General features: G+C 49.2%; 3 protein-coding genes across 3 annotated transcripts; 1 reads left to right on the forward strand and 2 right to left on the reverse strand.

Annotated features, from left to right (window-relative positions):
- Positions 1-21298: 21298 nt before the first annotated feature.
- Positions 21299-22993, reverse strand: LOC103636105 (uncharacterized). The gene has a single exon (XM_008658470.2). The coding sequence runs from the start codon at positions 22911-22913 to the stop codon at positions 21849-21851; it is 1065 nt and encodes a 354-aa protein (XP_008656692.1). The 5' UTR covers positions 22914-22993; the 3' UTR covers positions 21299-21848.
- Positions 22994-27475: 4482 nt separating this feature from the next.
- Positions 27476-28705, forward strand: LOC103636115 (uncharacterized). Its single transcript, XM_008658482.2, has one exon. It carries the CDS (start codon positions 27746-27748, stop codon positions 28337-28339), a length of 594 nt encoding a protein of 197 aa, XP_008656704.1. The 5' UTR covers positions 27476-27745; the 3' UTR covers positions 28340-28705.
- Positions 28706-33783: 5078 nt separating this feature from the next.
- LOC100276585 (Protein TIFY 10B) lies at positions 33784-36169 on the reverse strand. Its single transcript, NM_001150339.2, has 5 exons — positions 35897-36169; positions 35415-35544; positions 34604-34839; positions 34443-34500; positions 33784-34343 (listed from the first exon to the last, which is right to left on the reverse strand). Exons 1-5 carry the CDS (start codon positions 36012-36014, stop codon positions 34199-34201), a joined length of 687 nt encoding a protein of 228 aa, NP_001143811.2. The 5' UTR covers positions 36015-36169; the 3' UTR covers positions 33784-34198.
- Positions 36170-71285: the final 35116 nt, after the last annotated feature.

A 71285-nucleotide genomic window follows, 5' to 3' on the forward strand; every position in this document is an offset into this window, starting at 1 on the left:
AAACCTTTTCCCTAAATGATTTTGGTGATTGAATGTCCAACACAAACAATTGGACTAACTAGTTTGCTCCAGATTATATGTTCTACAGGTGCCAAAGATTCAACATAAAACCAATAAAAAGAATAAGACAAGAGTCAAAATAAAGGAGCAAAGGGGCAACCGAAGGCACCCCTGGTCTGGCGCACCGGACTGTCCGGTGTGCCACCGGACAGTGAACAGTACCTGTCCGGTGCACCAGGGGACTCAGACTCAATCTCGCCACCTTCGGGAAAGTCCAGGGCCGGCGCGCTATAATTCACCGGACTGTCCGGTGTACACCGGACAGTGTCCGGTGCTCCAACGGAACGCGGCCTCAGGAACTCGGCAGCCTCGGGATTTCACGAAGTCTGCTCCGCTAAAATTCACCGGACTGTCCGGTGTGCACCGGACTGTCCGGTGTGCCAGCGGAGCAACGGTCATCTGCGCCCAACGGTCGACTCTGACAGTAAACAGTGCAGAACAGTACACGCGGCAGAAGTCAGAGCAGAGGATCAGAGAGGCACCGGACTGTCCGGTGTGCACCGGACTGTCCGGTGCCACATGAGGACAAAAGCCTCCAACGGTCGACCAGCTCCATCCCCAACGGATAGGGTGACGTGGCAGGGGCACCGGACATGTCCGGTGTGCACCGGACTGTCCGGTGCGCCCATCGACCAGCAGCTTCTCCAACGGCTACAAAATTGGATGGTGGCTATAAATACCAACCCAACCGGCCACTTCAAAGGGTGGGAGTCCAAGCAACATTCCAAGTCATCTAGTTGACATACTCAAGCCCTCCCAACCACCTATATTCATTGATCCATCCTATACACAAGATTTAGTCCACTACAACCAACACAAGTGCCACAAAAAAAAAGAGAGCAAGCAATTAAGAGCTACTCAATTGAGTTTAGCCCTAGCGCCTTGTGAGATTCATTGAGAGATAGTGTGTTCTACATCTTCGTGTTCATTTGCGCGTGGAGTTTTTGACTCCCATTCGAACTTCCTCCAAAGTGTTGGAGGCTTGTAAAAGCTAGCAAGAGACACCAAAGAGTGTGGTGGTCCTTGTGGGATCGAGAGTGATCCTTGAGAAGAAGAAGAGCTCGCCGATCCTTGTGTGATCGGGAGAGAGGGAAAGGGTTGAAAAAGACCCGTCCTTAAGTGGACTCCTCAACGGGGACTAGGCCTTCGAGGGCCGAACCTCGGTAAAACAAATCACCCGTGTCCATTGTGTTTATTGCTTGTGATTTGTTTGCTTTCCCCTACTCTAAGTTCTCTTGCGCTATTCTTTGCTCATATCTTTTGGTGTTGCTTCAAGTTAAAATCTCATTTAAGTGAAGCAACACTCCGCAAGAAAAGAACTTGAGTTAGTGATATTTTTCATCTAAGCTTTCTTGCTTTGTTATCATAGAACTATTAGTTGTATTGATTTATCACTTCCGCATTATTTGAAAGCTATACTCTTTACTAGCAAGAACTTAGTTTTTATACTCCGATAATTGTTCATCTTGTTCTAACCACTAATCAAAGGATCTAGTTGGGGATAAAGTTTTAATTTTCAGGTTTCGCCTATCCACCCCCCCTCTAGGCGACTTTCAATCAGCATAGCTCTTTTGCCTGGATTGTGCAATTCTCAAATTTTCCCTTATCGTTCGAACTTGTTCTTCTGCCTCTTGAATAAGCTCAGGCCCAAAGAACTGTCTTTCTCCAGTTTGATCCCAATACAGTGGAGTCCTGCACTTTCTGCCATACAGAGCCTCAAATGGTGACATCTTCAAACTGGCCTGGTAGCTATTATTATAAGAAAACTCAGCATATGGTAAGCTCTTATCCCAACTTCCACCATGTTTAAGAGCACAAGCTCTTAACATATCCTCCAGCACTTGGTTAGTCCTCTCTGTGTGTCCATCAGTCTGAGGATGGTAGGCTGAACTAAAATTCAACTTTGTATCCAAGCTCTCATGCAACTTCTTCCAAAACCGAGAAGTAAATTGTGATCCTCGATCAGACACGATCTTCTTAGGCACTCCATGTAAACAAACTATCCGAGTCATATACAATTCTGCTAGCTTGGCTCCCGTGTAATTAGTCCTCACTGGTATGAAATGAGCCACTTTTGTCAATCTGTCCACAATTACCCAAATAGAGTCATACCCAGCAGGGGTGCGGGGTAGTCCAACAATGAAATTCATACCAATTTCTTCCCATTTCCACTCGGGAATCTTCAATGGGTGCAATAGTCCAGCTGGTCTCTGATGTTCGGCCTTGACTCTTTGACACACATCACACCTAGCCACATGAGCAGCCACATCTCTCTTCAATTCATACCACCAGTACTTTTGCTTCAAATCTCGATACATCTTAGTGCTACCAGGGTAGATAGAGTAATCAGAATCATGGGCTTCCTTCAATATAGTCTCACGAAGGCTATCAATCTTCGTAACACATATCCGATCTTTGAACCATATAGTACCTTGCTCATCCTCCGTGAATTCCGAAACTCGACCTTCCGTAATAAGATCCTTGATCTCTTGAATTTTAGCATCACCAACCTGACCTTTATGAATCTCTTGCTCCAAGGTAGGTTCCAACTCAATGGTAACTCCTTCAGTGTGAGTAACAATCCCCAGGTTGAGCCTCTCAAAATCTTTTGCTAATTCATCAGGTAGCTGGACAACAAAAGCGGAGTGAACATGCTCCTTCCGACTTAAGGCATCTGCAACCAAATTCACGTTGCCTGGGTGATAGTGAATTTCCAAATCATAGTCCTTAATAAGCTCCAACCAACGGCATTGCCTAAGGTTGAGATCCTTCTGAGTGAATATGTACTTCAAGCTCTTATGATCCGTGTATACTTGGCACTTAGTACCCATAATGTAGTGTCTCCAAATCTTAAGTGCATGCACAACTGCTGCCAGTTCCAAGCCATGAGTGGGGTAATTCAATTCATGTTTCCGCAACTGACGAGATGCATAGGCGATCGCATGTCCTTCTTGCATAAGCACACATCCCAATCCTTGGCCACATGCATCACAATAAATGTCAAATCCCTTCTGCAGATCTAGCATAACCAATACTGGCGGCGACATCAACCTCTCCTTCAATTGATCAAAGCTTTCTTGGCATTTCTCATCCCACTTAAATTCTCTTCCTTTCTCCAGAAGCGAGGTCATAGGCTTGGCAATCTTAGAGAATCCCTCAATAAATCTCCGATAATATCCTACAAGCCCCAAGAAACTCCGAATCTCAGTAACTGTAGTGGGCACGCTCCATTCCATTATTTCCTTGACTTTAGCAGGATCCACTGCTATTCCTCCATTAGAAATAATATGTCCAAGGAATGGCACCTTATCAATCCAAAACTCGCACTTACTGAACTTGGCATAGAGTTGATTATCTCGTAGCTTCTGTAGCACCAACCTTAGATGTTCTTCATGATCACTTTCACTCCTAGAATAGATAAGAATATCGTCGATGAACACCACGACGAATATGTCCAAATACTCCATAAACACCTTGTTCATCAAATTCATAAAATAAGCTGGTGCATTGGTTAATCCAAACGACATAACAGTGAACTCATATAATCCATATCGGGTCGAGAAAGCCGTCTTAGGGATATCTGATGGTCTAATCTTCATCTGATGGTATCCCGATCGGAGATCAATCTTCGAGAATACCCTGGCTCCTCTCATCTGATCAAACAAATCCTCTATACGGGGTAACGGATACTTGTTCTTCACAGTAACATCATTAAGTGATCTATAGTCCACACACATCCTCTGGGATCCATCCTTCTTCTGTACAAATAGAACCGGTGCTCCCCAAGGTGAGGAACTCGGACGAATGTAACCAGCCTCTTGTAACTCCGTCAACTGCTTCTTCAGCTCCTTTAACTCTTCTACCGACATCCTGTATGGTCGCTTAGATATAGGGGCAGTTCCAGGTAGAAGATCAATCACAAACTCAACTTCCCGATCTGGTGGCATTCCTGGTAACTCCTCTGGAAAGACATCCGGAAAATCTCTAACCACCCGGATGTTGTCACTGACAAACTCCTCAGGTATAAAGAACATTGCACGCTTGGATGAGGTGGTTACTGCAATATTAACTTGAAATGTTTCTCCTTTAGGGCTAGTGAGTTCTATAGTACCTCTACCACATGCTATAATGGCCTTTGCCTTCCTTAACCATGACATACCAAGGATCAGATCTATACTGCTGGCCTCTAATATTATAGCAGTAGCTCCAAATTCTCTTCCCATAATGGTTAATATCAATCTACGTGTCATTTGATTTGCCTCAATAGGCCCTTTAGGTGTAATTACTATCATTGGTTTTCTCATATTTAGCAGTGGTATTTCATTTGTGTTGGCATATCGAGCAGACATGAATGAATGTGTAGCACCAGAATCAAATAATATGGTTGCAGGAATTGCATTAACATAAAACATACCAAGTACGATGTCAGCACCATCAGGAGTATCATCAACGCTGACTTGATTCACCCTGGCTATAGAATATCCCTTGCCAGGAGTCTGTTGCTTGTCCTTAGCTGGTGTACCAGAATTTCCCATAGGACAAGCATTAGCATAGTGCCCAATCTGATTGCACTTGAAGCATGTAGGGCCAGTCTTCTGTCCTGCAGACCTCGTCGGGGTGCCAGTGGGAGTAGCCTGACGAGTAGGAGGTGTACGTGGAGACCCCTGTGGAGCATACTGAACTGGGTGTGGTCCTCCTGGTCGAGTCGGTGTACCCTGTGGCGAAACGTAGCGGGGACGAACACTGCTGCTACCCTGTCCCTGCGAGATAGCCTTCCTCTTCAAATCACCCAGTTGAACACGCTTGTGTTCAATAGCAAGAGCCTTATCCAGTAGCCTCTGAAACGACGGAAATGTGTGTGCTACCAGTGCATACTGTAGGGGTCCATTAAGTCCTTCAATGAAGTGCTCCTGCTTCCTCTCATCCTCAGCAACTTCCTCCGGAGCATATCTCGACAGCTGAATAAATTTATCTCTGTACTCGCTAACCGACATGTTGCCTTGCTTCAATGACAGAAACTCCTTCTTCTTGATCTTTATCATACCAGCTGGAATATGGTAGTTCCTGAATTGTGTACTGGACTCCGCCCAAGTAATAGTGTCAGCAGCATCATGGGCAGCAGTATAAGAATCCCACCAGTCAGCAGCAGGACCAGTCAGACGACCAGAGGCATAAAGAACTTTCTCCCTGTCTGAGCATTGGGCAATGTTGAGCATCTTCTCAATTGCTTTCAGCCAATCATCTGCATCAAGTGGGTCTGGCGAGCTGGCGAAGGTCGGTGGCTTATGACTCATAAATTCCTGGTGCTTATCACGAGGTGGAACTGGTGGTGGTGGTGGTGGAGGCAATGGCACTTGTTGCTGTTGCTGCTGTTGTTGAAGTTGTTGTTGCAGCTGTTGTTGTTGCGCCCTTCTCTCCTGGCGCATCTCTTCTCTCTCCTGACGCAACTCTTGGCGTATCTTTTCTCTTTCCTGACGCATCTCCTGGCGTTCTTGCTGCATCTATGCACGCATATCAGCCATAGTGTCCGCCATTTGCTGCATCACCGCCATCTGAGCTGCAACCAGTGGATCAACTCCGCCTGGTGGAGGATTAGGAGGATTCATCTCTGCTGGCTGTGGCTGAGGTTGTCTATATATCCTTCGAGTGTGTCGATTAGGAGGCAAATCAATTCCACCACCCCTCCTGGTATTGACCATCTGAGTTAGATACATATGGTAAGAGAATAGCAGACAAGGTAGTGATTACGAATCAGGTTACTTTGGGGGATTTATTAGCTAAGCAGTTTAACATTTTATCTACCATAGCTGGTTCATTACCTTATAGTGGTACATACTAAGATGCCCATATAATATTTCAATCAATCAAAGAAGCAAATCAAACATTTATCATCAGAACAATCAAACAACATTTTTAAATATAGAAAATAGTTTTGGTTTGGTCTTAGGCCTCCTATCTCTTAAAAATGTCATAGGGGTAGGGATTCCAAGGTATGAAATCCGTCTTGTCTTAGAATAGATAAGGTAAGAATGATCAGAGTAGAACAATAGGAGGTGAGACAGGATCAAGATAAGTATAGAAAGAATCGGAGTAAGGTAAGTATAGAATGAATCAGAATAAGATAAGTAGGTAAGAGTTTTTTCCATTTCTAACTAGGTTTCGTCCTACAGTCAACATTTCCTCTGATACCACTTCTGTAACACCCCGGGCTTTAAGGGACAAAGTCGGGTGCATCTCATACATGCACCAAAGAAGACAACATATATAATAACAAAGTGTATAGAGATAAATGTCACAATAAAATCAGAGTACTTATTACATAGCGGAAGTCTTACAAAAATAAAATATGAATATCGCAGGAACTAAAATTTATCCTTGGCGCCAGAAAGCTGACTGGGAGACGCCACCTAGATCAAGTCGAAAGCCTCAGTGTTAGGCGGCTCCTCTTCGACTACCTGTTCTTCTCCTGTGGGGGGGTGTGAGACAGCAAGAGTGAGCTCACACATGTTCATCGCTCAACAAGTCGTGGGGAATAATGTGGCATGAACTCACCAAAGGTGGGAGTTCATGAAGTGTGAGGTTGATCAATGAAATAAGGGCTGAAGCTGAGCATTGCTTTTATAAGTTGGTCAAAATTATATTAGCAATTACTAAGTGTAAGTAAATACCAAACCATAGTAATAATAAGTAAAAGTAATAATAAACTAATCCCAAATGCAATGATATGATAAATTAAGTTTAAGTTCCATAAATTAATCATGTGAGTGTTCGAGCCGCTCATGACCGTGAGCACGGCTAGTATACCAGTTTTACACTCTGCAGAGGTTGCGCATCTTTACCCACAAGTCGTGTTACCCATTTGCCACGGAGTTAATCAGACCCCATACACCTCTACCAAGGAAGCGAGGCAGGGTACCACTACGAGGCCTTTACAAAGTTCCACTAGCTTCAGACTACCCGCTACAGTTTATAGGAAGCTCCAGTGCAGGAATCCCTCGCCTGACCGCCATCGCAGCAAAATCAACCCAAGGACCTCCCTACACTGACCACTCCCCTACTGCCCTTGCCCCTTTCGGGTAAGGTAGCCCTCCACTAGCTTTCCTAGTTAATCAGCTAAGGGCGTCCCATTAAACCCTTGTGGTTGCACTGTTTTCCCGGGTGGTTCTCCATGTTCCCATTAACATAATGATCTTATCATGAACAGTAAAGAATAAACAGATAATAAAAAGTGTAATCATGAGTAGTAAATATCTCTATACCCAAATCCACATAAAGCAATAGCATGTACTACCCAAAAGTTTAGTAGTAAAACCAGTGGTGAAACAAGGTATAAAGATAGTCAAATCTAGGGTATCCTATTGGGTCCCATCAAAATTAACCTATGCAGATCATTATGAATAATAAGAACATGAATGGGTAAAAGAGGTGATCAAGGGCACAACTTGCCTTCAACGAGCTCCTGCTCAGCAGTCTCTACCAGCTGAACCCCAGAATCCTCTGTAGCTTGCTCGTCTACTCGCATCAACACAATACATACATAGTATAGCAAAAATTAATATTACACCAAGCATGTAAATAAAATACACAGTAATATTCTAGACATTAAAATGAGATCATAGGAACCGAAATCATTAAATTTGGAGTTATAGATTTTAAGTTATGGATTTTCTAATGTTTTATGTGCTTAATACAAGATTATGTGATAGATAAATTTTAAATTGACTTTTATGCCAAAACAGAGGCACTAATGGCTAGACAACATTATTACAAAAATCTAGGAACTGGAATGAACTAATTTGGAGTTCATATGAATTTTCTACAAATTAAACAAGTTTCTGCATTTAAATATATACTAAAAACTATTTTCTAAACTATTTTCCTGGTTTTATTAATTTATCTAGACTGGGCCTCAAATTATGGAAAGTGCAGGGGCTACGGTGCAAATATTCCTAAGACTCAGAAAGTCCCTGGTGTGGACGGCGGGTTGATTTATCAATAACCGAGGGTCTCTTTAAGAAACAATGCGCCGCGAAGGGGTATCCGCGGCCCTCAGCCGCCCGATCAAAACTCGACGCGCCTGATTAAATCCAGGCGACCATGAATACGCGCCCCACACCGACTGTTAGATTCCGATCCAACGGCTGGGGTGTTCACGCAGTGCGATCCACTACTGGCCCTAGTATTAAATTTGAACGGCCCACGCTCTTCTTCTCCCCCAATTCTACACGACGGAGGCGCACTGTCCACCCACGGCGGAGCATCATCGACGGATGCGCAATCCCACGGCTGGACGCTCCAAACTCAAAATTGGTCGGTGCCAAACCTAGAGGGGGTGATGGCGAATACGAAAAGGGGGTTCTTACTGGAGATTCGGGTCACGCAGAGGGTCGGCGACTGTGCTTGGCGGCGCCGCAACGATTCCTTGGCTCCGATGAGCGATTCACCGGCGTCTGGGCACCCAAGTCGTCCGAGGAGGCTCCAAATGCACGCGGTTTACGCTGGCGATGATCTCCAGTCGCAATCGAGGCCTAAACGGTGACTAGAACATGGGTTCGTGGTGGCGGCGGATTCGTTCACACACGGCGCGGCGGCGGTGCGGTGGATGATGTGGGGAGCGGAATACGGGGAAGGAAGGGGGTCTGCGTCCGCACCTTATGGGCTAGAGAGTCCGCGCCGAGAGAGGAAGGCGGGATGGTGGTTAGAACGGCGCCCGAGAAGCGCGCGGAGCTCGGCCATGCGCGTGACACGATCAAGACCCGAGTGTGGCGATTCTTACACGCGGGGTCCACACGCAGTGAGGACGAGCGCGCGAGAGACGGGACCGCGCAGTGGGGCCCTTAAGTCAGCACACACGCGCGCGCGTGAGGGGCTGACGGCGCGGGCCCGCTCGTCGGCGCCCGCGACCGCAGTCTGGGCCGCGCGGGATGGATGGGTAAGTGGGCCGAATAGGTTAGTCGCTGGCCCATATGAGGTTTTATCTTTTTCTTTTATTTATTCATTTTTTTATTTCTTTTCCTCCCCTTTCCAATTTAAATTTAATCCTAGTTTAAATTTAAACTTGTGACAAACTTATCCTCAATTTATATTGTGAGATTAGAAATACTAATTTTAGAAATACAACTACACATATTTTATTTATATTTTGATATCCTTTCTTTTCTTCTCCTTTTTCCCCAAATCCTCTCCATTATTATTTTATTTTTATTCATATTATTATGGTTTTAAATGCACAAACAAAGATCCAATATGATGCAAAGGTTTATTTTAGGTGTTATTAATTATTCAATCCCCCTTTTGATGGTGTTTATTCACATGTGATATTAACTAGAGATGGTACACACATATAGATAAAGGAAATATTCTCTCTTCATATGAGTTACAAATTTAGGTATTACATCATAGCCACCCGTTAGGTTTCTCCAGTTTGATAAACACAGTACCTCTCCCTGTGGGAAAGGTGACTAACAAAAGCAACACAAAAGGACCTCGACACCCAGTCTCAGCAGAGCAAGCACTGTGCCCGGAACCCATTGACGGCACGACGGTGAAGCTCGTGCCTATCATGTCGGGTTTAGGGTCTGTCATGCTCGTGCTTATCATGTGAGGCCTAGATCATGCTCGTGCCAGGTTGGACCATGCCACCCGTTTAGCCATCTATAGTGTCGCCTGCCTAAATTATTTGTAACTGTTAGATTTAATATAGGCCTGATTTATTGAAAGTTGACTAGAGGGATGTGAATAAGTGAAACCAGAAAATTATAACTTAAATACAAATTCAAACCATGCTTAGGCCTTAGAACGAGAATTAAAACAATTAGACTGGGGGAGAGTTGTTGTTCTTGCTAGAGTTGCTCAAATGATTGTAGAATTACTTTAGGAGCAACCCAAATGATATAGAATCAAGCGCAAGAAAGAGAACTAGAGAGAGGGGAAGGTAGGAGCAAATCACAATGGTGCGCTGACGTGGCACCGGTAACCTGCACCAACGGTCAACTGTAAAAGATGAACAATGCGCGGCAGAAGTCAGAGCAGAGAAGTCAGAACGCACCGGACTGTCCGATGCCGCTAGAGGACAGAAGACCTCAACGGTCAACCGCTCCAAACCCCAATGGTGCGCTGACGTGGCACGCACCGGACAGTGAACAATGCTCTGTCCGGTGCACCATCGGACTGTCCGGTGTGCCATCGACGACAACGACTAGAATAGTGGTTGGCACTATAAATACCCCCAACCACCTCCATTAAAGCCATCCAAGTTTTCTGAACTCAACATTCAATACAAGAGCAAAAGACTACACTGTAAGACACAATCAATAGATCAAATCCTCTCCAAGCCTCCAAATCAACTCAATCGCTTATCGCGTGATTGGTTATAGGTCTCGTTTCAATCTGGCTTGCGCCAGCCTGGTTCGGCAGGAACGCACCTGCCTCACGCCTGCGCGCATGCAGATAAATGATCGAAAAATCACCTAAACTGTATTTGCGCGTACAAGCTAAGCTCATGCTATGCAGGTCCAATCATGCTATGCAGGTAACCGATCATGGAATCAAGCACGGTCAACGCATATGCTAGGCCTGGGCACGGCGAGCGGGGTAACCAATCAAGCTGTTAGTGACTTGAGAGAGGGTGTTTGTGTTCTTTTGTTTCTCTTGTTGTTTGGATTGCTTTCTCCTTCCCATTCTTATTCTTCTAAGTGCTTTGTAAAGCTAGCAAGAGACACCTAAGTGTGTGGCGATCCTTGCGGGGTCTTAATGACCCAAGTGATTAAGGAGAAGCCTTGACCGGTCTGTGTGACCGATTGAGAGAGGGAATGGTTGAAATAGACCTGACCTTTGTGGCCTCCTCAATGGGGACTAGGTTCTTTTGGAACCGAACATCGGTAAAACAAATCATCGTGTTCACTTGCATTGATCTTCACTTAATTTGTTTCCCTTCTTTCCTATCTCTAAAAGTTTTCTTGCTAATATTGGTTTGAGTTTGCTCCAAAAGCTATCCGCATCATTTTGAGCCACTCGTAGCAAGAGAAACAATCTTTCGCACTTGGATTTAATTCTAATGCTAACCCCGACCTTAGTGCGAGTTTAAATTTGTAAAATTCAGGTTTCGCCTATTAACCCCCCCTATAGGTGACTTTCACATACCCTTAGACTTTATTCAGTTGTACAGGGACCTGAGAGGATTGAGAGAGATTAAGTCTCTTTCTATTCAATTTTGACCAAAACAGATTTAATCTTTGTCAATTCACTTCAATCCCCACCTAACCGAGCATGCCTTAGCCGGCCATGGTAGGGTTGGGCCTCGGGTGCATTTGGTTTAGCTGTGAGTTGTGAAAAAGCTTTTGTGGGCTGTTTGGTGTGAAAAAACTTGTTGTGAGAAAAAAAAGCTGAAAATTGTTTGGTTGAAACTGATGCAAGTTGTCGAATGTAAACAAACTCTATGTTGTTTATATACACTCGATTTAAATATATCTCTTAATCAATATATCTAATTTAAAAATGATTTCACATTTATGTTCCTAATAATTTTTGTTACAAATAAATAAAAAATTAATTCTATTTGTAATATTTTTATTGAAAATATTTTTATTTCATTTATTATAACACTTAGTTATTTTAATTCTATTTTAGTTTCAATTTATTGTGTGTGTTTATTAATATAACGAACATCGGGTACAAGTTGCTTTCATATTTGTAGTAAAGAAAACCTGTTTTTTCCTAGCAGGTACGAAAAGGTTGAACAGTTTTAGTTTAACTTCAGCTTTTTGTAAAACAGAAGACCCTCCCTTGTCACGCCTTGGACACTTTTGCAATTTTACACTCGCAGTTTATCCCAAGAAGCCGGTTGTGGTGGCTGGTTTCACGTACGAAAGCAAACGGGCCAGGTATAAATCTTTCTTCCATTTTTAAAAATAAATCTTATAGATTAGTATCTTATTCAACAAACATTTGCTGGTTCAGTTGAGAGTTGAGGCCGTACTGCCTTTCTCGGGAAAGAGAAACTGCACCTTTTGACGAATATTAGGCCTTTTTATGAATATTAGGAGAAATAAGGCCTCTGTGTCAGGTTTCCTTTCACCGGCTTTACCGTTTGCTCTTGGAGCCATCTTGGATTCCTTCATTGGTAACGACACCACTGAACTGCACTAATCGCCCCCGCTGTACGCATGTACTGTACCCGTGGTAGCGACGGTACGGGCTGCATCCTGTTTCAAATCCATTCAATACGCTGTCTGAGCCACATCATTCAGCATTGACAGAACCTCTTTAATATCCTTGCCCCCTCAACGTCACGCTCTCCACCCACTGGTTTAATCAGACTACGAGGGGGCTTTGATGAATTGCAGAGACTTTTTTGAGGTTGGGAAAGAAATCAAACGAAAATAATTTTAACCGAAATTCAAACAGCTTTTGCGCCTGCAGCGAGCGCGGAGCTCGACGATCATGGCCGGCCCGGGTGGTGGGGCCCGCCGGCAGCCAGCTCCCAGCAGGGCAGGCTCATCACGGACGGGGACGGCTACTAGTATACAGTGTGCAGCTTCAAGGCCCACCTGCTGAGGGTCCCGCAAGGCGGCGACGGGGCCCTCAACCCTGCGGCGGAAATTGATTTGAGTACGCATGGTGACCACCAACCGCTGTCGCTTTCCTACCCTCTCACCGCCACGCGGGGCCTCTTGAGCTTTAGGCAAATAGACCCGCCGGTGGGGGGCCCAGGCCCATTAGTGGTTGGGTGGCATGCGTCAACGTCAGGGAAGGGTCCCCGGCCCGGCCTGACGTGGTGCGTCCCTGTCGTGTAGCGGGGAGGGGGCCGTGCGCCCCGGCGAATGGCGGGCGCACACGCGCGCGAGGGCCACGTGACCGGACCGGAGGCGGAGGGTGGACGGACTCCCTTCCGGGACTGACGACGACGACGACGACGAGGAGGTCATGGTGACAGGCTGACAGCGAAACAGGAGAATAAAAAATATAATGTTAAATATTAATTACGATCCCCTCTGTACGTGTAGCCCGGGAGTCCACAGATGTGATCTGTCGATTGCGATACATACATATATACTTGTCTATTTTGGTGACGGAGAAACACAAGGGTATATATAATATTAAAATAAAGTACTACCGTGGCATATTTATGATATTTTGACATGGGGGGAAAAAAGAGACGTGCTCTGTCACGGTGTTTGTCTTTATGTTTTGTTGGACCGCCATCAGAAACATCGGTTGCGTCTGAGGTGAGCCCCTTGGTCCATATCCAACGGCCCGCGCACACTCCACGGTGGGCGCAACGGAACCAACCCACGAACCGGAGACGGAGAGAGGGAGGAAGCGGGTCACGTCACGATCGTCACCAGCCGGACCGGACGGACAGAGGGGTTGCCCCACGCGCGGCGCAGGTGGGCCCAACCCGCGGTACTAGTATACTATACTCCTATGGCTCGGCACGCCTTCCCAGGACCAGGAGCCCCGCGTGGCAGCCTAGGTCCGTGTACGCACGGGCGGGGACACGAGCGCCCGGCCCGCCTCCGCGTGTCCTCGCACACGCGTCGCGTTTCCCCCGGCCACACACGAGCAGGCATGGCAGTGACCGGGCTCCGACTTGAAGGCTCGCGAGTGTTACAAAATATTACATATGTGATCAATCCAAGGGGTGCGACAATTTTCCCCAAGGGACACACCTCTTGGGATACACTCCTTCATATGTATATAAACATAACTCCTGCTTCAATAAAGGAACAACTGTCATTTTCTGTCTCGTTATCACTGTACTTCAACACGTTATCAGCACCAGCTCGCGAGACCAGAGAAGAGAACAAATCGCTCGTTGTTTCTTTTGAGATGCAATTGTTGTTCGTGAAAGCGAAGAAGGGAATGGAACGCACAAGAAACCAGAACGGTAATATGTAAATATCGTTTCCTTCAGACTGCAGTGTTCATCTCTTTCATGGCCTTGACACGAGCCCTCGCCGGTGCTGGGGTCGCTGCTCCCGCACCGTGGCCGTAGCCGGAGATAGCAGCCGCGCGCAGTCGTCGGAGGGGCCTCGCCAGCGCGCGCCGGGCCTGTCCGCGCCACGCCACCGGGAGGCCGCGAGCCTGCGCCGGGGCCTCGCCCGCGATCCAGGCTAGCCTCCGCGCCCACATGGCCGGGGCTGTGCCTGCGCGGCCGTGCGCCAAAGGCCGCCGCACCCAAGCGCACTAGGGCCGCTTGCCCGTGCAGCCGCGGGGCCGCGAGTCGGGGCCGCAAACCGTGCCGGCGTGAAGACCCTCGCGCCGGGGGTCACGCGTCCACGCCGCAGTGGCCGGGGGCCCGCGCTGTGAGGGGCCAAGCCCGAGCAGCCGGGGGCGGGGGCTGCCGCGCCCACACTTCATGGAGGGCCGCACACGTGCAATGGGGCTCCGTGCCGAGCGCCGTCAGGCCCTAGCCACACGCACCGATCTGTGTCGTGCGCTGTCGGGTCGTTGCCCGCGCAGGGGACGGCATGGCCGCGGCCGCGAAATGGGCCACGTGCCTGCGCCGCCATTGCCGCCGCGCCTGAACCGCCGAGGCCAGGCGGCCGCTCCCGCGTCGAGCGCCGTGGCCGGGCTCGGCCTGTTCCCGACATGGACAAGGGTGTAGCCGACCTCCGCGCAAGCTTCTCGGACGTGGCGCAAGAACCGGAAAGGATGGCGGCGCGGTGATTTTTTTTTCCAGGCGACGGCGGCGGCTGTGGAGCAGGCGGTTAGGGTTCCAAACCCTAAAACCACCCCACCACTTTTTATGGCCGCGCGCCTCGCCGTATGGGCCGCGCCTGCCGCCTGGGCCGCTTGGCCGCGCCTGGGCTAGCCGGCTGGGCTGACCTGGCCGCATGGGCCGCACCTGGCTTGGCTTGGCTGGGCTGTTCGGCCACATGCCTGGATGGGCTAAATTTACTCATTATTATTTATTTTTGTGCAATTTTTAGTACAAGACTATGTGTTTTGTCCATAATTAATGTTTTATCAGTATTGTATCTAAAATTTTAATATTTAGACTGCTGATGATATATATAATTGCACATACTTGTCTGTTTTTTTTATTATGAAAAATACAGACTTATTAGTGAATTATAATTTATTTATATTTATAATTCACATATTTTCGACTTACTTTTGTTTTTTGCATTCTTTTACGCTTGCATGGAAAAGATAGCACATAATTAAGTCGAAACTTAATGGTCCTCATGCAAGAAAATGTTGCATTTTTTTGGAAATAAGCATAGGGTGATGGAGTCCTAAGCACTGGCTGCGCTAAATTCTTTAGAATTTAGTAGCCCAGAGACCGTGCTTTAGGCCGCATTTGAAATGCCTATCACTATGAGGTCTACATCTTTCGAGATGATTACCTATACGTGCTAATCCAAAAAGATCACGGACCAAGCAGGCGTCACGGGCTATGGAGCCAGGCTGGACGCTGCAGTCATGGTGACTGCTAAAAGAATTCTTTTAATTAAGTTCTACTTAATTAAACGATGAATTCTTGTAAAATATGACACATATCTTGAACTTGGGATTATTCAACACATGATGGAGATCTAGGCTTTGGCTGCAATAAATTCTTGGAATTTATTTGCCCTGAGACCAAGCTTTTAGACAGCAAAATGTTATTTGCCCATCAGTAAGAGGTCTACATCATATGGTTATGATGATTACCTATGTGTTCTCCCAAGTAGATATGTTGGAGATGTGATGTTGGTTATTCACCTTTATGGTGATTTCCATTTTATTTTTTGAAATTTTGGTCAAGCACAGGGTAGTGGAGTCCTAAGCATTGGCTGCGGTATGTTCCTTGAATATATCAGCCCAGAGACCATGCTTTCAGGCAGCAAAAGTTTTGCCCACTACTGAGAGATCTACTCCATTGTTTCATTACATGGAGATTATCTACGTTGTGTACACCAATTTTCAAAAATCTTTTGGTACACTTTATGTGATACCTAGAGTTCTCCAACATATAAAGATATGGTATATTTTGCGGCAAAGTTGCAACAACAAATGAAAATGGTTAAGCCATTTGGAGGATAATTATTTAATAGAGTTTGATGAACTCGCCTAATGGCCTTAATTATCCTTAATGTTCATTGGATATGTTCATTTCATTTTTGCATGACATGGGAATTCACCTCTTCATTTTGGAGGAAATGAGATGCTCTCTTTCTCTTACGGTTCTTATGAAAAGAACTTATGTGCTTTTGCGGCTTGATATGCAAGCGCAAAATGAATAGCAAAGAAAATCATAAGACTTATGGACTTATGAGTATGTGTCTACATTATGTTGTAGACTAACACTTTGTATTCAAATATTTTTGCTTGAAAGCAAATATATAAGCACATTAAAAAGAGAAGGGCAATGAGTATGACAAACTCATTTGTCATTACACTATACGTGATATAGTGTTGTATGCCTAAGCATCTAATCTTGTATATGAAATCCCAATATACACAAACTACTCATGAAAGCTAAGATATGAAGTGTACTTCAATCTTCCATCTGACATGATAACAGTGGTTAGTTGTGTAAATCGTGATTTGGAATAATCATGTAACAACACTTCTCTTCCTAAGAGAAGACCACTTTGTTAGATGATTTGCTTTTGAGTGCTATTTAAATGATGCATGAGATTTGGTATAATCTCATAATTGATAGATTCAACTCATGCGATGTGAGTTGAACACACTCATGTGATTTGAGTGTAAAAAGTCATATGAATTTGAGTTAAACAATCTCATCGATTGGAGTTGATCACTCATGTGATTTGAGTTGAACAAACTCATCGATTAGAGTTGAACCAACTCATCAAGGGAGTTGAAGACTCATTGATTTGAGTTGTGCAAACTTGTACAGGGATTCTTCCAATTGAGGAAGAAAAATGCAATGTGGAGAATTGAGCCACAAACTCTATAAGTGGGGAAACAAAATATTCTCATATTCCTTTGGAAAGAGGAAAGAATATTTTAACAATCGCTTCACGCGATATCATGATATGTTATTATCATATCCCCTTTTGGTATTGGAAGTATCAATGATGTGTTGATATATCCCAATTGTTATCTTACCATATTATAGAGATATCCATATAATTTCTATCGTGTGGAAACACAAGGTGATAGTGATGGATATTGCATATGTTTCTCAGAAACATTTCTTATGGACTGTATTCTACATACATCCTCCCATACAAAGTGTTGCATATGTTATAACTTTTCAAGTGATGATACTTACCATGCTGGGTAAGATTGAATTGGTCATCCCATTGTTGGAATGAAATGAAAAGTTATGAACAATTCTATTGGTCATGTTTTTCCCATAAGATGGATACTTGATGAGTATCATTGGGAATGAGATTTTAAGTCCCTCTTATCTTAAAATCTGATCTGAATTGGTTAAGTTCTTTGAATTGTTTCAAAGGAACGAGTGTGGTCCATTACATAGATGATATGGACATTGAAGGCTTTATATGGTTATTTGGTGCATCTATATGATGACTTGAAGTGTGTCCTTCGGACAACACATGACCATTAAGTAATAATGTCTCAAGCTTGAGCACATTAGCCCCCACACTACTGAATTTACCAAATGTGCTTACAATGATGATTGTTTGTCTTGGTATTCAGAATGATATCCATAAAGGATATGATGAATCTGTGATAGATTCGAAAAATTTCAGATCATTAATGACCATCAATAATGAATTGTCATTTCCAACTGGTTATGGTTGGAGTCAGGAATTTTGCACGCTCCTGACTTGTGATTAACTGCATGTACTGTATGTACAAGTTCCCCTATGGTTTTAGTACGTGGGAATCCAAGAAAGATTTCCCACGCGTACATTGGGTATGTTCCCAATCTCACCACCGCAGCGTACATATATGGGCACACAGAAAACTGGGGATCTATGTGAGAATTCATTCTCCGTCGATCATTAAGTTTTAGAATCTCTTCATGAGAATCTATTTATGGCCCGTACGCTTGCTTGAATCATGAGCTTTTCCAGGCATTAGGGGGAGATTTCAAGTACCAAAAATGAATGCCAGGAAATTATAATGAATGAAGTAAGCATTCAGGCTCAGGATCACGTACTAAAACTGAACCTTTGTGTTCGAATGATTTGCAAGAAGTTGCAAATTAACTGCCATGTGCATTTACTATGAGGTGTCACTCAAATTAATCCTATGTGCAAGTGCCAGAAAGACTGGTTAAATGTAACACCACTAAACTCCCTATTGCAACGTTGTTGTAAATAAGAGGGGGAGAAGTATGGTCACAAATTGGGATTAAGATGCTTGCAAGCAGCTGAAGGCTATGCCTTCTGAGATAGTAAATGCAGACCAACTATTCGTTGGTAACCAACCTAGTGTTGGTAGACACCTAGAGGATATGGATTATCCTGTGAATGGAAGACATTCACAACCTAGCTCAGTGCGCACTGATGAGGCTAGGTTATCGGAAGCCCTTGATTCTCGTTTTGGGATTTCACGAGGAATCATAAGGGTACATAAAAATGACTTTATGTCAACTGGAGAATTGTGTTATTTAAAAGCTACAAGTGTCGACACATACATCTCAGCAATGGTATATGCACTCCAAGTAATCCAAAAGACTATGGCCATAGCAGAGCACGAGTATGCTCAAATTGGATCTTGTTGAGTGATACAATGTTGCAGAGATAGCCTTGCTCACCGGAAAGAAGTGTTAACTTATTTTCACTTCAAGGTATCTTACTGTGGATACAAGTTTGTTTTCATGGACTTGGAAACAATGAGGTGGTGAGAAAGCATGGCTAGTAGCAACTGAGTTTATACGCAAACCCAAGCATTATTTTAATGCTATAAATTCTCCTCTACTGTGAGTAGTTAAATTCCGATACAATAATATGGGCAGTAAATCATCTATCTGTGCAGTTGATAGATGTAGTGACAACATGTGCATATGTGGTCACTGGATTATGGTATTTATGGAATTTTGAAGGATTCCAAATACATAATCACCAATCACAAATTTGCAATGCTTGGAAAGTCTTTGTGACTTAGAGCATCCTGGTCAAATATGGTACATTTGACCTAGTGAATCCTTCCTTCTGAAAGGATACACAAAGTATGGTATGTTCAGTGTAAATATGTGCAACATATTTTAAACATACATTACTTATCGACGGAGATCGAGATAGAGGATATGAATTGAAAGAAGATTTTCAATTCAAACTAAACTATCTTGAGTATCTTGGATACAAAGTTGTCTATATCCAACGTATATTGAAGAAATTCAATATAATGGAATCATAGTCATTTGATTCTTTCAGATCATGAGATGTGCTATTGTATCTTGCAAGAGCATCCGGCCGGATATTGCTTTGCAATGATTTGCTAGCTAACAGCACATGAGATCGAGTTATGATCTCCAGGTGTACTCATGCTCTCCTTATGTTTGGATATATTGATCTTGGATATCTATAGAAGATCCCCAAGTACAAGATCAATGACATACTTCTGGTAAGTTGGACCTACTGTTTGATAAATGTTAATCAACAGAGATTAATGGTCACTTACACTAATCATTCTATAGTACACTTCGTGGGATTGTACAGAATGATATACTACATACAGAGGGTATGTGGTGGTCATGATTTTATACCAGTGACCTTATTTTCTATGAAGATAATATTACTTTGTGTTGTTTAGATGAAAAACAAGTTACCAACTAAGTCTCTAACTTACTCCACATTTTAAATGTGTTTGTGAGTATGTATGGGATGACTTAGTGTTTTGTAAAGATCAGGGGGAGTTTCCCTCTTGATCGAAAGAACTTGTTTATACATCATGTTGTACTCTTTTCTTCGCATGAGTTTTTCCCTGCTTGGGTTTCTCATTCAAAGTTTTTAACGAGACAACATCAACACAAGGTCTATGTCGTATCATCTATTTTTCCCGTAGAGGTTTTCAAGGATGATATATTATGACATAGTTATTGTTGTATTTGAACTAGGATATGAGTTTATATCCCTGGAGTTCAAATGGATCAACAATAGAGTATGACTACTCTCCTTATTTTTCCCGTTGGGTTTTTAAGGAGACTCGGCTGATATGTTGATTTCTCAGATTTTCTGACTAGATTATCTTGGAGAAATATTAGCCTGAGTTATATGTCTCATCATTTATTTTCCCCACTGGGGTTTTTGAGATGATGGCTATAGACATATTATTGTTCTTTGGGCTAGAGGTCCATTGGAGAACAATGTCGTATTGTGGTTCAATTGAACCACTAACCATTATCCATAAGGATAATTGAGCTTGTGTTGTTCAGATGGAAACAGGAAAATGGAAACATTAACATCTTGCAAAGTCTTGTGATAATCTTGTTGATCTATTCACAAAATCTCTACCATACTCAACGTTTTCAGAAATATGTTGAGGTGATTGGTATGAGAAGACTCAAGTGTTTGCAAGATCAGGGGGAGTAATTCTCCGTGATATTCGACCTGTTTTATACCATCATATTACACTCTTTTCTTTGTATGAGTTTTTGCCTTGTTAAGGTTTTCTCATCCAAAGTTTTTAACGAGGTAATATCAACTAAGCTATATGCTTCATCATTGACTTTTCCCCACAGGGGTTTTTACGAATGATGATTACAAGCATATTTTCTTTTGGAGTTCGTGTGAGATTATTCTCATTATCCAAAAGACATTGTGTACTCCTTATTTTTCCCACAGGGTTTTTGAGGAGATAAGATCTTGGAAGAACATCTGACAGATCATCAAATGAAGTTGGATTGATCAAGGGGGAGTGTTACAAAATATTACATATGTGATCAATCCAAGGGGTGCGACAATTTTCCCCAAGGGACACACCTCTTGGGATACACCCCTTCATATGTATATAAACATAACTCCTGCTTCAATAAAGGAACAACTGTCATTTTCTGTCTCGTTATCACTGTACTTCAACAGCGAGTGCCCGATTGGCCGGTGCCGGCGCTCGCGAGTGAGTGCGGTCCACCTGCTCCCTCCGTCAATTTTTTTACTAGGAACGAGTTTGTTTGTTTTTTTTTATTCGTACAAAGAAACGGTCTTTTTTACGCGGGCGTCAGCGTCGTGATAGTATTGTAGTCAGGGCTTAGCTTGTCCGTTGGAATTGTTTAGTCACAGGTACGTACAAAGTGATTGCCTGTTTTCAATTGACGGGCGGAAAGGGACGCACGTTTTTTGTCTATGTAAGAAACTGAACGCTCAATTCATTATGTGTTCAATGTACAAGTATTTATACATGTAGTCGATCACTGCTAACCGATCAATCCTAACTAACCTGCAACAGACGGAACGTTCTACCGCAACATCACTGGAGCACTTCAGTACTTACTCTCACGCGCCCTGACATAGCCTATGGCGTGAACCACGCGTGCCTCCACATGCATGCTCCTCGCGACGTCCACTGGAACCTTGTCAAGCGCATACTGCGATACCTACGCGGCACCATCGACACCGGCATCACCATCTCGGCTACTCCATCGACAACACTGACGGCATATTCCGATGCTGACTGGGCAGGATGCCCAGACACTCGACGTTCGACGTCTGGGTACTGCGTGTTCCTCGGTGCTTCTCTCGTCGCATGGTCGTCCAAACGACAGACCACGGCATCGCGATCAAGTGCCGAAGCAGAATATCGGGCCGTCGCAAACGCTGCTGCGGAGTGCTGTTGGCTTCGCAATCTTCTTCACGAACTCCACGTCGTCGTCGACAAAGCAACGGTGATCTATTGTGACAATGTATCTGCAGTTTACCTCACAGAAAATCTGATACATCATCGCCGGACCAAGCATGTCGAGCTTGACATTCATTTCGTTCGTGAAAAGGTAGCCCTCGGGGGAGAGTTGGTGGAGAAGACACGGGGTGGACACCGGGCCTGGATCCGAGGACACTGGGCCGCCAGGCATTCATGGGCCACGCCCGGACAACACCTTGCCACGGGTTGTGGGTCATCGCCCACGGTGGTGGAGGCGCGCCGCCAGGAGGCACCGGATGGCCACCTGTGTTGTTCTGGCGAGTGCGACCATCGTTGGTCGTCCTCTTCTTGCGCCGCGCGTAGGTGTTGTTGGTGGACCCCGGGGACGATGGAGGGGCGGGAGCGGTGGGCCGAGTCGCCTGGTCGGTCGAGGCCGCCGCCAGGAGCGCTGTCTGCGCTTCCATCTTCTGGGAGTGGCGCATGCGGTGCTCTTCCTGTAGGAGATAGGACTTGGTGTAGAGGAAGGTTGGAGGAGGTTTCATGGTGGAGAGAACAGCGACCGCCTGGCTGAATTTGTTGTTCAAACCACGCAGGGTGTTGATGACGAGTGCGGGATCGGAGACGGGGGCGCCGCAGTCGTAGAGGGTGTCCGCGAGGCACTTGAGCTTGCCGCAGTACTCAGCGATGCCCAGGTCGCCCTGAAATAGGCTATGGAAGTCCTGCTGGGCGTACACGGCGCGCTGAAGGCTGTTGTCGAGGAACTGGTTGTTGATCGCAGTCCAGGCGGAGTAGGCGCAGGTGTTGGGGCGGTTGACGTCGTTCCAGATCTCCGTGGAGATCGTGTTGTAAAGCCAGGAGACGATGCAGGCGTCAACTTGAAGCCATTCGGGGTCGTCGAACTTAGCGGCGGCATCCACCGTGCCGTCGATATGATCGAGGAGGCCGAATTTGTGGAAGGTGAGTTCAAAATACGAACGCCACTGACGGAAGTTGCCTGCATCGGTAGAGAGGACGATGGAGGCATGGCTTCGGATGTTGAGCATCACCAGAGAGGAGGCAGAGGGTGGAGCGGGATCAACAAAAAGGTTGGTGCTCGAGGAGGATGATCCTGACGGACTCACCATGGTGAATCTAGAGAGGTGCGGAAGCAGGAGGTGGGGAGAGGTGGGAATCGAGATAAGGCTGATACCATGTAAGAAACTGAACGCTCAATTCATTATGTGTTCAGTGTACAAGTATTTATACATGTAGTCGATCACTGCTAACCAATCAATCCTAACTAACCTGCATGCATGGATGAGCTAAAGACTAGGCACTAACAGTTACATAACTGACGTCTGGAGAATAGGTCGCTGACAGTCTCGCAGCTTTTTTTTATTCTATTTAGTTTGCCCCTTGTACCGCGTCCTCATTGCCATTCCGCACAGGCGCTGGGCAGTGTGAGTTGAGTTGAGAGGCTCAGCTGGTGGACGCAACGCAACTGCAGGAGTGAACCTGGACGTTTCAGTTGGACTAGTTACTTACCGGTCCTTTGTTGATTCCTCGGATCGCCCCCAAACCTCCTCCCACCGACCGGTGGTGGGTATGTAGTAGAGGAAATCCCGCCACTAATTTCATCATCATCATCATCATCAGAAGAAGAAAACAATCTGCTGTGTGTTTAGCAGCAAAGCACACCGTACGTAGCGAGTTAAACGACGCCCGATGATTTTCGGATCCCCCGTTCACCAGATGCGCATGCATGCTCCCCCCGCCAACATCCAAGTGGCAGGAACTGGGAGGAGGAGGAGGGAGAAGAAAAGGACACGACGTGATGTGATGTATTGGCCATTTGGCCGTGCCAGACTCCCATCCCATGCTGCTCCACCAGCAGTCCAGCACACCATTTTCTTCTGAGTCCATGGTTTTCAGCGAACAGATCCCCGTCGCCTTCCGAACCCCACCTCACTACCTCAGCGTGCTACTCGCACGCTTGTATCCTACACACTTTTCTCCCTTCTGCTCCTGTCGTTTGTACTCCTATCTCCAAAGACTCCAACTGAACCGAGAATTCCCGATCTCCCTAAAATACTAGTACCACAGTCTTAACAGATTGGAATCAACCAATCAATCACTCAATCAGTAAAACTAAAACCGATGCACAAAACAACCACCCCTTTTCCGTCCCATCTACAATCTACTGTCAACTCCTCTCTTTCCTCCTCCCGCGTCGCGCCAAGCCAAGGAGGCGGACCCGCGACCGGCAGCGGAGCCAGCCCCATGTGCCTAGCACGGCGGCGGGGCAGCGCCACGGGACCCACATGCCAATGTCACGACGAGCGGAGAAGGATAAATCATTACCGGAATTTCGAGTACTAAATACTTTATCGAGTGTTTTTTTAGCACTCAATAAAAAAGTTTTTTGTCGAATGTCACGTAAAAAACTCTCGGTAAAATATAACACTCGACGAAGTTTGCCGAGTATTTTATTTTTGACACTCGACAAATAGTTTCTTTGGCGAGTGTTTTTTTTTTACACTCGACAAAGAGCTTCTTTGCCGAGTGTAAAAAATATAACACTCGGCAAAGAGCTCTTTGTCGAATGTTTTTTTTTTCAACACTAAGCAAGGACAATTTAAAAATCACATTTTAAAGCAGTAAATTAATTCAAATGAAAAACTTTTCAACTATAAATTTGTATAACTCATCATGATGTACATTTTATATTTTGAACATTTCTTCATATGAAAAAGTAAAAATAAATTTGTTCATAAAACATATATCTCTCTCGTAGTTTATGAAAATACGAGAGAGATGTATAAAATTTGTGCATATTGTTAGAACCATCATGTGAGATGAACAAATGACTAAACAACCAAAATAATTTTTGTAGATCTTAAGAAGTTATAGAAGTTTTTAGTTGACAACTTTTCCATTTGAAGTCATATTGTCAACGAAAACTACGTCTAAATTTAAAAAAATAAAATTTGAATTTTGAAAACGACCTCGAAAGAAAAAACCACAAACATAAAAGTTGTAGATATTGAAGAGTTATGAAACTTTGTAGTTGACAATGTTTTGGTTTGAAATTATCTTGTCATGCAAAACTATTTTTAAATTTAGAAATTTGAATTTTTCAAACTACCTCGGATGGAAAAACCACCAAAATAAGAAGTTGTAGGTCTTGAAATGTAATGAAACTTTGTAATTGACAACTTTTTGATTTGAAATCATTTTATCATTGAAAAATTCGTGTGAAGTTTTCAAATTTAAAATTCAAATTTTGTAAACGACATCGGATGTAGAAACTATTAAAATAGAATTTGTAGATCTCAAAAAGTTATGCAACTTTATATTTGGTCACATTTTCAAATAAATTCATTTAGTGTCTTAAATAATTAAATTACTCTCGGTTTGTTATAGTATATGAGGAATGAAAACGTAATATAGACGTAATTGGTGTAGTAGTGTAGTGGTATAGGAGGGTATGCGCGAGAGCATGTAGATTTGATTCAAAATAATAATGAAAAATGATAGAGCGGTGGGTAAGGTAATAGGAGTTGTTTCTATAATTTTAAAAAATGTTTTTATGTTTTTTTGGATTTTTAATTTGTCGAGTGCTTTTCGACACTCGGCAAAGTCTTTGCCGAGTGTCCAAAAAAAGTACTCGGCAAAGAACCTTCTACCGATAAAATATTTGCCGAGTATTATTTGCCTAGTGTAAAATAGTCTTTGCCGAGTGTCTTAGACACTCGGCATAAGACACACGGCAAAGAACGCGATTCCAGTAGTGACCGAGGGGAAAAATGTGTCAATTTCTATTTCTTTGAGGGATTGTCGAAAGTTTTTTACTACCATATAACTCATGCAAACACTACAATCCGTGGGTTCGTAGAGAGGAGAGGAGGGGCGGCGACTTGAGGAGAGAGGTTGACAGTGACAACGCCGAGAGGAGAAGAAGGGGCGACTGGCGGACGATTATGATTGCATAATAACTTGGGAGCTAGACAAATGATTTAGAAACAAACACAAGCAAGAGAACTTAGGAGGGAGAAGGGGAAAATAAATCATAAGCGATACAACACAAAAGACACGAGCGATTTATTTACCGGAGTTCGGCTTCCAAATGGAACCCACATCTTCGTTGATGCGTACCTAAGGATGGGTCTCTTTCAACCCCTCGAATGATTCCAAAGATCAAGCTCGAGCCCTCTCTTTCTACTCAATCAAAGAACCTAAGTCCTCGTAAGGATCTTGAAAGCTCTCTTGTGGGTTTTGGTGATTTGGATGACAACCCAATTAAAGGGCTGACAGGTCTGTTACGTATTGGACATGTTCTTAGTATAGAGCTTGTAAAGTTCAACACAAGTGTTCAAGAGTTATGGTCCAAATGTTGAGTTGATTATGGTTGTGGACATCACGAGTGAAGAATAATGCTTAAGTGAGTCTCCGCGATCATATCTTAGAGACAGCTGATCAAGCCAAGGATGGAAACAAGAAGAGCTTCGAGGTACCGAGTGCACGGTAGAAGGTCAAGGAGGCTGAGGAACCCAAAGCCAAGGGTAAAGAAGAAGACTTGCAAAGTCAAGGTTGATTGAGTTGAGAAGAGCTATGGTAAATCGAGGATCACTATCTAAGTATGTGACTTACAACCAATGAGGAAACATCTATATTTATGCAGTGTAAGTCATAAGACTCAAGATCAAGTTGAAGATGTAAAGCAAGGTCGCTAGAAGGAGGAGTAATGTCAAATCCAGAACTTAGAAGCAACCCAAAAGAGCTAAGTTCTTTCTGACTTTTAGTTGGGGTGTTCTTGTGTTTGGATATGTTCTGTGTGACCTTTGCAGAGTGTTAGAGCTCCTAGATAGCAATCTAGATCAAGTCTTGGAGACTTGGAGTTTTGGAATCCAACATCGACCTCAAACAGGCCAAAAGAAGCAATGTTGCATACACCTTCTACTATGCATATGGAACTTTAGTTTTGCTCTCTAAACCATGTTTATAGAGAAAGTGTCATTTGGAGCTCTGTTTGAGGTAAAACATAAATCCTAGAGAAAAGAAGTGAAGGGGGGTATGAACCCATCATTTAGTCGATTGTTCCAGTGGCTAACTATGTTTGTCTAAGTGTTAGAGAACCTCACAAAAACAGTCGAGAAAAAATGAAGGAGTTCAGCTCAAAAGAGCCAAACTTAGGTTAGACTGGGCTTCATCAGACAGTCCGGTGTGCACCAGACATGTCCAGTGGCAGACGACCAACAACTCTTAGGCGACCCAACGGTCGACAGCGGGATCAACGCTAACCACGTCAGCTCATCAACAGTTAGGAGAGGTCACCGGACAGTCCGGTGCCCACCCGAAAAAAAGAACTAGCCACCTAATACGGTGACCGTTGCACAATAATTAATTCATACAATAATTAATATGTAAAACACTACTCCCTACGTCCCAAATTACTAGATTCACACAATAATTAATTCATACAATAATTAATGTATAGTTTTTATATATATATATATATATCTAGGTTCATAATTATTCATATGAATATGAACATAAAATCTAGAGTTAAAATGATTATTATTTTGATATAGAGAGATTATTTATACAGTGATTTTAAAATAGAAAGACTATTGGACATAGTCATAACCCGGACCGCAAGAAGGGAAAGGGATAGCACGTATACACACAGAAAAAAGTAATGAAAATAAAAGAAAAGGTCTATCAGCAGGAAAAGAAAACCCACAGGAAGGCTGGAAACCGCCATTGCAGGGGCTACAAATACAGGAAACCACTCACCCTCTCTCCCACTTCCTCGCCCTCCAACCTCTCCTGATCTCCTCCTCTGGTCCGCATAGAGGAGCAGCTTGCCAGCCAAGGACACCGGAGCACGGGCACGGGCGCACGGCCAGCGCGAACCTCCTCCCCTCCCCTCTTCTTCCGTTTCCAACAGCGAGGCATAGTGGAGAAGGCGAGGAGCATGGCGCGCAAACTAGAGATCCCCCAGTGGAAGCACGACGGCCTTCCGTCGCCGACGAGCCCGCTGGACCGCGCGTCGCCCCGTGGGTGGCGCCACCGCGACGCCGTCGGAGGCGTCGGGCTCGGGATCCTGGCGGCGCTGGAGGCCGAGGGCCCGCTGCCCGGCGCCGGCGCCGCCGCCGCGCCGCGGGTGTCCATCCCGCGGCGCGCGGCGCGGCTGGAGGTATCGGAGCTCGCGTGCAGCGGGCGGTGCGCCACCAGTCTGTGCGGCGGCCCGGTGTCCGGCCGGGCCGGCGGCGGCGGTGGAGCGGCGTTCCGCGTGGCGGAGTTCCTCTCGTGCTGCGACATGTGCCGCCGGGCGCTGGACGGGAAGGACGTCTTCATGTACCGCGGGGAGCGCGCCTTCTGCAGCATGGAGTGCCGGTACCACGCCATCGTGAGCGACGAGTTCCGGGAGGCGGAGGAGGAGAAGGAGCGGAAGCGCCGCGCGGCGGCCGCCGACGTGCCCAGGAAGTCGGCCGCTGAGATGGTGGCCGGCTCGCCGTGCAGCGGCGGCGGGCAGATCTTCTTCACCACCGGCATCGTCGTCGCATGATGGGCGCGCGGTGCGGATCCGTCGTTCCGTCTAGTCTAGTGACGAAACAAAAAAAAAATCCAGCTGGAGGAACCGGCGGACGCTGTAAGATAAACATGACAAAACTAAAAAAAAAGGAAGCACGAGAAATAAGGGTGGGTGTGTTTGTGTAGAGAAATGGGTGGGTGGGGGAAACTTTGTTCCTCCTCTCCTCCTCTTTGGTAGAGGAGGCATCATGAGGATGGTGGGCGGGATGAGATGTTTTGTAGCATAGTAGCAGGAGGGAAGGAGAGGGATGATGGCAAGTTTTCCAAGGATTGTTGCTTCCCTTTTGTTTTCTCATCTGTCTGCTCTGGCAAAAAGGAATAACATTCTTGTTCAAATCCATCCCGCTCCACGTTGTTGGTGTTGAGAAACCTCCTCTTCTCTACAAGCATTCGATGAACTGTTGTGGTGCTCTGCTCATCAAGAAATATTGCCATAAAAAGAGAAGGTGACCATGACGACTTGCTGCAGCCAGAAAGGCATGAAGCACACTCGCGTCTAGTTCAGCTTCAGATGAACTTGTTGTGATGCTTGTTCAAAGAGAACTGATTTCAGAGAGATCAACGAGGACGCGTCCAGTCCATGTCCTTTACTGGGTTCTGCTGCTGGAAGTCCAAACCCAAAGAAGCAGAGCTGCCAGGAGGATAGATAGTGTTTGGCTGGTCCTGCCGCTGCCCGTCCGTCCTCCTAGCAAAAGCACCAACCGCCAGCGTGCTGCTGCATCTATGTGCGGGTGTGGCCTGCTGCTACTAGGTAGTACTGGCCGACGGCGTATCCATGGATCCATCGACACTTGTAGCTCGTCCTAACCTTGCACCAGAAGGGGAGTGGGAATCCCGTGGAGAAGAAAAGAAGATGGGGGAAAAAGAGAGACAGTCTCCTAGGGATGCAAGATCTCCCCACCGAAGCAAGGAACGGCTTGGTGAATTTACGTTGAAGGATGTGGTGGTGGCACAGCAGCTGGTCGATGCTTTAGTTTTGATAATCATCGGGATGCATGCAAGTCATATACTAGTGCTTTTGTTTGTGATTTCTGAACAGCAGCCAATTGCACTCCATTAGCATAGCATCAACTGTCTGATACATACTCGCAGCAGGCAGGCAGGCAGTCCAAATACAGTTGTAGCTGTTTGGATGATCTGGGACTGGGAACCCATCGGCTCCATGCTTCAGGGAGGCAACACAGTATAATATGTGACGGTCACTATCAGACTAGCTGGCATCATGATAGCTGTGTGGCCCGGAGAAGAAGAAGAAGAAAAAGTCTATTGCCTTCCATGATCGCGACCAGCACGCAGCAGGGTTATTATACTCCCTACCACTGATGATAGCAGAATGCTGACTTTGACACACCCTTAGGTTCAACCACGTCGCTTTAGCTTGTCCAATCGTTATCAATATTATGTGTCCGTTTGGTTCACATATTTAATGAGTAACATTAAATAATGTTTGTTTAAATCTAACCGTAATCAGATATAAATTGATGTCTTCGACTTATTCAAATCTATTACCACCGATACTCGAGTGCGAATCATTACCGTTGTCATTTATGTTACATACATTACCTGAACCAAACAATATCTTACATATATATTTAGCTACCCCCTCTTGTATAACCACTATATACACATTTGGTTTATATGTCCAGGAAGGAAATTGAACAGGTGATTATGACTAGAGGATGAGATGAATCATGACGACCAAGAACACATTACTACTTATTATATATTTTCTCTGTATTAAAATAAGCATACTTCTAGAGTCCTAGTGAGGAGAGCAATATCAATCAATAGAAAAACTAGCAAAAAGACAACTAGAGTTAGATGATCTAAAGGCTAGAAATACACTTAGAAGGTATTTGGTTTCTAGGGACTAATTTTTAGTCCCTCTATTTTTTCCCATCTTAGTCTCCAAATTGTCAAATACAAAAACTAAAACTCTATTTTAATTTCTGTATTTGCCAATTTAGAGAATAAAGTAGAATAAAATAGAGTGATAAAAATTAGTCCCTAAAAATCAAACGTCCTCTTGTTTCCTCTTGTTTCGGAACAGTTTTAAATTCTAGAAGTATACATGGATCTGTCCGTGGTGCTGGAGTTGGTCAATAATCCTACCCAATATACTAATTACCACTTAAGTGCGCGTAGAGTAATCATGTAACAGCGACGGCCTACATCGCTATTGATATTGCTATCAGATGGACATCAACTTCTTATGCTAGTCAGTGGTTACACAGCTGCATATGGTTGGGTTGCAAGAAGGGAAAAAAATACACCATGGCCGTGACCCGTATGGATGAAATGATAGCAACAGGCTTCGCGTATTCTTATATCGCGGCGCCTTGTTTTCACGACACCTTCTTCCGTTACGTCTATCCAGAAGAAAGAGGATTAAAGGTGATTAAATCCTCACCCAAAGGCTAGTTTAAGAACTCTATTTTTTAAAGGATTTTTATTTTTCAAAAGAAATGAACTATTTTTTCTTGAAAAATGGAAATCTCTTCAGAAAATAGTGCTCATAAACTAGCTCTAATCAATTTTAATTAGAAAGAGACTTAATCCCCCTAATCCTCTCCTGAATCGGCCTAACCTAACAAGGCCTGCCCTGAATGGGAAATATACGGCGTTGTTGAAGGTGAAGCAGTGTCCCAGACGCCATGCACTCCTGGACAGAGACGCCAGGAGTAGTTTTTAATATCCATTCTATATTTTCCCCAGCAAATCAGTGTCTGCTGTGAGTAAACTTTGGGCACTATGAAATATGAATGGGGCAGATAATGTATACAGGTAACTAGGTAAGGTAGCGGAGTATTGGAAAAATACGGCCCAGTTTATTGAGCTTAAGAAAGACCAGTAGAGGCGGCAGTCCAGCAATACCATGGGCCTGAGAGCCCATCTCAGGAAACAAACAACGTACACAGCATCTCAGATTAAAAAAAATCTACTTCCCTCCTAACTATTGCAAAAATCAGATTTTACACCCTCAACTTCTAAGGCATATCCAACGGTGACTTAAACCAATGTCCTATTTTAAAATATAAATCAATGTCCAATTTTAAAAATATAGGAATCAACTAATAAAAAAGCTTCAACGGTATCACTATTTTACATTTTTATAAAAAATAGGGCACAATATAAAGTGATCTAAATATACTACACCTTAGATTAGTGTCCTCCCTATTTTCTACATCGTACTCAACCTTTTTTTTCCTAATAATGTAATTTATTTTCTAAAATACATGATTTAGGGCTTAAATGTTGGATCTCAATTTTGTTTTTAGTATCCTAAACAATTTAAATGATGTAGCATTTTAATTTTTGGGGGCACTATTTTAAGGTATCTTGTTGGAGATCTCTAAAATAAGAAGTAGCTTCTCTACTCTCTCCAAATCAGACATTTGACTTATGGATGTTCTATGAATGTTTTCTCTTTTACATTTATTTTACCAGTTTTTTTAAAAAAACAATAGTAAATAAAAAACTATAATTATGAAAATTAATTGTGTTGGACTCCACGAAAATAGGTCTACACAATGAACATATGATGTGGTATGATTTACTAAAAAATGTTATTATAGCTTTAGATCTATGCTTTTCTATAATTAATTTAATTATAGTAAATTTTTTATCATGGACTAACCATTGCGTGTTTAAGTTGTAGGTAAAGATTTTATGCTCACTAGATCATGCATATCTAAATTATAAATTTATCTAGGCTCATGTATTGATTTATCTAGATAAAATTATAACTCGATCATACATGCTCCAATAAGCATAAAGTTTTTGCTACATCTCAAGCATGCAATGTTTAGCCCATAATAGATCCACTATTATTAAACAATAAACCAAAAGTTAGAATTAATTATAGAAAAATATAGATCTAATCCTACAATAAAAACTTTATACTAAAAACATACCATATCATATGTTTAGCATATGGCTCTACTCATGTAGAGTCTAACAATTTTTTCATGCTTACTCAATCATTTACCTTTGTCTTGACCCCTTATATTTTGATTTTCTTATTTCCCTTTCTATGTTGAGCACTCAATTATCCCCCCTTGTAGCTTTCAATGGTTACCAATTTCTTGCTCAATCTTGGATGTGGACCATATATTATTCATCGCCATTAACCCTTTTGTTATATCACTCTTTGGCTTACTTTTTGTCACATGGAACACACTTAATGATGGTTAACCATCGACAAATCCAGCCTATTCTAGAAATAGAGTTGATAGGCGATGGCGAGAGCGAACGCTCGTGTAGACTCTCCACTTCTCTCCTCATTTTCATGACTTCTTGGTGGGAGAGCAAAACCTCCACTTATAAATTGGAGTGCACGCACATACACTAGCAGTGTGGGATTAATAGTGCCACTACTTCTTACCATGTGTGAGCCTTTAAGATTTATTTGGAATTAACTGAATTTCTCTATGGGCCAAGACAAAAAAAATTAAATCTAACAGGGTCTAGGCTATGCTGCTATAAAGCTCGACATGAGTAAGGCTTATGATTGAATGAAATGGCCTTTCTTGCAGGCTATGATGGATAAAATGGGCTTTGAAGAGACTAGAGAGATGTATATCTCTTGTTTTATGAAATGCGTACCAAATCAGTTTTTCTCATACGTAAACTATGGTGACAACGAAGGGAAGATGCACTGGGTTAGTTGGAAATGCTCGCTAAACATCGTTGGGGATTTCTTTAGAATAATCCTTCATCTCTGTGTGCTCGGGTCCTAAAAGCTAAATATGGAGTACTATCTACATAGATGAGTAATCTGTGAGGAGTAAGCTTGCTAAAAGGACTTATTTGGAGACTGGGGATTGGGGAGATCTGGCTTGGCTACTAAAGGTATATTTGGTTGGATGTACATGGAGAGATGAAAAGATGTGACCATAGTTTTTATAGTGTTTAGATGAGAGTCACGCAAAGACGAGGTAAACCTGCACTAGTTTTTGGTGGTGACGTGATTCCAAAAAATCGAGAGGACGGTGTCGCCTCCGACTCATACCACTTTAATCTCAAGCCAAACACATAATAAGGGGACAAACAATCCTCATAAAAGTTGAGGACTTGATTGATCCGCTAATTGGACAGTGGGCTGAAGAACTTGTGCTGGACACCATTTGTGAGGAGGAAATATAATGTCGATGGTTTCATTAAGGAAAGGGCCCAAGGAAGTTGGGGATTCATTATCCGAGATGAACATGGAGAGCTCTTAGAAGCTATGAGTAATACATGCACTTGGGCTTTCTAGTTGCTATGTATCTAAACATGATGAATATCTGAGTGCATAATAAAATCTATGCATCTAGAAAACACAAAACTTCTTATAATTTACTAGATCAACGGGAGTAGTAGATTGTAACTTCAGAGAACAACATTCTGATAGTCCAGGGGCATTGATCACAATCACTTAGAAAGAAAAGCTGTGATATTTCATAACCCTACAGAGACAACCAGAAGATAATAAAAAAAATCATATAGCATGTATCTGTGAAAATAAATAGCTTTGTGACACTGACACGCACCAGTGCCAAAGCCAAACAACACAGAACATCCCAAGATGCCAACTTGTTCTAGCAACTACTACATTACATTTTCATCTTTCTAAAATGGCCACTTGGGTCAGGCCAGCAAAGGCTGATCAGCCAAACCTGCCCCAGCGCCGGTAATCCTTACTGAAGTCCGTCATTAGCTGTGTTCTTTACTTTCGTACAACCTATTTATCCATGCGAAAAAAAACCCGGAATGATAGGGGCCCAAAACAGAACACTTCCACACATGGCTGTTGAGTATCGCAGTTTTGAAGATGGTGATGCTGGATCATCGATCACTGGCTCGCCTCCTTGGACAAGCTCAGATCAGGGTTGGCGATCTGAGGTCCCAGCCCAAGCCATGGCTGACCATCCGACATCTCCTTCTTCACAGGTGTAACATCTGAAGGGGAACCCGGGTATGGTGCTTTCGCAGTAAGGCTGAAACAGGGAATATTACAGATTAGATAGATCCTCCTCGAAGAGCTGTATCGTTAAAACAACAGCCTTGTCATCCCAACAGCAGCAAGAGTAACCTACCGATCCTTTCTCTTCTCAAGGAACCTGCGAAGAGATGCCTTGGGAGCCTGCGGTATATCTGCAAACATTATACAATTTGGGAACAGTGAGCAAGACAGAAATCAATCATTCAGAGAAATGCCGCGTGCATATGAACAAGGTGGGGTGCACGAGTCAGCTACCTGCTGCACTCTTCTGGGCGTTGGCCACAGCAATTGGTGCGGCTGGCACTGCTGCGATCTTGGTGCTGTCAGTAACGGTTGCAGCTGTGGAGGGAGGCAGCAGGCCAGGGTTCTGGGCTACGGGTGAACCCTTGCTGGCCATTTGCATCAGGTCTTTTGCCTTCTCAGCAGGGAAGTCATCGAACACAAGGACCTTCCCGCCATAGAAGATAGTCAGCTGGCGCTTCTCTGGCTCCCTGAGAATCAGGATGTTTCCGGTTGTCAAATTTGGTGGCTAACTTATACGCATGAAACGACTTCAACGAGTTAAAATTTTGAAGTTTCAGAACTTGCGTGGCACCAATTGTTCATTCATTTAGTTTCGGAGCGCCAAGTTCTACAGATTCATGGATGGACCTTCTACCATTCAACCACTACGACATAGCAAGAAAGCTTTGGCACACATCACAGAAAGCTTTGCCGGAGATTGTTTGGCAGTCTGGTTTGCAGTGTGAGAAGCCCTACGAACAATACTCTTCAAATATTCAGTTTCAGATGATAAATTAACTTCTCACTATTTTCTGAAGACAAAGATCTGGGTTGTACTGCTGTGTGTGGAGATCGAACCATCTACATCGATCTGAGGCACAACTGTTTGACAAATAAAAAACTGGCCACCAAGAGCTGCTTCTCACAGCAGCTAGATTGTTTTTTTTTTTTTTACGTTTTCAGTCATCAACTGACTACAGCAATAGTACCATGCTAACATGACATGAGAATGGCTGTGAACTGAAACCCAAAAGAACAGAGAGGTATCTATTTCGTCAAGTACCTCGCATCAGGGGCTTCCTTCGTGGCGGCCTCCGAGCCGAATCCAGCGATCTGGGGGAAGAGATCCATGGTCTCCTTCCCCGTCTCCCCCTTTTCCATGTCCGTCGACGTCCTCTTTGCATCGGATTCAGCTGAAACAGGATAGAGCACTCTGCTTCAGTAAAAGTTCAGCCGATAATTTTCAGATAGACTGTACAGAGATGGACAGGAAGCTATCAGATTCGGATGTTAGATCAGCCAGAAGCCCAAATTCTTGATCGAAACCAAATACAAGTGACATATTTGCTTCCAGGTCAAGACTTCGGGACCAGATCTGACACGAGACGACTACGGGAGCACCTCAAAATAGCAACTTTTAGCATGAATCGCACCTCAATTCACCGCTTCTCCCCAACAAACACCGCTAAACTCCCAACAGATAAAGAACACCTACCGACCTCCTCGAGACCCCAAATTTTTCCTCAACAAGAGAAGAGGCTTCACCTCTGATAGCGAGGCCGAGATCGGCAGCGGCGGCACCGTTCTGCCTGACGTAGCGGCTGAGCAGGCTGCAGGCCATGGCGAAGCTGGTCGCCTTCTCCCCGGATTCCGCAGGTGCCATCTTCGCCGCAGGCCTCAAATCTCCACCGCAACTCCGCAAGCAGAAGCGAAAGCCTCCGAATCGACACGAAACCTGATTCAATTTACTCTACTCCCTCGCTCGATGTACTGTTGCTGCTCTGCCCTCCTCTTTCCCCCTTCCTCCGCCGTCTGGGCGTGCTGGGCGTGCATAAAAATGAAGAGGCACTGGGCTCATCTTTATTCCCATTCATAAATTGCGAGTTGGATTCTTTCTCCATTTTAAGCACGTTCTTCTCGTGGTTGCTGGGAGAGCTACTATTGGTCGGAGGTGCCCCAGGTGGCAGAATCCTGATGGTTTGGGATGGCTGGTGCCCGCTGTTTGGAGCAGTGCGCCTGATCGTGGCTGCGGATCGGATCGCCGTCGCCATCTCGGCTCCAATTACCAGCAGAATTCGGATTTCCTGCGGCGGCAGCAGGAGACAGACTCCACCTACGCGCGGTAAGGGCTTGATCGGAGGATTAGAGGAGATTTGATGGGTTTAAAACTTTAAATTCGTAGATGTCAAAATCTTTGATATTTTTTTTCATTCTGACTAAGGCCTTGTTCGTTTGTGCCGGATTGGTGGATCAGAACGATTCTTAACCGGGTTGATTCTCTAATTTATATAAACTTTAATTAACCGGAACAATTCTAAGTGTAATCCGATACAAACGAACAAGATCTAAGTGGTCAACAGAATAACTTGGTTTCTAGCCACCGGTATTGAACCAAAAAAATGGACGTAACTACTAGCTATATGCTAGTTAGCACATTTGACCAAACTGTTAGGGATTAATGTTCATCTTTTTAGCTTTAAATTAATTTATTATAAAATAAATTTCATAAGTAATATAATAGCATTTATTTAATATTATAAACATTAATATTTTTATCAATAGATAATTAAACTTAAGATACTAAATATAAAATTTTGCTAAGATAGAGGGAGTACTATTTCATACAACTCGCTTTGTTGGTGACTTAGAGCAAATTTGGTTTCTTTAGTCCAAGGATAAAGTTTAATCTCTATTTTCTTTGGTTCTAGAGACTAAAAATATTCATATATTATTAAATAAATTGAAATAAGACTAAAATGACATTCACCATTCTTCTGCCAGTACTCTTCTTTCACTATAACAGAAATAACTAAGAGAAGATGGAATTTGAAAGGGAATTAGACTTACACCTTTTTCCTAATTGATTTTGGTGGTTGAATTGCCCAACACAAATAATTAGACTAACTAGTTTGCTCTAGTCTATAAGTTTTACAGGTGCCAAAGGTTCACAACAAGCCAATAAAAAGACCAAAGATGAGTTCAAATAAAGAGAGCTAAAGACATCCCAAAGGCACCCTGGTCTGGCGCACCGGACTGTCCGGTGTGCCACCGGACAGTGTCCGGTGCACCAGGGAACTCGACGCTGAACTCTTCACCTTCGGAAAAAAGGGAGGCCGCTCCGCTATAATTCACCGGACTGTCCGGTGTGCCAGCGGAGCAACGACTACTTCGCACGCAACAGTCGACTGCAACGCATTTAATGCGCGCCTGAGCGTGCAGAGGACAGAGCACGCGCAGAAGGCGCACCGGACAGTCTACAGGACCTGTCCGGTGCACCACCGGACAGCCCAGAGGCCCCACCAGTCAGAGCTCCAACGGTCAGAACCCAACGACCGGCTGACATGGCTAGCGCACCGGACAGTGTCCGGTGGTGCACCGGACTGTCCGGTGCGCCATGCAACAGACAGCCTCCCAACGGCCACTTTTGGTGGTTGGGGCTATAAATACCCCAACCACCCCACATTCAATTGCATCCAAGTTTTCCACCTTTCAACACATTACAAGAGCTATAACATTCAATTCTAGACACAACCAAAGAGATCAAATCCTTTCCCAAGTCCGGAATCACTCCAAATCAAATAGTGACTAGAGAGAGCGATATTTGTGTTCATTTGAGCTCTTGCGCTTGGATTGCTTCTTTCTCTCATTCTTTCTTGTGATCAAACTCAATTGTAACCGAGGCAAGAGACACCAATTGTGTGGTGGTCCTTGCGGGGACTTTGTGTCCCGTTTGATTGAGAAGAGAAGCTCACTCGGTCTAAGTGACCGTTTGAGAGAGGGAAAGGGTTGAAAGAGACTCGGTCTTTGTGACCACCTCAACGGGGAGTAGGTTTGCAAGAACCGAACCTCGGTAAAACAAATCCTTGTGTCTCACGCTTTATTTGCTTACGATTTGTTTTTCGCCCTCTCTCTCGGACTCGTTTATATTTCTAACGCTAACCCGGCTTGTAGTTGTGCTTAAGTTTATAAATTTCAGATTCGCCCTATTCACTCCCCTCTAGGTGACTTTCAATTGGTATCAGAGCCCGGTGCTTCATTAGAGCTTAACCGCTCGAAGTGATATCGTGAGATCACGCCAAGAAGATGGTGATCGGCGGCGAGAAGTCCGCTACAAGCCACAGGAAGGCTCCATCAAGGGAGTCCACCAACAACAACAAGGATGGATCCCCTTCACGCATTCGATCGCACAAGAGTGGCGAGAAGAAGAAGAAAATGAAGAAAGTGGTCTACTACGAGACCGACTCATCCTCGCCCTCTACATCCGGATCCGACGCCGCTTCCGTCACTTCTAAGCGCCAAGAGCGCAAGAAGTATAGTAAGATCCCCCTACGCTACCCTCGCATTTCCTAACGTACTCCATTACTTTCCGTGTCATTAGGCAAACCACCTATGTTTGATGGTGAAGATTATAATATGTGGAGTGATAAAATGAGGCATCATCTAACCTCACTCCACACTAGCATTTGGGATGTTGTTGAGATTGGAGTACAGGTACCATCACCGGGGGATGAAGACTATGATTCAGACGAGGTCGCCCAAATCCGGCACTTCAACTCTCAAGCCACCACTATACTCCTCGCCTCTCTAAGTCGAGAGGAGTATAACAAGGTGCAAGGATTGAAGAGCGCCAAGGAGATTTGGGACGTGCTAAAGACCACGCACGAAGGAGACGAGGTGACCAAGATCACCAAGCGGGAGACGATCGAGGGGGAGCTCGGTCGCTTCCGGCTTCGCCAAGGGGAGGAGCCACAAGATATGTACAACCGGCTCAAGACCTTGGTGAACCAAGTGCGCAACCTCGGGAGCAAAAAATGGGATGACCATGAAATGGTCAAGGTTATTCTTAGATCACTCGTTTTTCTTAACCCTACGCAAGTTCAATTAATACGTGGTGATCCTAGATATACACTAATGTCTCCCGAGGAAGTGACAGGAAAATTTGTGAGCTTTGAGTTGATGATCAAAGGCTCAAAGAAAATCATCGAGCAAGATGGCCCCTCTACGCCCGAAGCACAACCGATCGCATTCAAGGCGACGGAGGAGAAGAAGGAAGAGTCTACATCAAGTAGACTCCCCATCGACGCATCCAAGCTCGACAACGAGGAAATGGCGCTCATCATCAAGAGCTTCCGCCAAATCCTCAAGCAAAGGAGGGGGAAGGACTACAAATCCCGCTCCAAGAAAGTGTGCTACAAGTGTGGTAAGCCTGGTCATTTTATTGCAAAATGTCCATTATCAAGTGGCAGTGACAGGGGCGACGACAAGAAGGGAAAGAGGAGAGAAAAGAAGAAATACTACACGAAGAAGGGCGGCGATGCCCATGTGTGTCGCGAGTGGAACTCCGACGAGAGCTCCTCCGACTCCTCCTCCGACGAGGACGCCGCCAACATCGTCGTCACCAAAGGGCTCCTCTTCCCCAACGTCGGCCACAAGTGCCTCATGGCAAAGGACGACAAAGGGAAGAAGGTAAAATCAAGATCCTCCACCAAATATGCATCCTCTAGTGATGGAGATCATTTTAGTGATGAGGAAGATAATTTGCGTACCCTTTTTGCCAACCTTAACATGCAACAAAAAGAAAAATTAAATGAATTAATTAGTGTTATTCATGAGAAGGATGAACTCTTGGACTCACAAGAGGACTTCCTAATTAAGGAAAATAAGAAGCATGTTAAGGTTAAGGATGCTTATGCTCTAGAAGTAGAAAAATGTGAAAAATTATCTAGTGAGCTAAGCAAGTGCCATGATATTATTGTCAACCTTAGAAATGAGAATGCTAGTTTAATAGCTAAGGTTGATTCAAATGTATGTAATGATTCAGTTTCCAATCTTAGAGATGATAATGTTAATTTGCTTGCTAGGTTTGAAAAATTGAATGATTCACTTGCTAGCCTTAGGATTGAAAATGAAAAATTAATTGCTAAGGCTAAAGACTTAGATGTTTGCAATGCTTCCATTTCCAGTCTTAGAAGCGAAAATGACATTTTACATGCTAAGATTGTTGAACTAAAATCTTGCAAACCATCTACATCTACCGTTGAGCACGTTTCTATTTGTACTAGATGTAGAGACATTAATGTTGATGCTATCCATGATCACCTAGCTTTAATTAAGAAACAAAATGATCACATAGCTCAACTTAATGCCAAAATTAATGAGCATGACTTAGAAAATGAAAAATTTAAATTTGCTAGAAGCATGCTCTATAGTGGGAGACGCCCTGGCATCAAGGATGGCATTGGCTTCCAAAAAGGGGACAATGTCAAACTTAATGCCCCTCCTAAAAGATTGTCTAACTTTGTTAAGGGTAAGGCTCTCATGCCTCAGGATAACGAGGGTTACATTTTGTATCCAGCCGGTTATCGCGAGCACAAAATTAGGAGAATTCACTCTAAGAAGTCTCACTCTGGCCCTAATCATGCTTTTATGTATAAGGGTGAGACACCTAGCTCTAGGCAATCAACCCGTGCAAAATTGCCTAAGAAGAAACTCCTATTGCATCAAATGATTCTAACATTTCATTTAAAACTTTTGATGCATCTTATGTTTTAACTAACAAATTCGGCAAAGTAGTTGCCAAGTATGTTGGGGGCAATCACAAGGGGTCAAAGACTTGTGTTTGGGTACCCAAAGTTCTTGTATCTAATGTCAAAGGAACCAAAACCGTTTGGGTACCTAAAATCAAGAACTAAATTTGTTTTGTAGGTTTATGCATCCGAGGGCTCAAGTTGGATCATCGATAGCGGGTGCACAAACCACATGACAGGGGAGAAGAAGATGTTCTCCTCCTATGAGAAAAACCAAGATCCCCAACGAGCTATCGAATTCGGGGATGGGAATCAAGGTTTGGTCAAAGGATTGGGTAAAATAGCTATATCACCTGACCATTCCATTTCCAATGTTTTTCTTGTAGATTCCTTAGATTACAACTTGCTTTCAGTTTCGCAATTATGTAAAATGGGTTACAACTGTCTTTTTACGGATACTGGTGTTACTGTCTTTATAAGAAGTGATGATTCAATAGCATTTAAGGGAGTGTTAGAGGGTCAGCTATACTTAGTAGATTTTGTTAGAGCTGAACTCGACACTTGCTTAATTGCTAAGACTAACATGAGCTGGCTCTGGCACGCCGACTAGCACATGTTGGAATGAAGAATCTTCACAAGCTTCTAAAGGGAGAACACATTTTGGGACTAACAAATGTTCATTTTGAGAAAGACAGGGTTTGTAGCGCATGTCAGGCAGGGAAGCAAGTTGGAGTTCATCATCCACACAAGAACATTATGATGACTGACAGGCCACTCGAGCTCCTACACATGGACCTATTTGGCTCGATTGCTTATATAAGCATCAGCGGGAGTAAGTACTGTCTAGTTATTATGGATGACTATTCTCGCTTCACTTGGGTGTTCTTTTTGCAGGAAAAATATCATACCCAAGAAACCTTAAAGGGATTCTTGAGACGAGCTCAAAACGAGTTCGACTTAAGGATCAAGAAAATTAGAAGCGACAACGGGACGGAGTTCAAGAACTCTCAAATCGAAGGCTTCCTTGAAGAGGAGGGCATCAAGCATGAGTTCTCTTCTCCCTACACGCCACAACAAAATGGTGTAGTGGAGAGGAAGAATAGAACTCTATTGGACATGGCAAGAACCATGCTTGATGAGTACAAGACGTCGGATCGGTTTTGGGCCGAGGCGGTCAACACCGCTTGCTACGCCATCAACCGGTTATATCTACACCGAATCCTCAAGAAGACATCATACGAACTCCTAACCGGTAAAAAGCCCAATGTTTCATATTTTAGAGTCTTTGGTAGCAAATGTTTTATTCTTGTTAAAAGAGGTAGAAAATCCAAATTTGCTCCTAAGGCTATAGAAGGCTTTTTACTAGGATATGATTCAAACACAAGGGCATATAGAGTCTTTAACAAGTCCTCTGGATAAGTTGAAGTTTCTTGTGACATTGTGTTTGATGAGACTAACGGCTCTCAAGTAGAGCAAGTTGATCTTGATGAGATAGGTGATGAAGAGGCTCCGTGCGTCGTGCTAAGGAACATGTCCATTGGGGATGTGTGTCCTAAGGAATCCGAAGAGCCACCACATGCACAAGATCAACCATCTTCCTCCATGCAAGCATCTCCACCAACTCAAGATGAGGATGAGGCTCAAGATAATGAAGATTGAAAGGGAATTAGGCTGACACCTATTTCCTAATTGATTTTGGTGGTTGAATTGTCCAACACAAATAATTGGACTAACTAGTTTGCTCTAGTCTATAAGTTTTATAGGTGCCAAAGGTTCACAATAAGCCAATAAAAAGACCAAGAAAGGGTTCAAACAAAGAGAGCAAAAGACATCCCAAAAGGCACCCTGGTCTGGCGCACCAGTCTGTCCGGTGTGCCACCGGACAGTGTCCGGTGCACCAGAGGACTCGACGCTGAACTCCTCACCTTCGGGAAAATGGGAGGCTGCTCCGCTATAATTCACCGGACTGTCCGGTGTGCCAGCGGAGCAACGACTACTTCGCGTGCAACGGTCGACTGCAACGCATTTAATGCGCGCCTGCGCGCGCAGAGGACAGAGCACACGCAGTTGGCGCACGGGACAGCCCAGAGGCCCCACAAGTCAGAACTCCAACAGTCGAACCCCAATGGTCTGCTGACGTGGCTGGCGCACCGGACTGTCCGGTGCGCCATGCGACAGCAGCCTTCCAACGACCATTTTTGGTGGTTGGGGCTATAAATACCCCAACCACCCCACATTCAATGGCATCCAAGTTTCCCACCTTCAACACATTACAAGAGCTATAACATTCAATTCTAGACACTCCAAAAAGATCAAATCCTCTCCCAAGTCCGGAATCACTCCAAATCAAATAGTGACTAGAGAGAGCGACATTTGTGTTCATTTGAGCTCTTGCGCTTGGATCACTTCTTTTCTTTCTCATTCTTCTTGTGATCATACTCAATTGTAACCAAGGCAAGAGACACCAATTGTGTGGTGGTCCTTGCGGGAACTTTGTGTTCCGTTTGATTGAGAAGAGAAGCTCACTCGGTCTAGGTGACCGTTTGAGAGAGGGAAAGAGTTGAAAGAGACCCGGTCTTTGTGGCCACCTCAACGGGGAGTAGGTTTGCAAGAACCGAACCTCGGTAAAACAAATCATCGTGTCTCGCTCTTTATTTGCTCACAATTTGTTTTGCGCCCTCTCTCTCTCGGACTCGTTTATATTTCTAACGCTAACCCGGCTTGTAGTTGTGCTTAAGTTTATAAATTTTAGATTCGCCCTATTCACCCCCCCTCTAGGCGACTTTCAATTGGTATCAGAGCCCGGTGCTTCATTAGAGCCTAACCGCTCGAAGTAATGTCGGGAGCATCCGCCATGAGGGATCTCAAGACCGGCGACAAGACCGCAAGCTCGGGAAGAACTCACTCAAGGGAGTCCGCCCACAAGCACAAGGAGGAATCCTCTTCCTCCATCAAGTCCCATCGGATGGGTGACAAGAAGAAGAAGATGAGGAAGGTGGTCTACTATGAGATCGACTCTTCGTCACCCTCCACCTCCGGCTCGGAATCGGCCTCCACCACTTCAAAGCGCCATGAGCGCAAGAAGTATAGTAAGATGCCCCTTCGCTATCCTCGCATTTCTAGACGCACTCCATTACTCTCCGTTCCATTAGGCAAACCACCTATGTTTGAAGGTGAAGATTATTCTATGTGGAGTGATAAAATGAGGCATCACCTAACCTCACTCCACAAAAGAATATGGGATATTGTTGAGTATGGAGTGCAGGTACCAAAGAACGGAGACAAGGATTACGACTCGGAGGAGGTCGAACAAATCCAACACTTCAACTCCTAAGCCACAACTATACTCCTCGCCTCTCTAAGTCGAGAGGAGTATAACAAGGTGCAAGGATTGAAGAGCGCCAAGGAGATTTGGGACGTGCTAAAGACCACGCACGAAGGAGACGAGGTGACCAAGATCACCAAGCGGGAGACGATCGAGGGGGAGCTCGGTCGCTTCCGGCTTTGCCAAGGGGAGGAGCCACAAGATATGTACAACCGGCTCAAGACCTTGGTAAACCAAGTGCGCAACCTCGGGAGCAAAAAATGGGATGACCATGAAATGGTTAAGGTTATTCTTAGATCACTCGTGTTCCTTAATCCTACGCAAGTTCAATTAATTCGTGGTAATCCTAGATATACACTAATGACTCCCGAGGAAGTAATAGGAAACTTTGTGAGCTTTGAGTTGATGATCAAAGGCTCAAAAAAAATTATCGAGCACGACGGCCCCTCCACGTCTGAAGCACAACCGGTCGCATTCAAGGCGACGGAGGAGAAGAAAGAGGAATCTACATCAAGTAGACCACCCATCGATGCCTCCAAGCTCGACAATGAGGAGATGACGCTCATCATCAAGAGCTTCCGCCAAATCCTCAAGTAAAGGAGGGGGAAGGATTACAAGCCCCGCTCCAAGAAAGTTTGCTACAAGTGTGGTAAGCTCGGTCATTTTATTGCAAAATGTCCACTATCTAGTGACAGTGACAGGGGCGACGACAAGAAGGGAAAGAGGAGAGAAAAGAAAAGATATTACAAGAAGAAGGATGGCGATGCCCATGTGTGTCGCGAGTGGAACTCCGATGAGAGATCCTCCGACTCCTCCTCCGACGAGGACGTCACCAACATTGCCGTCACCAAGGGCCTGCTCTTCCCCAACGTCGGCCACAAGTGTCTCATGGCAAAGGACGGCAAAAGGAAGAAGGTAAAATCAAGATCATCCACTAAATATGCTTCCTCTAGTGATAAAGATAATTCTAGTGAAAATGAGGAGGATAACTTGCGCACCCTTTTTGCCAACCTAAACATGCAACAAAAAAGAAAAATTAAATGAATTAATTAGTGCTATTCATGAGAAGGATGAACTCTTGGACACCCAAGAGGACTTCCTAATTAAGGAAAATAAGAAGCATGTTAAGGTAAAAAATGCTTACGCTCTAGAAGTAGAAAAATGTGAAAAATTATCTAGTGAGCTAAGCACTTGCCATGATACTATTGTCAACCTTAGAAATGAGAATGCTAAATTAATTGCTAAGGTTGATTCAAATGTATGTGATGATTCAATTTCCAATCTTAGAGATGATATTGCTAATTTGCTTGCTAAGATTGAAAAATTAAATGATTCTCTTTCTAGCCTTAAGATTGAAAATGAAAAATTAATTGCGAAGGCTAAAGAATTAGATGTTTGCAATACTTCCATTTCCGATCTTAGAGATAACAATGATATTTTACCTGCTAAGATTGTTGAACTTAATTATTGCAAACCCTCTACATCTGCCATTGAGCATGTCACTATTTGCACTAGATGTAGAGATATTAACATTGATACTATTCATGATCATATGGCTCTAATTAAACAACAAAATGATCATATAGCAAAATTAGATGCTAAAATTGTCGAGCATGACTTAGAAAATGAAAAATTTAAATTTGCTAGAAGCATGCTCTATAGTGGGAGACGCCCTAGCATCAAGGATGGCATTGGCTTCCAAAAGGGAAACAATGTCAAACTTAATGCCCCTCCTAAAAGATTGTCAAACTTTGTTAAGGGCAAGGCTCCCATGCCTTAAGATAACGAGGGTTACATTTTGTACCCTGCCGGTTATCCCGAGAGCAAAATTAGGAGAATTCATTCTAGGAAGTCTCACTCTGGCCCTAATCATGCTTTTATGTATAAGGGTGAGACATCTAGTTCTAGGCAATCAACCCGTGCAAAATTGCCTAAGAAGAAAACTCCAACTGCATCAAATGATCATGACATTTCATTTAAAACTTTTGATGCGTCTTATGTTTTAACTAACAAATCCGGCAAGATAGTTGCCAAGTATGTTGGGGGCAAATACAAGGGATCAAAGACTTGTGTTTGGGTACCCAAAGTTCTTGTATCTAATGTCAAAGAACCCAAAACCATTTGGGTACTGAAAGGGAATTAGGCTTACACCTTTTTCCTAATTGATTTTGGTGGTTGAATTGCCCAACACAAATAATTGGACTAACTAGTTTGCTCTAGTCTATAAGTTCTACAGGTGCCAAAGGTTCACAATAAACCAATAAAAAGACCAAGAAAGGGTTCAAACAAAGAGAGCAAAAGACAACCCAAAGGCACCCTGGTCTGGCGCATCGGACTGTCCGGTGTGCCACCGGACAGGGCACTCAAGGCTGAACTCTTCACCTTCGGGAAATTCAGAGGGTGCTCCGCTATAATTCACCGGACTGTCCGGTGTGCCAGTGGAGCAACGACTACTTCGCGCGCAACGGTCGTCTGCAACCGCATTCAATGCGCTACAGTGCGCACCAAAGTCAGAGCACGCGCAGTTGGCGCACCGGACAGTCTACAGGACCTGTCCGGTGCACCACCGGACAACCTAAAGGCCCTACAAGTCAGAGCTCCAACGGTCGAACCCCAACGGTCTGCTGACGTGGCTGGCGCACCGGACAGTCCGGTGCGCCACCGGACACTGTCTGGTGCGCCATGCGACATCAGCCTTCCAACGACCATTTTTGGTGGTTGGGGCTATAAATACCCCAACCACCCCACATTTAATGGCATCCAAGTTTGTACACTTCTACACCTTATAAGAGCTATAGCATTCAATACAAGACACACCAAAGATATCAAATCCTCTTCCAACTCCACACGAAGCTTTAGTGATTAGAGAGAGAGATTTGTTGTGTTCATTTGAGCTCTTGCGCTTGGATCGCTTCTTTTCTTTCTCATTCTTTATGTGATTAAACTCAATTGTAACCGAGGCAAGAGACACCAATTGTGTGGTGGTCCTTGCGGGAACCTTGTGTTCCGTTTGATTGAGAAGAGAAGCTCACTCGGTCTAGGTGACTGTTTGAGAGAGGGAAAGGGTTGAAAGAGACCCGGTCTTTGTGACCACCTCAACGGGGAGTAGGTTTGCAAGAACCGAACCTCGGTAAAACAAATCATCGTGTCTCACTCTTTATTTTCTCACAATTTGTTTTGCGCCCTCTCTCTCGGACTCGTTTATATTTCTAACGCTAACCCGGCTTGTAGTTGTGCTGAAGTTTATAAATTTTAGATTCGCCCTATTCACCCCCCCTCTAGGCGACTTTCAAAGATCAAGAAGTTGAGCCACCTCAAGAGGAAAGCAATGATCAAGGAGGAAATGCCCATGATAAAGATGAGGAAGATGAACAAGTTCCAAGGCCGCCACACCCAAGAGTCCACCAAGCAATTCAACGAGATCACCCCGTGAACACCATCCTCGGCGATATTCAAAAGGGGGTAACTACTCGATCTCGTGTTGCTCATTTTTGTGAACATTACTCTTTTGTTTCCTCTATTGAGCCACACAAGGTAGAGGAAGCACTTCAAGATTCGGATTGGGTGGTGGCGATGCAAGAGGAGCTCAACAACTTCACTAGGAATGAGGTATGACATTTAGTTCCACGTCCTAACCAAAATGTTGTAGGAACCAAATGGGTCTTCTGCAACAAACAAGATGAGCATGGTGTGGTGACAAGGAACAAAGCCCGAGTTGTGGCCAAGGTGTATTCACAAGTCGAAGGTTTGTATTTCGGTGAAACCTATGCACCCGTAGCTAGGCTAGAATCAATTCGCATTTTACTTGCCTATGCTACTTACCATGGCTTCAAGCTTTATCAAATGGACGTGAAAAGTGCCTTCCTCAATGGACCAATCAAGGAGGAGGTCTATGTTGAGCAACCTCCCGGCTTTGAAGATAGTGAGTACCCTAACTATGTTTACAAACTCTCTAAGGCGCTTTATGGGCTCAAGCAAGCCCCAAGAGCATGGTATGAATGCCTAAGAGATTTTCTCATCACTAATGGCTTCAAAGTTGGAAAGGCCGATCCTACTTTATTTACTAAAACTCTTGACAATGATTTGTTTGTATGCCAAGTTTACGTTGATGATATTATATTTGGGTCTACTAACGAATCTACATGTGAGACCGTCTTCCGAGGTCGAGGTGGAGTCCGAGCCCTGGGGTCGGGCGAGGCGGAGACCGTCTTCCGAGGTCGAGGTGGAGTCTGAGCCCTGGGGTCGGGTGAGGCGGAGACCATCTTCCGGTGTCGAGGTCGAGTCCGAGCCCTGGGGTCGGGCGAGGCAGAGCTTCCTATGGCGCCCGAGGCTGGACTTGGCTGCTGTCAGTCTCACACTGGCGGGTGGCACAGCAGTCGGAGCAGGGCAGGCGGCGCTGTTTTCCTGTCAGGTCAGTTAGTGGAGGGGTGAAGTGACTGCGGTCACTTCGGCCTTGTCGACTGAGGACCGCGCGTCAGGATAAGGTGTCAGGCGATCCTTGCATTGAATGCTCCGGTGATCCGGTCGGTTGGCGAGGCGATCTGGCCAAGGTTGCTTCTCCGCGAAGCCTGCCCGAGCTGGGCCTCGGGCGAGTCGAAGGTGTGTCCGTCGCTTGAGGGGACCCTCGGGCGAGACGTGAATCTTCCTAGGTCAGCTGTCTTCGCCCGAGGCTGGGTTCGGGCGAGGCGAGATCGTGTCCCTTGAGTGGATGGAGTCTTGACCTAAATTGCGCCCATCAGGCCTTTGCAGCTTTGTGCTGATGGGGGTTACCAGCTGAGATTAGGAGTCTTGGGGGTACCCCTAATTATGGTCCCCGACAAATTCACCGGACTGTCCGGTGTGCCAGCGGAGCAACGGCTACTTCGCACGCAATGGTCGACTGCAACGCATTTAATGCGCGTCTGCACGCGCAGAGGACAGAGCACGCGCAGAAGGCGCACCGGACAGTCTACAGGACCTGTCCGGTGCACCACCGGACAACCCAGAGGCCCCACCAGTCAGAGCTCCAACGGTCAGAACCCAACGGCCGGCTGATGTGGCTGGCGCACCAGACTGTCCGGTGCGCCATGCAATAGACAGCCTCCCAACGGTCACTTTTGGTGGTTGGGGCTATAAATACCCCAACCACCCCACATTCAATTGCATCCAAGTTTTCCACCTTCCAACACATTACAAGAGCTATAGCATTCAATTCTAGACACAACCAAAGAGATCAAATACTCTCCCAAGTCTGGAATCACTCCAAATCAAATAGTAACTAGAGAGAGTGACGTTTGTGTTCATTTGAGCTCTTGCGCTTGGATTGCTTCTTTCTCTCATTCTTTCTTGTGATCAAACTCAATTGTAACCGAGGCAAGAGACACCAATTGTGTGGTGGTCCTTGCGGGGACTTTGTGTCCCGTTTGATTGAGAAGAGAAGCTCACTCAGTCTAAGTGACCGTTTGAGAGAGGGAAAGGGTTGAAAGAGACCCGGTCTTTGTGACCACCTCAACGGGGAGTAGTTTTGCAAGAACCGAACCTCGGTAAAACAAATCCTTGTGTCTCACGCTTTATTTGCTTACGATTTGTTTTTCGCCCTCTCTCTCGGACTCGTTTATATTTCTAACGCTAACCCGGCTTGTAGTTGTGCTTAAGTTTATAAATTTCAGATTTGCCCTATTCACCCCCCTCTAGGCGACTTTCAGAATTAATATGATTTAGTCCATTTTAGTCATCCTTTGAGAAACTAGGGACTAAAATAGTTTTAGGCCCTGTTTGGAACCCTAAAGCTAATAGTTAGCCAACTAATAAATTATTAGCTGGATTGAGCTAGCTAATGAACTAATTGTTAGATGTGAGGTAGCTAACAATTAGCTATGGTATTAATTGAGGTTGTTTGGAACTCAACAACTAATTTTTAGTAGCTAAATATTAGTTCTAGAGGTTCCAAACAGAACCTTAATCCTACTGTATGGTAACTTTGAGACTAAGGCACTGTTTGGTTCAAGGGACTAAAGATTAGTCCCTCTATTTTGGTCTTATTTAGTCTCTAAACTGCAATACGATGTGATTAAAATAGAGACTAAACTACTTTAGTCCCTAGGACATGTTTAGTTACTTTAGTTTAGAGACTAAAGTTTAATCGTGGGACTAAAATTTATTCTCTGATTGGTTCCAAAGACTAAAAGCATTCAAAATACATTAAATGACTCATAAGAAGATCAAATCATTTCTTAACATTCTCCCGTTAGTACAACTGAAATAAATGAGAAAGTAAAATAAATGAGGGACAAAAGATGAAACTGATACGAGTTAGTCTTTTTTAGTCACCCCTTAAGCGACTATGGGCTCCTTGTTTTAGTCTCACTATTTGACAATTTAGAAACTAAATGAGACTAGTCCCTCAAACCAAACGGCCCCTAACCCCTCGAGGGATGACTAAAAAGGACTAATCATATTCATTCCACCTTTTACCTCTCATTTATTTCGATTACACTAATTGCGTGAGAATATTAAGGAACATTTTGATCTTATAATGAGTCATTTAATACTGTCGGCGTTTCGAGACCGGGGGGTCCCTAAGCCGACGAGTGAGTGTGCCGCGTGCCCCAGCCCAGATGGGTCGAGCGCGTGGGCGAGCGCGAAGGGGGGAGAGCGAGGTGGCCGGAGACGGGCGTGATAGAGGTGGAAATCCCGCGGCCTTCGTGTTCGTCCCGCGCCCAGGTCGGGTGCGCTTGCAGTAGGGGGTTACAAGCGTCCACGCGGGTGAGGGAAGCGAGCGGCCCCAAGAGAGCGCCTGTCCCGTCCTCATCCCCGCGCGGCCAACCTTCTCTAAGAAGGCCCTGGTCCTTCCTTTTATAGGCGTAAGGAGAGGATCCAGGTGTACAATGGGGGTGTAGCAGAGTGCTACGTGTCTAGCGGAGGGAGAGCTAGCGCCCTAAGTACATGCCAACGTGGCAGCCGGAGAAATCTTGGCACCCTGCTGGCGTGATGTCGTGGCTGTCGGAGGAGCAACGGAGCCTGGCGGAGGGACATCTGTCGGAGCGGTTGAGTCCTTGCTGACGTCCCCCTGCTTCCGTAAGGGAGCTGAGAGCCGCCGTCGTCACAGGGCTAGCAGGGCGCCATCATTGCCTATCTGGCGGAGCTAGCCAGATGGGACACCGGTCTTGTTCTCTGCGGCCTGAGTCGGCTCGGGGTAGGGTGATGATGGCGCTTCCTGTTGACGTGGCGGGCCTGTGCCCTAGGTCGGGCGACGTGGAGGCTCCTCCGAAGCCGAGGTCGAGTCTGTCTTCCATGGCCGAGGCCGAGCCCGAGCCCCTGGGTTGGGCGAGGCGGAGGTTGTTCGGCCGAGGCCAGGGCGGAGTCCGAGCCCTGGGGTCGAGCGAAGCGGAGTTCGTCGTCTTCTGGGGCTGAGCCCGAGCCCTGGGTCGGGCGGAGCGGAGTTCGCCGTCTTCCGGGGCTTAGCCCGAGTCCGAGCCCTGGGTCGGGCGGAGCGGAGTTCGCCGTCTTCCGGGGCTTAGCCCGAGTCCGAGCCCTGGGTCGGGCGGAGCGGAGTTCGCCGTCTTCCGGGCTTAGCCCGAGTCCGAGCCCTGGGTCGGGCGGAGCGGAGTTCACCATCTTCCGGGGCTTAGCCCGAGTTCGAGCCCTGGGTCGGGCGGAGCGGAGTTTCCTATGGCGCCTTTGGCAAGGCCTGACTGCCTGTCAGTCTCACTCTGTCAAGTGGCACTGCAGTCGGAGTGGCGCAGGCGGCGCTGTCCTTTTGTCAGACCGGTCAGTGGAGCGGCAAAGTGACGGCGGTCACTTCGGCTCTGCCGGGGGGCGCGCGTCAGGATAAAGGTGTCAGGCCACCTTTGTGTTAAATGCTCCTGCGACTCGGTCGGTCGGCACGGCGATTTAGTCAGGGTTGCTTCTTAGCGAAGGCAAGGCCTCGGGCAAGCCGGAGATGTGTCCGCCGTTAAAGGGGGGCCTCGGGCGAGACGGAAATCCCTCGGGGTCGGCCGCCCTTGCCCGAGGCTAGGCTCGGGCGAGGCGTGATCGAGTCGCTCGTATGGACTGATCCCTGTCTTGATCGCACCCATCAGGCCTCTGCAGCTTTATGCTGATGGGGGTTACCAGCTGAGAATTAGGCGTCTTGAGGGTACCCCTAATTATGGTCCCCGACAGTAGCCCCCGAGCCTCGAAGGGAGTGTTAGCACTCGCTTGGAGGCTTTCGTCGCACTTTTTTGCAAGGGGACCAACCTTTCTCGGTTGCATTTTGTTCCGGTGGGTGCACGCGAGCGCACCCGCCGGGTGTAGCCCCCGAGGCCTCGGAGGAGTGGTTTCACTCCCCCGAGGTCTTAATGCCTTGCGTAATGCTTCGGCTGGTCTGGTTGTTCCCTCATGCGAACTGGCCGTAGCCCGGGTGCACGGTCGGGGCCCAAGCTCTCGGGCTGGTATGTTGACGCTGTCAACGGTTCGGCCGGGGCCGGTTTTGCGAGAGCAGCCCCCGAGCCTCCGCACAGGGCGAGAGGACGATCAGGGACAGACTCGGCTTTTTTACATACGCCCCTACGTCGCCTCTCCGCAAGGAGGAGGGGGGAGAGCGCCATGTTACCCTCGATGGGCACCGAACATGGTGTCTCCGGTGAGCTGCAAGCGGGTAATCCGAGTGGACGTCCGTGCCCCGTTCGTTGGGGGTCGGCTAGGGGCCCAGAGGCACGCCCAAAAGTACCTGCGGGTGATCTGCCGGACCCGGTCCCCTGGCGACGGGGTCCGAGGGCTCGATGCCTCCCTCTGATGGGATTCCGTTACAAGATCGCTCCCGCTGGTCTCGGAAATGTCCTAGGGTACCTCGGGAGCGCAGCCCGAGCCTCGGTTATGTATCGAACGTACCCCTGGTCATCCCTCGCTCGGCGTCTGAGGCGACTGTGAACCCTTCGGGGGCCAGCCTTCGAACCCCTGATCAGTAATGGGCACGGAGCCCGAGTAGCCTGAGGCGGCCGTGGAGCCCTTCGGGGGGCCGGCCTTCGAACCTCTGACCAGTAGTGGGTGTAGGGCCCACGCGATCTGAGGCGACTGTTGAACCCTTCGGAGGGCCAGCCTTCGAACCTCTGATCAGTAGGGGGGGCTCGGAACCCGGTTCCTTCACAGGGAAGGATCCTTTTCGAGGTATCCCCCTTTCCCGGTCCCTGTTGCAAGAGATAGAGAAAGAGGAAAAAAGGAAAAGGATACGAAATCGAACGACGTGGCGTACCTTTGTTGACGCGGTTATTACGGCGAAGGCGAAGCGTCGCCCGCTTCTCCTGCCAGAAGCGCCGCCTGTCCCGCCGCGGAGTTAATGCGACGGGGCGAGTAGTTGGCAGGGCGGTCGTTGCGCGTGCGTGAGCCATTCGAGGAACGGATCACGGGCGCGTCGTCTTCACGCCGTGAGGGGAGGCTCTCTTGCTGCCCCTGGATGGGACGTGAGCCTGGCTGACGACGTGACCGCTGCTCCCGCCCGCCTGCCACCGTCATTACTGCCGGCCCGCTTTCGGCCGTATTGACCGTCGCGCCAGGCTGGCGCTGCTGGGTCGTGCGCTGGGCCGCCTCGAGTCGCGGTATTGGTTCCGCGACTGAAGAGGCGCGGTGGTGGCGCAAGTGGCGGTGCAGTTGCTTGCATGCAGCATCTGGCGCCCCGGTTGCGTGACGCGTGGGCCTGGGCCTCCATGCTGGCGTGTTGGGAGTCGGAGAAGCGCGTCCACCTGGCGCGGTTGCATGCCGCCTGCATGGCTGCCCGCCCCTTCCGCCCGTTGGTCTGGGCAAAAGTGGGGGGTCACTTGTAACTGTTGGGCGGTTGTGTGCGCCACGCGCGGCGGTTTGGCTTCTTCTGCTCTGAGCCGGTTTGCATGACATGCGGGACCCAGCCCCCGTGCCGCAGGGGAGGGCCTTGGAGCGTGTTGGAGAAGACTCAGCCCGTGACGTTTGGGGGCGCACGTAGGGAGAGTTGCCTTTAAAAGGAGGGTGACCCCTTTCGGAAGGCGACCATGTCTTCTTCCTCCCTTATGCGTTGTGTCTTTCCATCTTCCAAGCCCCCGGATGGGGGGTACCCGCCGTCTTTCCGCCTCATCGTTGGAGGAACGCAACTCCGTGGGAGTTGGTACCTTTCAGCCATCGTTCGGCTTCAAGGATTTTCATCATGCAGCCCGGTTGTATCCCCCCGCCGATGGTCACCCAAGACGGTGACCACCAGTTCCTGGGTGGGGAGAAGCAAGCCGGGCTGCGATCTTGGTCCCACCCTCAGCTTCAAGGATGTTCATCATCCTCGCTGGGGTGGGGGCCGGGCTAAGCCGGCGCTCTACCTCCCGCGCGGGTCCGTGGGTCTCCTTCTCCCGCGGCGTTCGGGGGAGGGGTCGCTCACTGGCCCTGCGGGCGGCCCGGACTTCGACAACGCGGGGCCGGTCGACGGCGGGCGTCGTCACCTCCAGCGTGTCGGGCTCGTCGGCTTGGCTCCCGGCGGCCCCTCCCGCCGGAGGGCGGCTGCCGCGCCGTGTGCACGGGAGGGCCACCCAAGATGTCGCGCGCCGCTAGGGCGGCGTTCGTGTTCTGGGGTGGTCCTGCCTTTGCACCGGGATGGTGCCCTCGCGCGGAGGCCGGTGCCCCACTCGCCCGGGAGGATTTGAGTGGGGATCTGCCGGGGGGCTGATGGCCCCTGCCATCGGTGTCGAGGCGGAGGCGGCTCGAGAAGTCCCCGTCACCGACGGGGTCACCGCCAGCATTCGCGCTTCGGGCCTCCGGTTCTTCGTACTTGTCCTCGCCCCTCGAGCGTCGGTGTGGGCGAGGGCAAGATTGCAGCAGCGCCCACCCTGAGGCCTGCGCTGCTGCAGCTCGACCATCCGGAGCGGGGGTCGTTGTCGTCGTAGTCAGAGCGGGCGGCGGCGAGCCGCTCGTCAGTCTTCTGTTGCTCCGCAGGCCCACCCCCATGGAGTGGGGTTGTTCGTGCCTGCGGAGGGGGAACCGGAGTTCCGTTTGTAATGGCACTTTGAATGCCAGTGTTTTTGTTCATTGTGGCTGTCGAGGCCTGAACATGTATGTAATTTCGGCACGGAGCCATGTCTTTTCCTCATTTTCGAGCACTAAGTCTCGCCTGTTGATTATCTGAACCGCTTCACCAAGCATGAGTCGCCCCGTGTCAAGGTGACGAGTGAGGTATCCATATCCCGGAGGCGTAGGAGTCCCTCGGCTCGATCGGCCTTGTTGTCTGAGGCTCCTCTAGCTTAGTTAAAGAGACCCCTTGGCCGCTCTTCGATGAGCCGAGGCCAGGGGTAGCGATATCAGCACGAACAGAGGCGGAGTTGGCTCGAAAATGAAAACCTGGTTGGCCGGAGCCTAGCCGGGTTGTCCGTCAGCGGGACCGACGCCGGAGTTGATCAGCCGAGGCCTCGGACCGGGCTGGCGCCCTTGGAAGATGGTCAGCCGAGGCCCCTGGGGTAACCGGCCGTGTCGCCTGCTCGGGCCGGATTCCTAGAGAAATCCTTGGACCGCGTCGCCGTCCGAGGCTGGGTCGGACCTCGCTGAAGGTGTCGTCGATGCCGAGGGTGCTAGCCCCCTTCCAGCGTGAAGACCTGAGCCTGCAGGATCAGATTGTCTTGTAGCGTGTGCCTTCTGCGGTCGCTGAGGCCAGAAAACACACCCTCGCTGCGTTATAAAGCTGCGTCTCTTTTCCTCTTATTTCGAGCATCTAGACTTTTTGTCGGTAACAGGGATGTTTGTGCGAGCGAGAGTTGCTTCTCGCGGAAGGTGATGAGTGAGGTATCCGTATCCCGGAGGCGTGGGAGTCCCTCGGCTCGGTCGGCCTTGCCGCTTACGCGTACTTTCACCCGTCCATGAGGCCCTGTCACCGATTCAGTCGAGAAGGCTTGAAGGATCGCTTCGGCAGAAGAGCTTCCGAACGTAAAGACTTGTTCGGTCCGCGGAATCACTTTATCCGAACGCGAGTTACTTATCGCAGAAGGTGATGAGTGAGGTATCCGTATCCCGGAGGCGTAGGAGTCCCTCGGCTCGGTCAGCCTTGGCTGCTTACGTGTACTCCGTCGTTTTCAGGATCCGCTTTTCGAAGTAGTCAAAAAGCACAGAAGATATTCTGCTAAAAGAGATCTTTTTTCGAGGAAAATTTCGACGCAGCCGGGCGTCGACCTCGCAGGTGGGTCTGCTTCGCATAGAATTGGCACCCTTCGCAGGTGCGGACAATTCTAGTGGCGTCAGCCACCGCCGTTGGCCAGTAGAAGCCTTGCCGGAAAGCATTCCCGACAAGGGCTCGAGGCGCTGCATGATGGCCGCAAGCCCCCGAGTGTATTTCTTGCAGGAGTTCCTGACCTTCGGCGATGGAGATGCATCGCTGGAGGATGCCCGAGGGGCTGCGGTGGTAGAGCTCCTCCTCATCGCCCAGCAAGACGAACGACTTGGCGTGTCGCGCTACCCGCCGAGCCTCGGCTTGGTCGAGGGGTAGCTCCCCTTGGCGGAGATATTGCAGGTACGGGGTCTGTCAATTTCGATCAGGCGTGGCCCCGTTCTGCTCCTCCTCGACGTGCAGTGCCTCGCCCTCGGGGGCCGAGGCTACCTCGGGCTGAACCGAGGATGCCTCGGGCTGAGCCGAGGGTACCTCGGGCTGGACCAAGGGTGCCTCGGGCTGTGCCGAGGGTGCCTCGGGCTCGGGCGTGTCGTCGATCTTGACGGAGGGTTGATGCAGATCCCGGGAGAAGACGTCCGGGGGAACCGTTGTTCGCCCCGAGGCTATTTTAGCCAGTTCGTCCGCAGTCTCGTTGTAGCGCCGAGCGATGTGGTTGAGCTCGAGCCCGTAGAACTTGTCTTCCAGGCGCTGAACCTCATCGCAGTAGGCCTCCATCTTCGGGTCGCGGCAGTGGGAGTTCTTCATGACTTGGTCGATGACGAGCTGCGAGTCACCGCGGGCGTCGAGGCGTCTGACCCCTAGCTCGATGGCGATCTGCAACCCGTTGACCAGAGCCTCGTACTCAGCCACATTGTTGGACGCCGGGAAATGGAGGCGTAGCACGTAGCGTAGGTGTTTCCCGAGGGGCGAGATGAAGAGAAGGCCCGCGCCGGCTCCCGTCTTCATGAGCGACCCGTCGAAAAACATGGTCCAGAGCTCCGATTGGATCGGAGCCGTCGGCAGCTGGGTGTCGACCCATTCGGCTACGAAGTCCGCCAATACCTGGGACTTGATGGCCTTCCGAGGGGCGAACGAGATTGTCTCGCCCATGATTTCCACCGCCCACTTTGCGATCTTGCCCGAGGCCTCTCGGCACTGGATGATCTCCCCCAGGGGGAAGGATGACACCACAGTTACCGGATGAGACTCGAAGTAATGTCGCAACTTTCGCCTCGTCAGGATCACTGCATACAGCAGCTTCTGAACCTGTGGGTAGCGGATCTTGGTCTCGGACAGTACCTCGCTGACGAAGTAGACTGGCCTCTGAACGGGAAATGCATGCCCCTCTTCTTGCCTCTCGACCACAATCGCGGCGCTAACCACCTGAGTGGTCGCAACGACGTAGACCAAGAGGGCTTCTCCATCAGCTGGGGGCACCAAGATAGGCGCCTTTGTAAGGAGCGCCTTCAGGTTCCCGAGAGCTTCCTCGGCCTCAGGGGTCCAAGCGAAACACTCGGTCTTCCTTAAGAGGCGGTACAGAGGCAGACCTCTTTCGCCGAGGCGTGAGGTGAAGCGGCTCAGGGCCGCGAGACATCCCATGACCCTCTGTACGCCTTTTAAGTCCTTGATGGGCCCCATGCTGGTGATAGCTGCGATCTTCTCCGGGTTGGCTTCGATGCCTCGCTCGGAGACGATGAACCCCAAGAGCATGCCCCGGGGCACCCCAAAGACACACTTCTCGGGATTGAGCTTGCCGCCTTTCGCTTTGAGACATCGGAATGTCACTTCAAGGTCGGAGAGGAGGTCGGAAGCCTCCCTTGTCTTGACTACGATGTCATCGACGTAGCCCTCGACTATGCGACCGATGTGTTCGCCGAACACATGGTTCATGCACCGCTGGTACGTCGCGCCCGCATTCCTCAAACCGAACGGCATGGTGACATAGCAGTACATGCCGAAGGGCGTGATGAAAGAAGTCGCGAGCTGGTCAGACTCTTTCATCCGGATTTGGTGATACCCTGAGTAGGCATCGAGGAAGGACAGGGTTTCACACCCAGCAGTGGAATCCACGATTTGATCGATGCGAGGTAGAGGGTAGGGAACCTTCGGACATGCTTTGTCGAGACCAGTGTAGTCCACACACATCCGCCATTTCCCCCCTTTCTTCCTCACAAGCACAGGGTTGGCAAGCCATTCGGGATGGAATACCTCTTTGATGAACCCTGCTGCCATTAGCTTGTGGATCTCCTCGCCTATCACTCTGCGCTTCTCCTCGTCGAATCGGCGCAGAGGCTGCCTGACGGGTCGGGCTCCGGCCCGAATATCCAGCGAGTGCTCGGCGACATCCCTCGGTATGCCGGGCATGTCCGAGGGACTCCACGCAAAGACGTCGGCGTTTGCACGGAGAAAGTCGACGAGCACTGCTTCCTATTTGGGGTCGAGCCCGAAACCGATCCGGATCTGCTTGGAGGTGTCGCCACTGGGGTCGAGAGGGACGGCCTTAACCGTCTCCGCTGGCTCGAAGTTGCCGGCATGACGCTTCACGTCTGGCACCTCTTTGGAGAGGTTCTCCAGGTCGGCGATGAGGGCCTCGGACTCGGCGAGGGCCTCGGCGTACTCCACGCACTCCACGTCGCATTCGAACGCGTGTTTGTACGTGGGGCCGACGGTGATGACCCCGTTGGGGCCCTACATCTTGAGCTTTAGGTAGGTGTAGTTGGGGACGGCCATGAACTTCGCATAGCATGGCCTCCCCAGTACCGCGTGGTAGGTTCCTCGGAACCCGACCACCTCGAACGTCAAAGTCTCCCTTCGGAAGTTGGAGGGCGTTCCGAAGCAGACGGGAAGGTCGAGTCGTCCGAGGGGCTGGACGCGCTTCCCAGGAATGATCCCGTGGAAGGGCGCAGCGCCTGCTCGGACGGAGGACAGATCGACGCTAAGGAGCCTAAGGGTCTCGGCGTAGATGATGTTGAGGCAGCTGCCCCCGTCCATCAGGACCTTGGTGAGTCTGACGTCGCCGATGATGGGGTCGACGACGAGCGGGTATTTCCCCGGGCTCGGCACGTGGTCGGGGTGGTCAGCTTGGTCGAAGGTGATGGGCTTGTCGGACCAGTCTAGGTAGACTGGCGCCGCCACCTTCACCGAGCAGACCTCCTGACGCTCTTGCTTGCGATGCCGAGCCGAGGCATTCGCCACATGCCCACCGTAGATCATGAAGCAGTCGTGGACCTCGGTAAACTCTCCTGCTTGGTGATCTTCCTTCTTGTCGTCGTCGCGGGCCCTGCCACCCTCCGCGGGTGGCCCGGCCCTGTGGAAGTGGCGGCGAAGCATGACGCACTCCTCGAGGGTGTGCTTGACGGCCCCCTGATGGTAGGGGCACGGCTCTTTGAGCATCTTGTCGAAGAGGTTAGCACCTCCGGGGGGCTTCCGAGGGTTCTTGTACTCGGCGGCGGCGACAAGGTCCGCGTCGGCGGCGTCGCGTTTCGATTGCGACTTCTTCTTGCCTTTCTTCTTGGCGCCGCACGGAGTAGACGCCTCGGGGGCCTCTTCCGATGGGCGGCCCTGGGGCTGCTTGTCCTTTTGGAAGATAGCCTCGACTGCCTCCTGGCCAGAGGCGAACTTGGTGGCGATGTCCATCAGCTCGCTCGCCCTGGTGGGGGTCTTGCGACCCAACTTACTCACCAGGTCGCGGCAGGTGGTGCTGGCAAGGAACGCGCCGATGACATCCGAGTCGGTGACGTTGGGCAGCTCGGTGCGCTGCTTCGAGAATCGCCGGATGTAGTCCCAGAGTGACTCTCCCGGCTGTTGCCGGCAGCTTCGGAGGTCCCAGGAATTCCCGGGGCGCACGTACATGCCCTGGAAATTGCCGGCGAAGGCTTGGACCAAGTCATCCCAGTTGGAGATCTGCCCCAGAGGCAGGTGCTCCAACCAGGCCCGAGCAGTGTCGGAGAGGAATAGGAGGAGGTTGCGGATGATGAGGTTGTCGTCGTCCGTCCCACCCAGTTGGCAGGCCAGGCGGTAGTCTGCGAGCCACAGTTCCGGTCTCGTTTCCCCCGAGTACTTTGTGATAGTAGTCGGGGGTCGGAACTGGGTTGGGAACGGCGCCCGTCGGATGGCCCGACTGAAGGCCTGCGGACCGGGTGGTTCGGGCGAGGGACCCCGATCCTCCCTGCTATCATAGCGTCCCCCACGCCTGGGGTGGTAGCCTCGGCGCACCCTTTCGTCGAGGTGGGCCCGTCGGTCGCGACGATGGTGCTCGTTGCCGAGGTGGCCCGGGGCCGCAGGCGCGGTGTTGCGCGTGTGCCCGGTGTAGACCGAGACTTCCCGCATGAATCGGGAAGTCGCGGCATGAGGTTCCGAGGGGTATCCCTGCCTTCGGAAGGCAGGGCTCTCGGCCCGTCGGGCCGCAGCGCCTTCCAAGAGATTCCTGAGCTCTCCCTGGATTCGCTGACCCTCGGTGGTTGATGGCTCCAGCATCGCGCGGAGGAGCATCGCTGCGGCTGCCAGGTTCTGACCGACCCCGCTGAATGCGGGTGGCGGCCTGACCCTGACGTCGTTGGCGACGCGGTGCTGGAAACCTTGGGGCAGGTGACGAATTTCTCCGGCCGGGGATTGGCCCGCCCATACCTGCCCGACGTCCCAGCGGATCGTCTCAAGCGCTCCTGCTCCCTCGTCGAGCCTGGCCTGCGCCCCGCGGACTTGCTCGAGCTGTGGGTCGTGACCCCCCCGCCGGAACGGGGACCACAGCTAGCTCCCGCGGGATGTCGGCGCGAGGCACCGGCCTAGGAAGATCACCGTCCTCCGGCATGCCGAGATGGTTGCCTTCGGAGGGATCCCCTAGCTCGACGTGGAAACATTCGCGGCTTGGGCTGCAGTCCTCGCCGTCAAGGCTGCGGCTACCGTCGGAACAGTCGGAGAGGCAGTAGTCACATGCGATCATAAAGTCCCGCATGGCACTGGGGTTGCCAAATCCAGAGAAATCCCAACAGATGCTGGGATCGTCATCTTCCTCGGACCCAGAGGGCCCGTAGGTCGAGACGTCCGTCAATCGGTCCCAAGGCGACCGCATACGAAACCCCAGAGGGGTTGCACTCGCCTCAACGAGAGCGCCCGCCAAAGCGAGGTCGCCAGGCGGGTTGAGGCCGAGTCGAAATGACGTAGGATGGGAATCAGTCAGTACCTTTTGGTCGACGAGGAGTGACATAGTCTTGTCGGGGACTGGTTGCACCGTCGTCTCAGGTACGAGGGCGACGTCCTGCAAGCTTTCCGTGAGCGCACTGGCGTCGTCCTCTTGCTCGGGTTGGTGTGTCGCGGGGGGACGGCGCTTGCCTTCGTCTCGAACGCGAGGTCGACGCCCGGCGTGCCTTCCGTTGGGGCGCTAGGGACGTCGATTCGCTCGACAGCCGACGAAGCGCGGCCTCCCGCTTGGCCTAGGTTGCCCCGCCTCCTCCTCCGTTGGCGGGGGAGAGGATGGGGCGAGCTCGAATGTTGTTCTTCCACCACGCGGGGAATATGTCGTCGATTCCGCCGCCGGCGGGCGGGTTGTCGGCCGCCATTGTCGTTGTCGCGCGGCAGTGGAAGGAGTATCATGTCGTAGCTGCCGTCGAAGGACATGAACTCAAGACTCCCGAAACGGAGCACCGTCCCGGGCCGGAGAGGTTGCTGGAGACTGCCCATCTGGAGCTTGACGGGAAGCTGTTCGTCAGCACGCAGCAGGCCCCTACCTGGCGCGCCAACTGTCGGCGTTTCGAGACCGGGGGGTCCCTAAGCCGACGAGTGAGTGTGCCGCGTGCCCCAGCCCAGATGGGTCGAGCGCGTGGGCGAGCGCGAAGGGGGGAGAGCGAGGTGGCCGGAGACGGGCGTGAGAGAGGTGGAAATCCCGCGGCCTTCGTGTTCGTCCCGCGCCGAGGTCGGGTGCGCTTGCAGTAGGGGGTTACAAGCGTCCACGCGGGTGAGGGAAGCGAGCGGCCCCAAGAGAGCGCATGTCCCGTCCTCGTCCCCGCGCGGCCAACCTTCTCTAAGAAGGCCCTGGTCCTTCCTTTTATAGGCGTAAGGAGAGGATCCAGGTGTACAATGGGGGTGTAGCAGAGTGCTACGTGTCTAGCGGAGGGAGAGCTAGCGCCCTAAGTACATGCCAATGTGGCAGCCGGAGAAATCTTGGCACCCTGCTGGCGTGATGTCGTGGCTGTCGGAGGAGCAACGGAGCCTGGCGGAGGGATAGCTGTCAGACCGGTTGAGTCCTTGCTGACGTCCCCTGCTTCCGTAAGGGAGCTGAGAGCCGCCGTCGTCACAGGGCTAGCGGGGCGCCATCATTGCCTATCTGGCGGAGCTAGCCAGATGGGACACCAGTCTTGTTCTCTGCGGCCTGAGTCGGCTTGGGGTAGGGTGATGATGGCGCTTCCTGTTGACGTGGCGGGCCTGTGCCCTAGGTCGGGCGACGTGGAGGCTCCTCCGAAGCCGAGGTCGAGTCTGTCTTCCATGGCCGAGGCCGAGCCCGAGCCCCTGGGTTGGGCGAGGCGGAGGTTGTTTGGCCGAGGCCAGGGCAGAGTCCGAGCCCTGGGGTCGGGTGAAGCGGAGTTCGTCGTCTTCTGGGGCTGAGCCCGAGTCCGAGCCCTGGGTCGGGCGGAGCGGAGTTCGCCGTCTTCCGGGGTCTAGCCCGAGTCCGAGCCCTGGGTCGGGCGGAGCGGAGTTCGCCGTCTTCCGGGGCTTAGCCCGAGTCCGAGCCCTGGGTCGGGCGGAGCGGAGTTCGCCGTCTTCCGGGGCTTAGCCCGAGTCCGAGCCCTGGGTCGGGCGGAGCGGAGTTCGCCGTCTTCCGGGGCTTAGCCCGAGTCCGAGCCCTGGGTCGGGCGGAGCGGAGTTTCCTATGGCGCCTTTGGCAGGGCCTGACTGCCTGTCAGTCTCACTCTGTCAAGTGGCACTGCAGTCGGAGTGGCGCAGGCGGCGCTGTCCTTCTGTCAGACCGGTCAGTGGAGCGGCGAAGTGACGGCGGTCATTTCGGCTCTGCCGGGGGGCGCGCGTCAGGATAAAGGTGTCTGGCCACCTTTGCGTTAAATGCTCCTGCGACTCGGTCGGTCGGCACGGCGATTTAGTCAGGGTTGCTTCTTAGCGAAGGCAAGGCCTCGGGCGAGCCGGAGATGTGTCCGCCGTTAAAGGGGGGCCTCGGGCGAGACGGAAATCCCTCGGGGTCGGCCGCCCTTGCCCGAGGCTAGGCTCGGGCGAGGCGTGATCGAGTCGCTCGTATGGACTGATCCCTGTCTTGATCGCACCCATCAGGCCTCTGCAGCTTTATGCTGATGGGGGTTACCAGCTGAGAATTAGGCGTCTTGAGGGTACCCCTAATTATGGTCCCCGACAAATACGTTCTGAATATTTTGTCTCTGGAACCAAACAAAGTAAGGACTAAAGTTTAGTACTTTGATTAAAGAAACAAAGCAGACCCTAAATAATATTAAAATATATAGACTAATCTTTATTCCCTATAACCAAATAGGCCAGTAAACTCGAGCTGAACTAGCATTGCAACTCGTTTCAGTAACAAACCCATTTTTGAGCACCAAGCCCAACGAACGAGTATTCAGACACAAAGATCATAATAATAAATTTTGATTTATACTGGCATAAAAACAATTAATAATTATTTAAAAATGTTAATATGTTATAAAAAATAAATCATAAAATCATAAAAATAATATACTTACACTAGTTGAGTATAATAGTGTTATTTTAAATCATCTTAATATTCACACATCTGCAATATAGAAGTTAAAAAGGAAAATCACTGAGAAAACACAACCATGAGGAGTTATTCACACATCTTAACTATGGGGAAGTAAATTAATTTTTTTCCTAATATCCGTTCAAGACCACGGACCCACAACAACAACGTTGAACGCCACACCAACGCCCAACGCCCAATTGACCCACATGGCCACATGAACAACGCCTCCTTCTGCGATGTATTTTTTAACCAGATTTGCTAAAAAAAATCTGAAATATAAACCAAACGGATACAACAATAGAATAGATTCTCGAAAATCTATAGATTCATCTAGTTCAATTTTGAATCACATCCTATCCAAATTGTCTATATTCTATCTTCTATGTTATCAAGTTATTATAATTTTATAAAATCTACAGCTGACAATTGTTTATCAAATATATTTTAATTTTTCCATAACCGTCACCTCACAACAGCTTTCTCATTACTCACACAAAGAATTAGATTTTTAGAAATTTATAGCTGAACCAAATAAGCTCTAAGCCTAGTAGATAGGCCTGGTTATTTTTTATTTTAACCCTTTAAAAGTAAAATTCATGTTTAGATCTCTAGTAGAACTATAACTAGTTTTGGACCTAGACACCGACTCCATCATACACAGTGAAGTGGTGGCACTTCGACGCCGTAAGAGATGGTGTCGAAGTTCGGCCCCACGCCATCTTCTTGCTCACATCGCTTATTCCATCTCTGTATCGTGTCCCTGCCCATGTCCCACACCGCCCTCGTCGCTCACGCCCGATGCTCGCCCACACGATCGCCACTGCCCATGTTGTGCCTCTCTTCTATCCCACCTCCCCTGCCTGGTGCCTTCACCCTTGCCCACTCTGTCGTCACCGTTGGCCAGCTATAACACCCCGAAATTCTATTTTGGTGATTAAAAAAGTTCTTCAAAAGATTTAGATTAAAAAGTTTTTTAATAAGGATTGTATAACCTTTTAAATTATTTTCCTAACATAAATAGACAGTAATATTAAATTTTTATGGTTCAAATGTAGATTTGAAAATTTGAAAAATAAAAAGATAAGATTTTTAATTTATGTATTTGTCGGCGTTTCGAGACCGGGGGTCCCTAAGCCGACGAGTGAAATGTCGCCGCGTGCCCCAGCCCAGATGGGTCGGCGCGAGGCCGAGCGCGAAGGGGGGAAGTGAGGTGGCCGGAGATGGGCATGAGAGAGGTGGAAATCCTGCGGCCTTCGTGTTCGTCCCGCGCCCAGGTCGGGTGCGCTTGCAGTAGGGGGTTACAAGCGTCCACACGGGAGAGGGAGCGAGCGGCCTCACGCGAGCGCCTGTCTCGTCCTCGTCCCCCGCGCGGCCAACCCTCTCTAAGAGGGCCCGGGTCCTTCCTTTTATAGGCGTAAGGAGAGGATCCAGATGTACAATGGGGGGTGTAGCAGAGTGCTACGTGTCTAGCGGAGGAGAGCTAGCGCCCTAAGTACATGCCGTTGTGGCAGCCGGAGAGATTTTGGCACCCAGCTGGTGTGATGTCGTGGCCGTCGGAGGAGCGCTGGAGCCTGGCAGAGGGACAGCTGTCGGAGCTGTTGAGTCCTTGCTGACGTCCTCTTGCTTCCGTAAGGGGGCTGAGAGCCGCCGTCGTCACAGAGTATGCGGGGCGCCATCATTGCCTATCTGGCGGAGCGAGCCAGATGGGACGCCGGTCTTGTTCCCCGTGGCCCGAGTCAGCTTGGGGTAGGGTGATGATGGCGCCTCCTGTTGACGTGGCTGGTCTGCGCCCTAGGTTGGGCAATGTGGAAGCTCCTCCGAAGCCGAGGTCGAGTCTGTCTTCCGTGGCCGAGGTCGAGTCCGAGCCCCTGGGTCGGGCGAGGCGGAGACCGTCGGCTGAGGCCAGGGCGGAGTCCGAGCCCTGGGGTCGGGCGAAGCGGAGTTCGTCGTCTTCTAGGGCTGAGCCCAAGTCCGAGCCCTGGGTCGGGCGGAGCGGAGTTCGCCGTCTTCCGGGACTTAGCCCGAGTCCGAGCCCTGGGTCGGGCGGAGCGGAGTTCGCCGTCTTCCAGGACTTAGCCCGAGTCCGAGCCCTGGGTCGGGCGGAGCGGAGTTCGCCGTCTTCCGGGACTTAGCCCGAGTCCGAGCCCTGGGTCGGGCGAAGCGGAGCTTCCTATGGTGCCTGCGGCCGGGCCTGACTGCCTGTCAGCCTCACTCTGTCAAGTGGCACCGCAGTCGGAGCGGCGCAGGCGGCGCTGTCTTTCTGTCAGGCCGGTCAGTGGAGCGGCAAAGTGACGGCGGTCACTTCGACTCTGTCGGCTGAAGGGTGCGCGTCAGGATAAAGGCGTCAGGCCACTTTTGCATTAAATGCTTTTGCGATTTGGTCGGTCGGCGCGGCGATTTGGTCAGGGTTGCTTCTTGGCGAAGACAGGGCCTCGGGCGAGCCGGAAATACGTTAGCCGCTGGAGGGGGGCCTCGGGCGAGGCGGAGTTCCTCCGGGGTCGGCTGCCCTTATCCGAGGCTAGGCTCGGGCGAGGCGTGATCGAGTCCCTCGAATGGACCGATCCCTGACTTAATCGCACCCATCAGGCCTTTGCAGCTTTATGCTGATGGGGGTTACCAGCTGAGAATTAGGAGCCTTGAGGGTACCCCTAATTATGGTCCCCGACAGTAGCCCCCGAGCCTCGAAGGGAGTGTTAGCACTCGCTTGGAGGCTTCCGTCGCACTTTTTTGCAAGGGGACCAGCCTTTCTCGGTCGCGCTTTGTTCCGGTGGGTGCGCGCGAGCGCACCCGCCGGGTGTAGCCCCCAAGGCCTCGGAGGAGTGGTTTGACTCCTCCGAGGTCTTATTGCCTCGCGTAATGCTTCGGCTGGTCTGGTCGTTCCCTCATGCGAGCTGGCCATAGCCCGGGTGTACGGTCGGGTCCCAAGTTCTCGGGCTGGTATGTTGACGCTGTCAACGGTTCGGCCGGATCCGGGTTTGCGAGAGCATCCCCCGAGCCTCTGCACAGGGCGAGAGGGCGATCAGGGACAGACTCGACTTTTTTACATACGCCCCTGCGTCGCCTTTCCGCAAGGAGGAGGGGGGGAAAGCGCCATGTTGCCCTCAGTGGGCGCCGAACATGGTGTCTCCGGCGAGCTGCAGGCGGGTAATCCGAGTGGACGTCCGTGCCCCATTCGTTAGGGGTCGGCTAGAGGCCCAGAGGCGCGCCCAAAAGTACCTGCAGGTGATCTGCCGGACCCGGTCCCCTGGCGACGGGGTCCGAGGGCTCGATGCCTCCCTCTGATGGGATTCCGTTACAAGATCGTTCCCGCTGGTCTCGGAAATGTCCTAGGGTACCTCGGGAGCGCAGCCCGAGCCTTGGTTATGTATCGAACGTACCCATGGTCATCCCTCGCTCTGTGTCTGAGGCGGCTGTGAACCCTTCGGGGGCCAGCCTTCGAACCCCTGATCAGTAGTGGGCGCGGAGCCCGAGTAGCCTGAGGCGGTCGTTGAACCCTTCCGAGGGGCCGGCCTTCGAACCTCTTACCAGTAGTGGGTGTAGAGCCCACGCGATCTGAGGCGGCTGTCGAACCCTTCCGAGGGGCCAGCCTTCGAACCTCTGATCAGTAGGGAGGCTCGGAGCCTGGTTCCTTCACGGGGAAGGATCCTTTTCGGGGTATCCCCCTTTCCCGGTCCCTGTTGCAAGAGAGAGAAAGAGGAAAAAAGGAAAAGGATACGAAATCGAACGACGCGGCGTACCTTTTTTGACGCGGTCATTATGGCAAAGGCGAAGCGTCGCTCGCTTCTCCTGCCAGAGGCGCCGCCTGTCCCACCGCGGAGTTAATGCGACGGGGCGAGTGGTTCGCGGTGCGGCCGTTGCGCGTGCGCGAGCCGTTCAAGGAACGGAACACGGGCGCGTTGTCTTCACGCCGTGAGAGAGGGTTCTCTCGTTGCCCCGGGATGGGACGTAAGCTTGGCTGACGACGTGACCGCTGCTCCTGCCCGCCTGCCACCGCCATTACTGCCGGCCCATTTTTGGCCGCATTGACCGTCGCGCCAGGCTGGCGCTGCTGGGTCGTGCGCTGGGTTGCCTCGAGTCGTGGTATTGGTTCCGCAGTCGAGGAGGCGTGGTGGTAGCGCAAGTGGCGGTGCAGTTGCATGCACGAAGCATTCGGCGCGCCGGTTGCATGACGCGTGGGCCTGGGCCTCCATGCTGGGCGTGTTGGGAGTCGAAGAAGTGCGCCCACTTGGCGCGGTTGCATGCCGCCTGCATGGCTGCCGGCCCTTTCGCCCGCTGGTCTGGGCAAAAGTGGAGAGCCGCTTGTAACCGCTGGGCGGTTGCACGCGCCGCGCACGGCGGTTTGGCTTCTTCTGCTCTGAGCCGGCTTGCATGACGTGTGGGACCCAGCCCCCGCGCCGTAGGGGAGGACCTTGGAGCGTGTTGGAGGAGACTCAACCCACGACGATTGGGGACGCAAGTAGGGAGAGTCACCTTTAAAAGGAGGGTGACCCCCTTGAAGGGCAACCACGTCTTCGCGCTCCCTTATGCATCGTGCCTTTCCACCTTCCAAGCCCCCGAATGGGGGATGCTCGCAGTCTTTCCGCCTTGCCGTTGGCGGAACACAACTCCGCGGGAGTTGGTACCTTTCAGCCATCGTTCGGCTTCAAGGATTTTCATCATGCAGCCCGGTCGCACCCCTCCGCCGGCGGTCACCCAAGACAGTGACCTCCAGCCCCTGGATGGGGAGAGGCAAGCCGGGCTGTGATCTTGGTCCCGCCCTCAGCCTCAAGGATGTTCATCATCCTTGCTGGGGCGGAGAGCGAGGCGAGTCGGGGCTCTACCTCCCGCGCGGGTCGGCTGGCCACCTCTTCTTCCAGCCTCTGGTGGTGGCAACCATCCTCCAGCTCTGCGGAGGAGGCGTCCTCCAGCCATGCCGGGGAAGGCAAACTATTGCTACCCAGCTAGGATGCAACATTTCGCCCTCTTCCTCGCTTTCGTGGCGAGGACGGGAACGAGGACATGCTGGTGCGCTTTGGAGCGGCCCGCTCTTTGGCTTTGATGGCTGGTTCGCGTCCCTTGAGCGGGAACGCGAACGAGAGCCTTCCGGCGGCCGCGTCCGTCCTGGGACCACGGCTGCTGCTGCAGAGGTCGCTGGCGGGTCACCTGGAGCTCGTCGCCCCGCAGGCTCCCCGGTGTGGAGGTTGTTCATACCCGTGGGGACGGAACCAGAGTTCCATTTGTAATGGCACTTTGAATGCCAGTGTTTTTGTTCATTGTGGCTGTCGAGGCCTGAACATGTATGTATTTTTTCCTCATTTTCGAGCACTAAGACTCGCCTGTTGGTTGTCTGAACCGCTTCACCAAGCGTGAGTCGCCCCGTGTAAAGGTGACGAGTGAGGTATCCGTATCCCGGAGGCGTAGGAGTCCCTCGGCTTGGTCAGCCTTGTTGCCCGAGGCTTCTCTTGCTCAGTTAAAGGAAACCCCTCGGCCGCTCTTCGATGAGCCGAGGCCAGGGGTAGCGGTGTCAGCGCGAACAGAGGCAGAGTTGGCTCGGAAAGAAGACCTGGTCGGCCGGAGCCTGGCCGGGTCGTCCGTTAGTGGGACCGACGCCGGAATTGACCTGCTGAGGCCTCGGGTCGGGCTGATGTCCTCGGGGACAGCTGGCCGAGGCCTCAGGGTGGCCAGCCGAGCCGCCTGTCCGAGCCGGATTCTCGGAGAAGACCCTGGCGGTGACGGCCCGGGCTTGGTGATGACGTTGTCCTTCAGAGCGGAGACCCTTGGACTGCGTCGCCGTCCGAGGCTAGGTCGGACCTCGCCGAAGGTGTTGTCGACACCGAGGGTGCTGCTGCTCCCTTCAAGCATCAAGATCTGAGCCTTCAGGATTGGATCATCTTGTAGCGCGTGTTTTCTGCGGCCGTCGAGGCCAAAACACACCCTCGCCGTGTTGTAAAGCTGCGTCTCTTTTCCTCTTGTTTCGAGTATCCGGACTTTTTTTTTGTCGGTAACAGAATTGTCCGTGCGAGCGAGAGCTGCTTCTCACGGAAGGTGACGAGTGAGGTATCCGTATCCCGGAGGCGTAGGAGTCCCTCGGCTCGGCCAGCCTTGCCGCTTACGCGCACTCTTACCCGTCCATGGGGCTCTGTCACCGACGCAGTCGAGAAGGCTCGAAGAATCGCTCCGGCAGAAGGTCTTCCGAACGTGAAGACTTGTTCGGTCTGCGGAATCACTCATCCGAACGTGAGTTACTTATCGCAGAAGGTGATGAGTGAGGTATCCGTATCCCGGAGGCGTAGGAGTCCCTCGGCTCGGTCAGCCTTGGCTGCTTACGTGTACTCCGTCGTTCTCAGGATCCACTTTCGAAGCAGTCAAAAAGCACGAAAGACATTCTGGCAGAAAAGATCTTTTTTCGAGGAAAACTTTCGACGTAGAGGGGGTTCTCCCCTTTTAGCCCCCGAAGGAGGGTCGGGCTCTGCCGAGGCAAGGCTGACCCTTCCTTGATGACTAAACTTTGCGTAGGAGCGAGGTATATGAACAACTTGAAAACATCTTAAGGGTAGAAGCGACGTAGCTGTTGGATGTTCCAAGCGTTGCTGTAGACCTCGCCTTGACTGTTGGCCAGCTCTTTGGCGATGACGAACGGCCCCTCCCAGGGGGGCGTGAGCTTGTGCCGCCCTCGGGCGTCTTGTCGCAGCCGAAGCACCAGGTCGCCCACCTGGAGGTCTCGGGACCGGACCCCTCGGGCATGGTAGCGTCGCATGGACTGCTGGTACCGCGCCGAGTGTAGTAAGGCCCTGTCCCGAGCCTCTTCCAGCTGGTCCAGCGAGTCTTCTCGACTAGCTTGGTTGCTTTGGTCGGCATAGGCCCTTGTCCTCGGGGAACCGTATTCCAGGTCTGTGGGCAAGATGGCCTCGGCCCCATAGACTAGAAAGAACGGCGTGAAGCCCGTGGCTCGGCTCGGTGTTGTCCTCAGGCTCTAGACCACCGAGGGGAGTTCCTTCATCCATCGCTTGCCGAACTGGTTGAGGTCGTTGTAGATCCGAGGCTTGAGTCCTTGTAGAATCATGTCGTTGGCACGCTCTACTTGCCCGTTCGTCATGGGATGAGCCACGGCGGCCCGGTCCACCCGGATGTGGTGATCCTCGCAGAAGTCCAGGAACTTTCTACCGGTGAACTGGGTGCCATTGTCGGTGATGATGGAGTTCGGGACCCCGAAACGATGGATGATGTTGGTGAAGAACGCCACCGCCTGCTCGGACCTGATGCTGTTTAGGGGTCGGACCTCG

This window comes from Zea mays, chromosome 1 (assembly GCF_902167145.1).
Source record: "Zea mays cultivar B73 chromosome 1, Zm-B73-REFERENCE-NAM-5.0, whole genome shotgun sequence".
Classification (NCBI taxonomy): Eukaryota; Viridiplantae; Streptophyta; class Magnoliopsida; order Poales; family Poaceae; genus Zea; species Zea mays.

What these genes read in the sequence shown, in the direction of transcription:
- LOC100276585 (NM_001150339.2), bottom strand. Translation starts at nt 36,014, where the DNA reads ATGGCACCTGCGGAATCCGGGGAGAAGGCGACCAGCTTCGCCATGGCC. An exon ending in AAGGAAGCCCCTGATGCGAG is followed by an intron (nt 34,840 to 35,414) that starts GTACTTGACGAA and finishes CCTGATTCTCAG; the next exon opens with GGAGCCAGAGAAGCGCCAGC. An exon ending in CGCCCAGAAGAGTGCAGCAG is followed by an intron (nt 34,501 to 34,603) that starts GTAGCTGACTCG and finishes TAATGTTTGCAG; the next exon opens with ATATACCGCAGGCTCCCAAG.
- LOC103636105 (XM_008658470.2), bottom strand. Translation starts at nt 22,913, where the DNA reads ATGGTGAGTCCGTCAGGATCATCCTCCTCGAGCACCAACCTTTTTGTT.
- LOC103636115 (XM_008658482.2), top strand. Translation starts at nt 27,746, where the DNA reads ATGGCGCGCAAACTAGAGATCCCCCAGTGGAAGCACGACGGCCTTCCG.